Source organism: Amblyomma americanum, chromosome 11, assembly GCF_052857255.1.
Source record: "Amblyomma americanum isolate KBUSLIRL-KWMA chromosome 11, ASM5285725v1, whole genome shotgun sequence".
In the NCBI taxonomy this organism is placed as follows: domain Eukaryota; kingdom Metazoa; phylum Arthropoda; class Arachnida; order Ixodida; family Ixodidae; genus Amblyomma; species Amblyomma americanum.
In genome coordinates, this window is record NC_135507.1 from 46413557 (window position 1) to 46485645 (window position 72089).

The 72089-nt window shown below is 44.9% G+C and overlaps 1 long non-coding RNA gene and 1 other non-coding gene across 2 annotated transcripts; one reads left to right on the forward strand and one right to left on the reverse strand.

The window, feature by feature from the left end:
• The first annotated feature begins 24865 nt into the window (after positions 1-24865).
• LOC144110002 (uncharacterized) lies at positions 24866-33880 on the forward strand. The gene is made up of 3 exons (XR_013309673.1): positions 24866-24979; positions 26952-27103; positions 33805-33880. It is a non-coding gene; the product is annotated as an uncharacterized LOC144110002 (long non-coding RNA).
• Positions 33881-69656: 35776 nt separating this feature from the next.
• TRNAS-UGA (transfer RNA serine (anticodon UGA)) lies at positions 69657-69729 on the reverse strand. The gene has a single exon. It is a non-coding gene; the product is annotated as a tRNA-Ser (tRNA).
• Positions 69730-72089: the final 2360 nt, after the last annotated feature.

Consider the following 72089-nt stretch of genomic DNA (forward strand, 5'->3'; position numbering starts at 1 on the left):
TTCAGTGATGTGTACCGGTGTAGATCGTTGAAGCGCGCGCTTTCAAGTCTTATAGTGGGCTACGCCTCACAACTGAGCAAGTGAGAAGACTAAGATTTTTAAGCTGTCTGCATTGCAACGAGCCAGCCTTTAAATTATTGCACGGAGGAAAAACCTGCAGTGACGCGCTAGCTACAGCTGGCCTAGTTGAACTTGCTCAGTTGAATTTCAGTCAGTCTTTCACCACCCCGTTTCACTGGGCGTTCGTTCATCTTTGTCCCACTTGACACAGAGCATTTGCACAGCTGTTGCAGCTCGGTTTCCCGGGCGCCGCGATGGCAGCAGCAGCTTCTCCGCATCACGTGGCTGGTCACGTGACCAACCAATTTATGGACCACGTGATCAGCCACGGCGCCGCGCCGCTGGCCATGAAGGAAAAAATACTAGGAGGGAGTTTGACGTTATAATCTTGAAGCCTAGTCATAAAAAATGTAATGAAAAGCATCATGGGAAATAGGCCCTCACGGACAAGGCAGCGGTAGCTCTTAGCCGAATTTCGGTTTCGGTTTCGCTCTCTGGCTGTGTTGCGGAGCACGGACGTTCACTAAAAAGCACCGCGATCCATGCTGGTTGGCAGTCTGGTAACTGCGGAGGGCATATTTCCAAGGGTCAGCAGCGGCGTCAGAGGAGGGTGGCTTGCAGAGGCTGAGCGGGTGACGTCATGCTCACTCCTAGTATTTTTCTTCCTCCATGCCGCTGGCAGATGCTCCGCACCATGTGACCAACCACGTGACAGCGTGGCGGCGCAGCGATGAAGTGGCGGTGCAGCCACAGGGAGGCGGCGCCGCCACGCTGAAGGCTCGAAATGATACCGTAATGCAGCTATCGCTGCAATATTTTCTCGCACTTCACTTCAGAAGTCGCCGCGCTAAGCTTGGTGTTGGCACCCTTTTAAAGGGACGGCTCTGGTGCGGCAAGTACGTGCTCCACAGCGCCAATCCGATATTTGGAAATGTTTTTCAGAAATGGGAACGTATATGCACAATCAAAAGCATTTTTTACAATAGTGGCCAAATCATGCTTGAGTCAGCGAAAGCCAGCGGCGGCGACCATTTATTAAGAGGGAATTCGAATTATTTTTTTAGGAAAGGAAATGGCGCAGTAATTGTTTCACATATGCCTATGGGCACCGGAACCACGCCGTAAGGGAACGGACGAAGGTGGGAGTGAAAAAAGAAAGACGCGTAATCAGGGGAGTAAGAGCGGCTCCATCACGTCGATTGACTCATTGTCCTCTACCGCCGTGGTGGCAAGCGGGAGACCCGGGTGTCTATCTGACCATGTTCAACTGAGAGAGAACAATCACTTTCCGCGGAGTGTGCTAGGCGGGAACGCCACCGCTGCGTTATTCGCAGGCGTCTCCCTCTATTAACGTCGGCCTTATGACGCGCTATGAAATCCCGACCGCCCGGCCATATGTCACAGATTGTGCATCGCAGAACCACCCCTGTACTGGCGACCCGTAGGGCATGAAAAAGAACGTGTGCTCGAAATCTATGCTGCCCCTGAGCTTCTCTATAGTAAGATACAACTCAGTAACAATTAAAATCAAACATCCTTAAATGAGACTCTCCAGCCAATGGCGTTGACTGGTCATCATGACGTCTTGGTTAATCCTGTTATGCTGTGGTTAATGCTCCGGCATTTGCGAGCCCCCTGCGGTGCTGCGTTATCAGGTGCAAGGGCAAGAACAGCGCCAAAGTCTATCACAGGAGTGCGTATTTAGAGGGACATCTGTAGCCTCGCTTTGGAAATGTATCCGATTATTGGTAAATTGGTTGTTGATAATTGGTTCATGGGGAAAGTAGATGGCGCAGTATTTGTCTCAGATATCTTGGCGGACACCTGAACCGCGCCATAAGAGAAGCGGTAAAGGAGGGACTGAAGGAAGAAAGAAGAAATAGGTGCCGCACTGGAGGGCTCTGGAATAGTTTCGACCACCTGGGTATCTTTAACGTGCACTGACATCGCACAGCACACGGGCGCCTTAGCGTTTTTCCTCCATAAAAACGCAGCCGCCGCGGTCGGGTTCGAACCCGAGAACTCCGGATCAGTAGCCGAGCGCCCTAACCACTGAGCCACCGTGGCGGGCCCGATTATTGCGATGCAGGGAGTTTTCAGGGCGTCACACTTACATTACATACCAAGTGAAGAGAAAAGAAGAAAGGCAGATTTTAGTTTCTTAATATCTATTTTTCGCTGTTTACACGATCGTTGCCCCTGTTCGCTGTTGTCGCCTTGAGTGATGGCGTAATGACTGCATAAATTTTTCTCTTCCGATATAATGCACTAAATAACGATGACCATGCCTTTCATTACGCCTACGCCGACGGCAGCAGATCGCTGAGAAACGTGTCACCAGTGCACTAGAAAAGCTATCTACATTGACGTCAAATGGCAGCGCATGTTGAAAAACAAGCGAGGTCATTTGAAACCAGAGCGTACTTAGAAGCTGTAGCGAAGAGTATGCAACGAGGAAAAAATGCCATAAATCCTATAAATGCTGTTCTGTTAGGAATAAAAGAAATCTAAAAACACAGGAGCACTTGACGCACAGTTTTTTTGTTTTTGTTTCGGACCACCTGTCTCTTGAGAACTGAAAAGTACACAGCCGTCTAAATTAGCACAGAGAGATTTGGAGCTAAATTTAATTTCCTAAGGAATATATATATATATATATATATATATATATATATATATATATATATATATATATATATATATATATATATATATAGTGTTCACACATGTGGCGGCATCCATCAAAGCATATACGTCGCCGCTTAGGGGCGCTAAACGTCACAATTTAAAATTTCAGAAGTTGCACACAAGCCTTACCTTGTCGTGGCTTATATATTCGTTTGTGCAATTCCCTCAGATCAAAACATTCATTAGAAAGAGGGCAAATGCTAGCAACACAAGCTTTTCACCAGTAATGTGATAGAACGTCGCTCGAGGGAGAAAGTGTGAAGAAATTTTGCGTAATATTGTCTGCTTATCATCATCAGCCTTACTGCGCCCGCTGCAAGGCTAAGGCCTCTCCTATGTCTTTTATATTAACTCTGTCCTTTGCCAGATGCGGCCACCGTATGCCCGAAGGGTTCTTAATCTCATCCGCACACCTAACCTTCTGCCACCACCAGCTGCTCTGGCCTTCTCTTGGAATGCACTCTGTTACTCTTAAGGACCAGCGGTTATCTTGCCTTCGCATTACATGCCCTGGCCAAGCCCACATCTCCTGATTTCGACTATGATGGCATTAACTCGCGTTTGGTCCCTCACCCGCTGTGCCCACTTCCGGTCTCTTAACGTCTATCGCCTATCACCTGTCTTTATCTCTTTCCCGATGAAGCAAATTTGTTATAGCGAAAAGGAAATGACACAGTAACTGTCTCACTTAATCTCGGTGGACACCCGTACCGCGCCATAAGTGAAGGAAGGTGGGAGTGAAAGAAGAGCGAAAGAGGTGCCATAGTGGAGGGCTCCGGAATAATTTTGACCACCTGGGAATCTAACGTGCACTGGCAACACACAGCACACGGCCGGCTTTATACTTTTGAATTTAAAATTCGTTTCGGGTGAAAAGAAATGGCACACAAATTACCTCACATATTGGTGGACACTCAAACCACACCGTAAGATAAAAAAGGAGGTGGGAGTGAAAGGACAGAGAGCGAGAGTGGTGCCTTAGTGGAGGGGAAAATTGGCTTTTGGAAAAAGGAAATGGGGCACTATCTGTCTCACATCTCCACGGACACCTCAGTCGCGCCGTAAGGAAAGGAATAAAGAAGGGAGTGAAAGAAGAAAGAAAGATGTGCCGTAGTGGAGGGCTCCGGAATAATTTTGACCACCTGGGAATCTAACGTGCACTGGCAACACACAGCACACGGCCGGCTTTATACTTTTGAATTTAAAATTCGTTTCGGGTGAAAAGAAATGGCACACAAATTACCTCACATATTGGTGGACACTCAAACCACACCGTAAGATAAAAAAGGAGGTGGGAGTGAAAGGACAGAGAGCGAGAGTGGTGCCTTAGTGGAGGGGAAAATTGGCTTTTGGAAAAAGGAAATGGGGCACTATCTGTCTCACATCTCCACGGACACCTCAGTCGCGCCGTAAGGAAAGGAATAAAGAAGGGAGTGAAAGAAGAAAGAAAGATGTGCCGTAGTGGAGGGCTCCGGAATAATTTCGACCACCTGGCGATTTTTAACCGGCACTGGCATCGCTTAGCACACAGGCGCCTTAGCGTTTCGCCTCCATCGAAACGTGGCAGTCGCGGTCGGGTTCGAACCCGGGTACTCCGGATATGTAGCCGAGCGCCCTCGAGTGTGACGGCACAAGCTGCCCTCGCAAGCCGGGCTCGCGAGGCGGCGGGATCCGGCGGCATCCCGGACTAGGGACGCGGACCAAGAAGAGTCGGCATTCACCAACTGCACAGGCTTATCCTCTCTATTTCCTTAAAGGGGCCTCGAAACACATTTCCAGTGCATTGTTTTGCCTGTTGGTTGCATAGAATGAGTTAGAGTGATGCTATTAACATCGGTAGTACCGCGTATACTGTGCTTTTTAATATTTTAATTATCTCGGAAAAACAAATTCGTGGCGCTGACGGTGTCACCATACACTGGCGGTTTTTAGCAGCGGATATGAAATGACTTTGTGAGAGCTTGATGACTGGAGAAAGAGTAAATAGAGTGAAAATTGGGTTATTAACTAGAGTTACGTTTTGTCAAGTTTTTGTGTTTAATATTACATTAACAAAACCAGCTTGTTTGCCCTAGATAAAAGCACTGTAAATCAAGTAAAACAAAAACACGCCACCAGAGGCACTGGCTACTTTTTGCATCGAAGGCTTTGCACCTCTCTGTAAACATCCTACGACCTAGCACTAAACACTTATGGATACTCTCTATGTATATGAGAGCGGCTTTGCGCAATCGATCCGATCGAGCCATTGCACTCTATTAGCGTTCGTTTCGGTCCCAAGGAAGGATGCGTTCTTTTCACATTTAGCAGGCAGTGCGCATCGTTAGCTTGTGGAGGATCACCGGGCGGTGGCGCGCCATGTTCCTGTCAACAGCGCGCGTTCCTTGCTCGCCGTGGCAACCAGCGCGCTAGGGGCGACGGGCTATGGTTGGCGGTAAGCAGTGGCTGTACGCGCTACGAGTAATGTGCCTGCTGTCTTGCTCAGGCTGTCACACCGTCGCAGTATCTCGGTCTCGAGTTCGGATCCATAAGCAAGGGAACGTCACTGATCAGTGTTCCCTTCTGCGCCGTCGACGTGACGGTGAAGCATCGCTGGGTCATCTGGGCGTTCACATGGTTGTTGTAACCATGCAAACGGCGCTGCCAGCCTTTGCATGAACGAGTTACAGAGAACAGGCAACCATAGAGTGCAAACTTCCGCCACGTGCTAAGATAGGCAGTTTTGATTGGTCGCCCTGAGTGCCGTCATTGGGAGAGTGAAATGGGAATGGGAAGCTGCGCGAAAATCGAGTTTAGGGCAGCATTTTGTTTGCTTGTATTTTGAAATTTCTTCATTCATTCATTCATTCATTCATTTATTGTACCCTTAAAGGCCCTTTTCGGGCATTACATAAGGGGGGGGGGGACAATTGAAATACAAAGTAAAGAGAATAACAATGTTAATACAGTAAAATACAACACAATGCAAAAAGGATCTGGAATACACTGTGAAATGTTAAAATGCAGTTCTAATCAACACAAGGTGCCGTATAGGCTAAATAGGGAATAGTAACAAGAAAAAATAAATGGTAAAAATCAAAGCATGAGGTTGTTTTTTTCATTTGATATAATGTTCGATTAGCGCGTCTCTAAATTTACTAGCGTCACGCTTGTTTACGATGTGATCTGGTAACTGGTTCCAATTTTCTATTGCTATAGGTAGAAATGATTTATTGAAGGCTATTGTAGAACCATTGAATAACTCCCGTTCCTATGCATCGATTGTCGTAATTCTTTTTGAGTAAGCATCTGTGTGACATATAAAATCCATCTGAAGCTTAACCGGCATCCGTTCAAGCGGTGTTTAGCAGTCCCTTTAATAAAGGTGTGCTCTCTGTATCTCCTGAAAGCCATGTTGATCAATGCTAAGAATGACATATTTCTACAAAAAATTCTTAATACGTTTGGCAAGTAGCTTCGCGAAAAGTTTGTTATAACAACTTAAAGCAGAAATTGGTATGTAATTGCTTAGATTATCGCGATTTTTGTTTTTGTACACTGAGACGACTTTTTATGCCTTCAATGCATCCGGGTACGTAGCGCTATAAAAGGACTCACTAAATAAAGAAACCAAAGTAGGTTCTAGAACTTCAAAATTGCTTTCAATTACGACACAGGGATTGCGTTTAGCCGCGCGCTTTTCCCGTCTCCTGTTGCCTGTCCACTGACATAAGTTCATGACAGCTTATGTCATCATGTCTGAAGCTGAATTCCTGCCATCGAGGAAGAAAATTTGGCTCCCCGCTTAGTGCTTTGGGGATCACATTGTGAGCTATGGATAAAAATCTCTGTAAAATTCATCTGTTATGTCAGATGCGCTAGGGGACAAGTCTTTTGACGGTAGTACCCTTTTTGCTCCTGCTGGCTGAATGATAGAATTTAAAATTTCCCATAGTTCCTGGCTGTTGCGAGCATTAGCATTATTTTTAAGTGATAATAATGCCTTTGTTGCCGACGCATCAACGCAAGGGCTTTACTCCTGTGAGGTCTGTATAGAGCTGCAAAATATTCATTTCCCCTGTTCTCTTTCATTTTGGTATGCCAATACTCGCGTTGCTTTATGACATCAAGGACATACGTCATCCAAGGGCAAATTGGCACCATGAAATACTTCACTCTTTTAGTAACCTTGCATTCATTTATTAACATAGTTATTTGCTCTATGAGGCACTGGCAGTACAGTATTCGTTAGCATTTAAAGGTTCAAAATCGTCGAAGCTTACACGTGAAATTAACCAAAACATTTTTCGTAAATCCATGTAAGTAATTTGCTAGATGGTCCAGGGCGAAATAGAATATTTAAGCAGTACAACAGTGCAACAAATAGATGATCTGTAAGCGCAGTATTGAACACTCGAGGAAGACTACTGGTGGGTTGAAACTTACCAGGATGTTATACAAACATGTCGAAGTGTTGCTCGTAATGCCGGTGGGGGATGCAATATAGTTATGGAAACCAAATGAAGGGAGAAAGTTATAATTGTCGCCATGATTTGCGCCCCGTGTATCAATGTTCATATCACCAATAATGATAGCATTTTTTGAGCTCTTAGTTTAGTCAATGATTATTATTGCAAGGTCACAAAAAAGATGCTACGAGTATTAAGCAGTGCTCGGCAAACAATAACAATCATTAAGTTGTCAAATTCTACAAACATTACCTCTGTGGCATCGTTTGTTCCGTTAACAATATGAGGACATTATTTAGAACATTTCAATGTGATGTAATGTTTTACAGTTTTTAGTGTAAATGCTGACACCACCATCCCTATTTATGGCACAACGAGGGCGTGACAGAAAAACATAGTTCGGTATATTAAGACATTCATTTGTAAATAGCAAAGTTTCTGAGACTACAATTACGTGATATGTATTTCTGTGTTCAGCTAAAAACAAGCAAAGATAGTCAAAGCTTTTTTTATATATTGCTGATATTGCAGTGCACTACTGAACGAGTACAGTTCAAGTCACAGAAGTTATAAACTTGATCAGCCGTGAACATTTCAAGACCTTTGAGCTATCTTGTCAAGGCCAGCTGCCGTGACGATGTGGCGTATTTCTGAGCTATCTGTCTTTCTCATCAGAAGTTTACGTCTACAAATGTAGGCATACTTCCAGTTCTGTTCTTTCTTTGCGGTGATAGGCTTTGAAAGCAACAGCGTATTTTCAGGACAATGATGTTCATTTTACAAACACAGCTGTTTCGCAGGGCAAGCCTACATCTGGAGTAGTTAGGCATTGCTTTATTGTGGCATTGAGCACTTCATCAAGCTTGCTACATATGGGGAACTTGACAATGATGTTGTGTGGCTTATTTCTGGACGGTACACAATGAGCGACATCGATGTCTTTTTTTGTTATCTAGACATCGGTTTTAGCTCCGAGAGTGGAAACAATGCTAGACAGACATGCTTCTTAAGGCTATGGTATGCCTATGAGTTCTAGATTTTGTCTGTAACTGTAGAGCTAAATTTCTGCTAGCTCAGTTCTAGGTTTGTTAAGCTTCTTCTGAAGGAAGAGATTTTCTCTCTTCAGGAGCTATTGCGCAGCCTTTAGCAGAGTTAATTCATTGTCGTGTTTCGCGGTAGCAACCTTAAATTGCTCAAAGCCTTCGCTCATAAATGAGACAGTTTCTGTAAGACAGGTTAAATCTCTAGTTATATTTGTCTCCATCGCTTCAACATTGCTGTTTACCTTGACGAGTAATGCTGCTATTTCCTTTACAGTGGTAGGGTACTTTTCAAACAGCTACCCTGTTTCGGGTGGCTTCGAGACAGTAGCATTCAATTCATCATCCCCCATTGCCGATGGACGACCCAGGCACGCAATACAAAGATGAAAGACTTAGCAAAAAGATAACAAACCTGGAAATGCCCAAATTTGCAGTCAGTGAAGTGCTTGCTGTGTGCGGCCGGATAGTCCTCAGCAGTGTCCTTAGTGATGCTCGGCACTATGCATAGTTTCTGAGATTTGTGTAGGTTTGGGATACGTATTTTCTTCATGAGGTTCGAGGTTTTAGAAGGTGTGCGGATATCTTAGTGCCATATACGCGAAAGACCTTTGTTTTCCTCACACGGGTATGTATACCTGAATGGACGAGTTTCTGCCATTGGACAGCTTTCCGAATTTACATTCCTATTTATGGATCACCATTATCGCCATAATAAAGATGCTTTGCTATAAAACTCCAGGTAAACCCCTTAAGTAATTATTTCCTGCGAAGGGATATCGGCGGTGTACTTTACTTATTTGTTTATTTTCAGTACACACTACAGAGCCGAAGCTGCTGCGCCCACTGTATCTCCGCAAACTTATTATTCTCACCGCCCACCTAATTTTCTGCCGCAACCTGCTACGCTTGTCTTCTCTTGGAATCAACTCCGTTACCGTCAAGGACCATCGGTAATTTGCCGTCGCATCACATGCCCTGCCCAAGCCCATTTCTGCCTCTTCATGTCGACTAGGATGTCATTAACCCGCGTGTTTTCCCTCACCCACTCCTGTCTCTTAACGTTACACCTATAATGTTTACTTCCATAGCTCGCTGCGTTGTCCTTAGTGGCCTTCTTGACCAATGGATAGCCGGAGTCAGATCAGGCCGGTCAACTGCTGACCACATTTTTGTATTTAAGTCATATGTCCGGCATCATTTTGTTCATAGACGGCAGTGGCAACCTGTGTTATTTGACTATATGATAAAACACAGAGCGATGGAATCCCCCGTGATGCGCGCTTGCCTGGAGTCTGCGGGAGCATGCTCCTCGATGGCCTGGAATGTTCCGCATTTGATGTTGGCCGCGGCATCCGTCAAGGTCGTGCGCTCTCCCCCCTATTGTTTTTCTTAGCATTAGAGCCTTTCCTCCAGGCAGTCAATCAGGCAGTCAATCTTGTCAATCCTCCAGGCAGTCAATCTTATTTGAGGTCTGGCGTTGCCAGGCTGCGTCACTGCTTATGCAGATCACATCTCACTCTACTTAGCTGGTGAACGCAGCCTGCTCGAAGCTTTAAACGTTTTTCGTGAGTACGCCTCTTTGTCGGGGCTGCTCTTAATTATTCTAAGAGTCACTACTTTTTTGTGGGGTCTCCTCAGAGACGTATTATAAGTGCGATAACTTTGCTGTGGTGTGCACAGATGCGTATTTCAAGCGTGACCTACGACTGTGCTGGAATATGGGATGCTATGTGGTCTTCGGTCTTAGAGGGCATTAAAGCTCGTGTGCGGAGGGCCCAGACATTAGACAGTTTTAGCTGTGCGTACGCAAGTGCTTGCATACGCAAAGCGCTACGGCGCTGCGTGCGTTACGCTGTCCGCTCCGAAGTATAGTTTTAGCTGGCCGAGCCGTAGCGTCCCTCAGGCGCACGTAGCGCCATCTAGTGAGAAAACGTCAAGGCACATCAACGCTCGGTTGAAGAAAATTTCATCCGTGAATACTGATAACTAGTGTCAGTGCATCGGGAGCCTTTTTTGTTCTAGGAAGAAAAACTATGCAAACCGAAGAAAATGTAAGAACTGGCTAAAAGCTAGAAAACGGCTTCGCTAGGTGTCGTTGCTACGAGGAAAACACACTGCATTTAGTTAGGCCTAGGTGCTTGAAAATCGCCAAATTATCTGAAATACAGGGGCTAGTTATCGCTTATACCGCTACGTGTGGGCAAGAGTAGGCGAAATAAAAGCGAACCGCTACCATTTGAGCGAGCTATTGCGTCGGGGAATCCAGCGGCGACATGTATTTCTTGATTCATATTGCAGCGAAGAAGCACACACACACAGAGAAGGAACACGCAAAAAACATGTATTTGTTCCGAAGCGGGCGAGCAGGGCGCTGCCATCTTGTCAACGTTAGCGTATGTAAGCCACGCAAGCGCCGCAACGCAAAGTCCGCTGGCTAGCGTACGCACGCAAGACGCAAGGCTAGCGGTTGCGTTCTGCTCATGAGCACTCCCGTCCCCGCAAACTCCTTGCGGACGCTAAGCCGTTGCGTACGCACAGCTAAAACTGTCTATTTAACCTGCCCCTGCTTGAGAGGCGCTACCTTGTTCAGTTGGTCGTGCTGGGTGCCTTTTGTACCTTTGCCACATTGTTAAACCACCCCTGCCCGTCATAAGGCGGGGTGCAGACTTCTGTTTTTGTCTTTTTTTTTTGGTCCCGTTGAACAGAGCTTGAGGCTCGCGCTGTTCTTGGACCACCACGGGAGAGAGGCGGTTTTGACCTTCCAATTTTGTCCCTCACGTCCTCGTTGTTAGCTTTGAAGTGCATTTTGCGTATGCTGCTGGGGGACGCGTCTCCGGCGCGAACCCTAGCGCGGTACTTTTTGACCCTTCTTTGAGCTTTCTGAATTCCTCGGCCCCTGTTAATCATGGACCTCAATCAGAGCAGCCTACCGCCTTCTATGCTACTTCAGTGGCCTTTTTCGGACATGTAAACGCAGTAGCACCTGATGTCAACATCGTTTCTGAGCGTGTGGTGGACATTATGGGCTCGCTGTTGTTGCCTGTGTTGACGGCGGCTCGCCGCTCACCGTTGCGCCGCGTTCAATGGGCGCGCATAGCGTCGATGCCTCTCCCAGACCATCTACTCGACTTTGGAAACTTGGCTGGGCAGTGATGCCTACTTGTGATCGGCTTGAGCGGTGGGGTGTTTTACGCTCCAGTACCTGTCTGAATTGCCCGCTTCCGGAATATGATCGCCACGCTAGAGTCATCTGCATGATAGCGCCTGTCTTTTGGCGCGCGGTTGATGCGGGATTCCGTTGGCAGGGCATTTCGAGCTTTGTCTAACGCGGCCGCTTCCCCCGTGACTGTTTTGCTCACCTGTTAATTGTTGCAGGTCTTTTTAGTTTATGGCGCAATCGATGCACCGATGTCGCTGGTGGCTTTCGACGCCACGCAGTGTGGCCAATACTTAGCGGTCTTCTAAGGGAGCTGATCAGTTTCTTGTCAGATGAACTCTTTTTCTTAGGAAAGGAAGAGTTCTTCCGAGAGTGGTCGTGCCCATTTATTTCTGTTAACAACAATCGTCTTGTTTTGGTCTTTAGACCAAACTAGCGCTAAGGCCTTTTTTTCTCGTGCCAGATTGTTGCTGTTTCACTCTTCTGTGAATACGTATGCTATCCTGTCTTAAATCGCTCACAAGCAATTCCTGTTTGTTGCTCAAAGCTGCGTATGGCACCCCTTTAATTTGCTCGCCTTACATGCTTAGCTTCATATCTAGTTGTAAATGTCAATGTATCCGTTTACCTTGGCATGTGTACATATGTAAATAAAGTTTTTACAATCACAAAGCTACCGCCCAGAGCGCAACTTCAAGGTTCGTGTTGGAAACACCTTGTAAAAGCAGTTCAAAGAAGAAAATGGTGGTCCACAAGGATGTGTACTAAGCTGCACAAGCATCATTGTTAAAATGAATTCCCTATTGAGCGTGGTGCCAAAGACTATTTCCTTCACTGTCTCCTTCGATGTCCAAATAAGCTTCAAGTCCTGTGCTGTGGCAATTTGTGAACGGCATATCCAGCTTGAGGTTAACAAACTCCTGCGCTATGCTAATGCTAATACACTTAAACTTAACTGTGAAAGGCTGCATGCGTGCTCTTTTCAAAGCAACTTAGCATTCACTCTGACCCCAACATCGCACTGAACGGTCAATGTCTTGCCTTTCGCAATGATCTGAAATTTCTTGGTGTTGTAGTTGATGAGAAACTTTCTTTTTGGCGCACATGAAACAGCTGCGACTGAAATGTATGAAAGAAATGAACCTTATTGCTTAGCTCGTCTCTCCCACTTCGCACCTTACCCATACGCATTCTAGATAAACCCTCATTTGAATTGCAGTATCTTCCTTTTGCAATTACTCGGAATTCCGACATATAGGTACGAAGCTTCGCTGATGAACTGTTGACTGTTTCTCTATTAGATCGGCAGCACTTACCTCAAGACATAAAACTAATACAAAGCAAGTTCTTCACTCTTTGCATAAAAATAGAATAAAATGCGGTGTGAAGGCACCCTAACACCACGCTCCCCAAAAGAAAGCCCTTGCGAATTCGGAAAAGCAAAAACGGATGCTCCCATATTTTATTGCCAGCCTTTAGATATTTTTGAAATTTTCGCTGCTGTATCTCCAAATGAGAGACCTTTCACACGGCAGCTGAAGACTCAAGCAACTTTAATAATAATAATAATTGGTTTTGGGGGAAGGAAATGGCGCAATATCTGTCTCAAATATCGTTATACACCTTAACTGCGCCGTAAAGGAAGGGATAAAGGAGGAATTTAAAGAAGAAATGAAGAAAGAGGTGCCGTAGTGGAGGGTTCCGGAGTAATTACGACCACCTGGGAATCTTTAACTCACATCGCAGAGCACACGGGCGCCTTAGCGTTTTGCCTCCATAAAAACGCGGCCGCCGCGGTGGGGTTCAAACCCGGGAACTGCGGATCAGTAGCCGAGCGCGCTAACCTCTGAGCCACCGCGACACAAAAAGCTCAAAAGACATTTTAGTACGATGTTTATCAAAAAGCGAAACGTTCGCAACGAGTGATGGAATGTCTCGAATTCACATAAAAACTTTACTTGTTCAGAGCCCTTGCTACGCAGGAGCCTGAACGTACATCCGTGTTTTCTGCTGCAGCACCTATTCAGCGCGTCTGTTAAACTCTCAATAAATGTAACGCTCACGCTGCGTTGCCAAGTCTATTGGCTGGAAACGTTTTCGACTCGGACTTAACATTTGAACAGACGTTTGCATCGACAAGTTGAGATATATTTTGTTTTCCCACACTATCTTGACGTCAGTGGCTGAAGCCCTAACGTTCTTCTGCTCTCGATCATAACACTCCTGAATATCACGAATTCTGTGCGAAGTGCGTCGCACCATCTCACAAGCCTATGGAATTATCCGTTGTCATGAAGTGCATAAGACAATTCAAGTTTTTTTATCCCAAAGAAGCAATGACGTAGGAAATACGTGAATAACATTTATATGATATATCGCAGAATCATGCATAAATAAGCGCTGTTAAAAGCACGTCGATCATGTTGGACACCAGTAGATTCTTACTAATGAAAACAATGTTTCATCCCTGATTAGTTATAATTTCAGTTCAGATTAGCATGGCAACAGGCTCAGCACAATTTAGATGCAGAGAGGGAGGTCCAGAATGACTGAGTGATTACGCAGTTACCTCGAGGGAACCAGAAGCTTGGAAGAACGCTAACATTACCTTGATTCATAGGAATGGAGATGTTTAGGAGTTGAAAATTACAGACAGAGCAGCTTACTGTTCATTGCTTGCAAGATATTTACTAAGTAAACCGCTAATAGAGTCAGAAAAGTCTTAGGATTCAGTCGAACAAATGACCAGGCAGGCTATCGTAGTGGATACTCCACAATAGACAAAATTTACACTACCAATCAGGTGATAGAGAAATGCGCAGAATATAGCCAACGGCTACATACAGACATGATAAAGTGATATACAGACTTGATAAAGTACAAAGCAGCATTTGACTCAGTGACAACTTCAGCAGTCATGCAGGCACTGCGGAATCAGGGTGTAGAAAAGCTTTACGTGAAAATACTGGAAGATGCTCATGCTTGCACAGCTATTACAGTCCTCCACAAAAAAGGCAGTAAAATTTCAATAAGCAAGAATGTAAGGCAGGGAGAGAAGATCTCACCAGTGCTATTCACCGCCTGTTTACAGGAGGTATTCCGAGGCTAGGTTTGGGAACAGGGTGGTAAGAGTTAATGAAGAATACCTAATCTGCCACTCGCTGATCATATTGCCTTGCTAAGTCGCTATGGAGATGAACTCAAAGCAAAATCAATCAGTAAGACAGGCAGAGCTGAAAGGTAGGTCTAAAAATTAACCTGCAGAAAAACCAGTCATGATCACAGCAATCTTCAATCGGTAGCCAGATGTTAGAAGTGCTAAGGGAATACGCCTACTCGGGGCAGGCAAGGACCACTGATCCAGATCATGGGAGTTAAATAACTAGAAGAATGAGAATGGGGCGGAGCGCATCCAGCAGGTTCTCTCAGATCATGAATGGCAGTTTACCGATTCCTCAGAAGACTCGCAAGGCCACCTTGAGTCCCAAAGGGATGATCCTTGGCGCCACTACGGACCCTGTGCCCTCATCCCAAAGCTGTTAACCGCATCATCGTAATATGTTGCAAGGTTAAGGGTACAAACCATGAATGGTGACTTTCGCGGTCGTGGGCTAACTCCGGCAGACGGGCTTCCTGAATCTCTGCCAGGTTGGGAGCTCCGGGACCTCCATCTGCGTAAAACGGTGAAACACAGGTGACATAATAGGAAGCGCTAACATACACTTATCATATGAATAAAATCACATCAAATAATTCCGGTCGGTACCTGAAAACGTCCCGAGACGAAGTACATCTATATAAGGCTTGCACAGACTGTGACCACTTCCCACTCTTCACCGTGCACTCCCTGCACGACAGTGCTCCATTGGCCTCAATGTCTGTCTTCCTGTTTCAAACCACTCTCGAAAAATTCATCGCGATAAACTACAAAGCCAGAAGACTCTCCTCCGTGTAGCTACTTGTTCAAGTTGAAAATAAAAAGGCACACACACCCTCCTGAAACAGCAGCAGTTTGCGGACCTACATGAGAAGATTGCTCTACACCGTGTTCTAAACACCTTCACAGGTGTCATATGGGAGCGTGACCTGATCCTCGAAGGTGAGTCCGTCCTCCTCAAAGGCTTCCGTGACCAAGGTGCCGTCGTCCTTCTCCGCATCATAATAAGGAAAAATGGTGATGAGATAACAACACCTAAGATTTTCTCACGTTTAACAGGACACGACTTCCAGAACCAGTCAACGCGGAATTCATTCATTGTAAAGTCAGACCGTATGTAAAGTCAGACATACGCAGATGTTTCAGTTGTAAAAAATAAAGACATGGCTCAACTACCGGTCACGAGAAACTAAATTGTGCAAAGTGAGGTGCACAAAAGCACCCCGTCGAAAACTGCAGTGTCACCCAGTCAAAGTACCCAAACTGATACGGGCCATATGCTCCTTACTGACGAACGTGTGAAATTTTCAGAAATTTGAAGCAAATCATCCAAATAAAGATAACAGAAAGCATCACAGTTTTTGGAGCCCGGAAAGTTCTCACGCTTCTGTCCTCAGAATCATATGCTTACACAGCGCGCCCGGGGAGCCGGGTGGCGTCTACTCCCGATGAGCACGGTGTACAGCTTTGCTCATGCATGTCAATCTCAGCCCCCTCACCAAAAAGCCACCAGCTGCATCAAACTTCTGCATCGCAAAGGTCAAGTTCTCACAGACCTTTGGAAGAAAAGACTATTGAGAGGAAGTGCGTCCCTCGTGGCAGATCCTCAATCGCCTCTGGGTCTTCGCCGGAGCCGATAGATGCTACTGTAAGCCCGTGAGCGTCGGAGACGTTCAGGGAGTTACCAGAAGAGGCCGAGTCTTCTGGGCCACCTCAAGCCAAAAAAAAAACATACTGCAATCAAGCCGCCTCACAAAGGCGGTGATGTCTAAATAGCCCTCTTTTTCTATTCCTCAGAAACAATCATGCTAGCGGAGAGCATCTATCATCTAGTCGAACTGCCAAAGGTTGCATAAGAACATGGACGGCTCACGCAAAATACTTGTGCAGAAACCAACTAAATATACTTCGCCTACAGGAAACGCGCTTAAATGCGATCCTTGCAAGTTTCCTAAAAAATATGTTGTTTTCCTGAAGGATCGAGATGGCAGTGCCCACTCAACAGGGGGCAGTGCCACAGTGGCTCAAAAACCATCTGGCTGCCACAGCTTTTCGCTATTTACCGATTTAGAGGCTGTGACAATACAAGCTCTAACTTTTGAGACAGCAGTAACACGCACGCGATCTCACCGACACGATCACCGCCAATCTAGCAATGACGTCAAAAAGCTCATTGCCCAGCTTCGGGAACCATCCTTGCTGGCTGGGTATTTTAATGCAGATCATCCAGTATGCGGTACCACAAGAACTGCTTCCAGAAGTGGGCTAATTAGAAAGATTTTTGCTGACCTCTGAATCCGGTGTATATTTAACCAAAGACAAAAAGCTTTAACGAAAAGCTTGTGAGAACCAAAATAATCGGTGGTAGATATTTCGCAGGCATCCAGCAGTCGACAAATTGATAAACTATAAGCGGGCAAAAGCCAAGGGATGACGCATCTTAGTGAGTCGAAACGGGAAAGTTGGAAGTCCTTTTTCTCATCCGTACGCTCTTATATAGACCCACATAAAGCGTACCACAGAATGACAGCACTGATAGAAAGAAAAAATGATTCAAAAACCGTACTGCATACCCAACACCTTTTATCAGCACTACTGTGATTCACTTGGGCGCTGAACAGATGCATCAGTATCAGATTGGAATAATTATTTAGCTTAGCACACTAAACTTACTTCTTCCTTAAGTACAAAATAGCTGAGGAACGAGAACCTATCTGCGATAGAAGGCAATCCGCAGGAGGGCACCATACCATCTCAAAACATTGCTTTTCAACGCCATGCATATCCTGGCTATCCCAATAATACAGAAAGGTAACCTTGGTCTTTTGGTTTGGTTTTATGGTGTTCAAAGACCCAAGGTTACTCGGGCTATCAAATACGCTGTAGTGAAAGGGTGAGGATAATTTCGACCATCTGAGATTTTTTTACCGTGCACGGGCGTCGCATAGTAGTACACAGTCCTTATATTTAAATGCAACTTACGGGGCGGGGATCGAATCTTCAGGTCACCATACAAACATGAGAACCACTGAGCAGTTGTGCCGGCCTCATTATTTCAGAAAATACGCACGACAAATTCTAAGTGCTTTTCACAAAACATTAACTAAGAACCATAATCAATGAAACACTCTAGCTCTACACTGAATACCTAGTGCCAATACTTATCTGTGTATGGCATTCCTTTTACAGTAATTTATATTAATATTTCAGCATATATACTTATACACGCTAATAAAACAGCACTTCAAAATAGCCTGAGTAAAGCCTGATATTTCCGGTGATACTCGAATGGGCACAAGGCATGAAAAACATACTAGGCAGACTGCCAACCAGTTAACTACAGCACTACAGTTTTGCACCCATAACTTGAAGCACAAGGTCAGAATAGCATACTCAGACATCAGCATGCGCTGGTAGAAAAAAGCCGATTGCTGCGCTTCCATGTAGTGCTCATTATCCAGAAAAACTCAAACAGCACATAGCAGCTACAGCTGCGACGTTTCAAAAGAGACGTGAATTTGACACAACACACACATTACTGTCACTATGAACTACCGTCTCAACTTCACTTAGTTTTTCATTGAAGTGCAGACTAAACAGAGCAGTAAAGAGGTAGTTCTTGCATGCAGCTACTCTAACCTAACGCTGCTAGAAAGATAAACTAAAGATACCAACGCGCTCAAAGTACACGAACAATTTCAATGAAACAAATAAAGTCTTCATAGCAGGCGCAACCATAATAACATAGCGTGTGACTTCCATTCGGGGCGCAAATAAGCGCCGAGTTACGTTGCTGTTTTCATAATGTACGGGTCTGAAATCAGAAACTCATACTCAGCCTATCGCACAAATGCTATTGGAGAAATTCGCGCACACGAGTGCAGGGTTTATGAACAAGCCTCTCGAAACAAAATGTAAGCCATACCTTGTCGAGCCGACCTTTACTCAGCTTTCAAAATGAAGTGCCCGCAGGCAAGCGGCGGCGGCCAACGGCTCAGATAACAGGGACGCACGAATCCACACGTGTGCAACGAAAGGGAAGACTGGATGCAGCTTGTAGGCTCTTCGCAATGCTTGTACACGCTGGCCATTCGCGCTGGGAACGACTTTTATTTAACCAACACACAACAAGCATTCCTCCAGCGACTCTTGACTACAACTTTGACAAACGTTCCGTGGTGCAGTCTATAGCGTTACAAAATATCTGTGGTGAAACGTCGCTGTCCAGGACGCGCACCGCGCGAGCGTCTACACATAACAAGCAATGAACACCTCTGCACCAACAGCACTTCATGGTCCGGACCGGGAATAACACACATATTAAAAATAAAAGTAGTCTACCTCAGAACGTGAGTGTGCGTTTCCGGAGGTCCAAAGAAAATCGAGATGACACGGCGTTAACTAACGCGCAATGCCGTTTTGGCCATCGTTCACGGGCTAAGCGATATTTCTGGCCGCGCATCGTCCTTGCAACAAGAAAAGTTGGTAGGCAGCTCGCGAGAAGAGGCTTGTCACCACGGGTGTCACACCGACTGCCTTTCCGCTCGTTAGGAAACACATATTGGCACAGACATAAGCGGCAATAGTCGAGTACCCGATGGCTTCGGCTGCTTATAACACCGCTCACAAACGAGGACCGGAAGTTTGGCGCTGCGCACAGTATCAGTTCTGCACACACCAAATGAATAAAAAATAATCGTGTAGACTTAGCGTAAGTGGAAGATCAAGTAAGATTTTGATGAGAACGTAATCCACAAGAAAACACGCTGACGACGCCAACACACCCGCGCACACAGTTGTTTGCAGCCCGAATGATTTTCAGCCCTCTCGCGGAAAAATAGGTAAAACGTGAAACAGGAACCCATTTCATGGTCGTATCTTTACCGCCAACACTCTTGCCGTGCGTAGCTTAGTAACGACAGATAACGAAAGATATATATATATATATATATATATATATATATATGAACCACGCAGAATTAATTTTAGACGCGTTATAGAAACTAGGAAATATGTTTGGCCTAGAGTAGTCCAAAATAAGTAGGAATAATTGGGAGGCTACCAAACTGCTGATTCATTTTGATCGCCTAATGTTATGCGCTCTATGAAGATGTAACAGAAAAAATAAATCAGAACATCAAAAAATGCATATTCTATAATAGTGCCTTGGGCCTGGTCACAACCTTAAATTTCAGAAATACTGTTGAAATTTAGTAGGAATCACCATTCACAGGATTAAAATGTCGCAACACAAAGGCCTATGTCAATATTTTGACGGGCTTCAAGTCACATTCGGATAGCCGGAAGTGAGATAGCAGACGTCTGTGCTGTGCAATCTAGGCCTATCGCACCTTACAGAGGCCTAATATAGGTCTTACAGAGATGAGATTAAATTATTACGTAGTAGTCGGTGAAATATATGGCAGAATAATTGGAATACTGAATTAAATATAAGCTATACCTGGGTAGAACCCATGATAAGATAACAGAAGTCATGAACGCATGGAGAACCTTTCACTGAAGTTATTTTATGCCGTCTTCGCATCCGACAAGTACACCTGACACATAACTTCTTACTAACAGAAGATGTTAAGCCTCCATATGAAAAATATTAAGTTAAGGTCACAGGAAACCACTCTTTATTGTCACGTACTTACTTGGAACAGCTAAGGAAAAATATTTTACTCTATTTTACAACGAACACATTCCTTTTCATGCTACCTTGCTGCTGTGAGAAAATTCACTTGTTGAAATTTTATCTGTTTTAGCTACCTAACAGATCAAGGATGCCAATTAAGATATATTATCTCAAATTGTTTTTTGCTTACCCACTAACAAACTCGTTATACATTGTGCTTGGCGTATGGTGGCATGGGGCATAAAACTCAGTCCATGATATATATCAAATCTTTCAAACAAACTTCACATCAAACACCCTTTGTATCTGCTTCTTATTTTTAACCTTAGCCCTCTAATACCTAGCGAATCCTCCATAGGTATTTTCGCCGACCATGACTAATGATAACAAAAATGCAAGGCACGCGGTGAGTATTGATGACTGAGAGAAGTGGTTTCTTATCTCTAGGTATTTTTCATCACACCATTTGAAAAATTATTAACTTTATGCCTTGTCTCTTTTTCGTCAGCGCTAAATTGTTTTCTCATCAACACGTGCACTCTTTTTTACGCTACATATTGTTTCTATTACATGCCTCTTTGTAGTACGCTAACCTTCGACAACGGTAAAGAAATACACCGAAATCCTGCGGGGAAATCTGTAATCTGGATATTAAAATTTCGATAACGCCACTATGTAAACGGAAAGGTCTCTCTTGCTGCAGCTGAGAGCTGATATGCCATGTAATTTAGGCTACATTGTTTGTACATTAAGTTTCTGGTGATTTATCAGTGCGTGGAAATCTAGGATGCGATGAGAAAAAAGCTTGGAGGATATTTTGGTGTGATGCTTCTAAAGAAAAAAGTTTAACGTTCACCATAATTATAAAAAAACTTCGATGCGCATCAAATTACTCTTAGAGAACTTACTACGCACAAGCATGTGCATGTATTTTTCACAACGGCACTACATCAGCGCGTCTATCAAAAACGCAATAAATATAACACCGACGCCGTTCTTCTTGAACTAATGATTTTAAACATCTGGGGAATGCATGCTGAAATTATTTCACTGAAGTCGACCTTTTCATTTGAACTTTCTTAAAATTGTAACTTGTGTGCAGCAGTGACCCCCCCCCCCCCATATCTATTTTTTTTCTCTTAAAATAGATTGACGTCAAAGGAAGAAGCTTAAACATTCTGCTGCTTTCTATTATAAGACTTGCAAATATCACAAATTTTATATAAACTGCGTCCTACCACCAAACATGCCTATTCCCTTTCCTTCTGCCTTGACATACGTGAAACCCCTCTCCAGTCTTTTCTTATAACAAGGCAAAGAACGCCAACGAAGACGTCAATGACATTTCTATCATACAGGGCAAAAAGCACAAATAAGCACTGCTAAAGCAGCGTGTATAACATAGAGGAAGCCAACATATGCATACAATTTATAACAGTATTTTAGCCTGCATATTTATAAGTTCAGTTCACATTCGCACGTCACCGGGCTTGACACAACATAGATATAGATAACGAGGTTTCACAAGTCTTTGCTGTGTTATAATTTACGAATACTCACACTGTGCAGTTTAAACGTCGCTTAACCAGGTGTGTTTAAGTGATGGCCCTTTTCGAAATGTTGCTTAATCTTCCTTAAGCTATGCTGTTCGTGTTTAACAACGCGATTTGTCTTGAATTACCGAAGTCTTTATATTTCGATCAAATGGACATGGATCTTTTATGTGTAGTCACCAACATGAACAACATGAATCTTCTATGTGTGGTCACCAACATGAACAAATACATTAAAACGACCTTCGGCCGAGGCTTGCAATTGTCATATGAAAAAAAGTTAATACTGTGTAGCCACCAATTTATATTCTTTTTGTATAGGTATTTGTAGTTGTCCATGAGAAGGGGTTGAATAAATAAAGTGCATCTCACTTTTCTCGGCACCTAAAACTTATTTATCCTTAGAAACCGGTATATCATGGCACTCACGTAGACATGCGATGAATGGAACAACCACGCATTACTCACTCATAGCGTATTCCTCAGACGTAGCGCGAATGTTTCACATATAATATCTTCAGTTTTGTTTTGAAAATCAGCGATATTCGGAGCTGATATTCATTATTTCTGACCATCTATTTCAAGTTCGAATCACACCTATTAGGACCTTGTGTTCAGAACTCACCTTAGGTGACCGCTTGTATGCCTAGCGTAATCCTTGCCTTCAGGCGCTCGAGCTGCTCATGCCCCGGCAGCAAAACGACGCGGTGGTATAGCTGCTAGCGCAATAAAATATGCTTTCGCGAAATGACAGCTATGTAGGATTTTAAGGCAAGATATTACTACTTCTTTTCTCGAAACCTTTTGAAGCTGTTTAATTTAAGTTCTCTTTGCCTGGTAAACACTGCTCGGATTTCTTAACAAGAAGAATCAGAATGCATATTTTATAATGACCTTCGCATGGGTATTTCTCACGCAATGCCTCTTTCTTGGGCCATGCATTACTCCTCGAAGTTGCTTATTCTTTTCTCTTATTACTTCGGAATAAATACACGAGGAATGCTGTCAGAGTACAAGCTTATCAAACACCTTATTTTGTGCTTTAACTGCTCTGGATTATTGAGTTAATTTCATCTCTTATTGCACATGACAAACCGCATTCTTCTCCCAATTAAAGTCTCCGCCTCTCCGTCCGTGCTCCTTCTAAAAAATCCTTCATGCATCAACAATATCAACCCGACGTATAAGTATATAAGAGACACAAGCCATTCGGCCATAGTAACATGACCTAGGCGTACTATAGTTGCAGGAAAACAAAGTAATGAACTGGTTAAGAGGTTAATATTTGTCTTGTGGATGTTATTACTGCAGCTTGGTGACTGGATGCTATGCGTACTAGTGCATTACTTTTGGCATGGTATACACACACAAAACATGACTGAGCTGTGAACCTTTGGCAGCCGTAATGCGGTTTCTGTGTTACGGTATTGCGCACTAATATTGTTGTGGGTCTTCCTCACAGACCATCTTGTTAGTGACCAAGCATTTTGTGGTTCCTGCTGTGCAAAGTTCAAAATTACTGCCCAAGTTCTTCCAAGAGCCTCCTCCTCTTCATGAGACATTATGGTAAAGGTCTACTCGAAACAGTTCTGTACCGCTGGAGTGATCTACCGTTGTACACCAACACATGTGCGTTAATGGTAATGAAGACCTATGGTGCTTTTCCCCTCAGTAATTCATAGATTTGAAACAGAATTTAATTTCTTGCCTGCACTTCACCTTCCTGCAGCGTGTGTTGTCCGTCGAGTTTTTATAGTAGGGCTAATAACAGTCACCCAACAATGACCCATTTTGACAGGCTCCTAATATTATTGAACGAGGAAGATATTTATGTGCTCTGATGTTCAGAAGAAATATTACATTGTTAACGTAGATAACCATTCTTGGCCAAAGCTCCGTGCAGTGTGTTCGGAAAAATAGGCTTAGTTTTCTGTCCTTCACCATAACAGGTGTCACCGCGTGAGACGTGGCCAAAGTCGATGCCAAACGTTTTGTAAAGCCTTTCATATGTTCTGTGAGCATCCGTGTAAGAGATTTAAGCGGACATTTTGAGAGAAGTGATAGCACGCCACCTTATATTTAAGTACTGTAAGAGTACGCCTCAGAGTACCTAACTATATTATGTAAGACTGCGTCTTACACTGTACTTGTACGACTGCGTCTTTCAGGTACCTCGACCGTGTTGTGACAAAGGGTGTTGTGACGAAGGGAAGGGATGAAATGGAAAGTTTTTATAGAATGCGCACATAATTTACTTTTGCTCTCGCGGAGTATAGTGACTGAACGTGTGGAATAAAAGCGCAATCAATATTGTTTTATCCGTGTACATCTGTGAACTTCCGTAAGATATCTCCACACAGAATTTTGCATGAGTGGGCTTCAGGTGAGCGATAAGCTTCAGCGTTGTTTCTTCACAGAATCCATATGTTCGTTTTTTTTTCAACGTAAACTGCGCCATGAACACCACATCAACAAACCCAGTGAAGCAGTACGTCTAAGTGCACAAAGCATGCGTCGGCCGAAAAACAAAATCTACAGTGCATTTCGGCATGAGTCGGCTTGAGCTGAGCGATGAGCTTCCGTGTTTTGTCATCATAAAATGCAAGTGTCCGTATGTTATACTCAAACCGCGCCATGAAGACCACATTAACAAACCCAGTGAAGAAACACTTCTAAGAGCATAGGGCACTGTAGTGCGCTCGTCACCTCACTAACCTTCTTTCTGTTCCCTCTCTCTCTTCTGCAATGAAAGTGCGAAGGATGATTTTTTTCTCTGCACTTTCCACCAGCAAATCGTCGCATCCTGCCCTCTCTTCGTCTTCCCGTTTAAGTAAATATAAAGAGGGGGATTTTGTTCTCTCGACCTTACAAAAAGAATTCTTCGCACTTGACAAATCAGCTGACATTTTTGAACGACCGAACGTTAACCCGTCTTAAAATGATGTCTTAGAACTCCGCTACGGTAATGAAAAAAAGTCTTTTTAAGATAACAGAGCGTATAACAAACAACAATCACCTCTGGAAACAAAAAAGATATTTAAAGCTAGCCGCTAAAGATAACGAGGAACAGAAATACGTATATAAAGAACCTTTTCAACCTGCACTGCAGTGCACGCACAGAAGCACAGCTAGCTGCTATTATCAAGAAAGAATGCATTCTTTTGGCGTGGCTTTGTTTCTGGCACTTGTTGCCACGGTTATTTCTACTAAACCTACAAAGCAGGAACTCTACGAGGTGAGAAAAATTGTTTTATTTTCATACCTGATATCTCTAATGAATAGATGCACACATTCAAAGTTCCTGGCGATAAGTTAAACATACAGTACGTCAATATCAGCACGCGGATTCGTTTGTAATTCAGAAATCAGACATCAAAATGCAAGCCATTCCCTTAAACGCTGAACATTGAGCATGGTTTGCATAAGGGATGGCAAAGAGCTAAAAGAAAGCGCTTGTTGCATTAGATCTCACAGCTTCCCCGAATTTCTGCTATAAAGCACAGACATAACACCTTGAGGTAGCGTCTATAGGAGGGAAACCTTGATTTCGGTTCACTGAAGCGGCAAACGTTTGCAACGTAAACGCTAAGGGGAAGGATGCCATGAAAAATAAGGATTCGCCCAAAGTTAAAGCAGATAATGCTGTTTGATCCTAACTGCTTTTCAAATAATGCTGCGATAAAATGGATGTAGGACATCTGCGTCGGGAGCAAAATAACGACGCTTTGATCCCTTTTCTGCCGCAGTTCAACGCATATTTAAAGATATCGCAGCGCTAAGCACACCAGATGAGCCCATTAACCAGCCAAAGCCGATTCGCATTAGCCACCGAGAGGCCGGGAGTGGCCGGCCCCTTTTGGCGCTTCACATTTAGATCTCCAGTTTGGCGTCTCAAAGGTCCAATTTCGAATCTATGCTCATGTGCACAGTCGGCATTCATCGGCTTGTAGTCTTTGGTTAGATCGCGTTGCTGGAGCACTTCAAAGACTCCAGACTTTTTCGTATATACTGGAGTAGCTTTGCGACACAGAAGCCATTGTCGCTTCAACGTCCTACTTTAAGTATCTGGAAAAGAATTCATAGCAAACTTCTACTATGCACCGGTGGGCCGACCGCTAAACCACAGTGGAGCGGAGTAAACGCAGGTAAAGTGCTACGTGCAAATTTTCCAGCAAGTTTTTCTCAGTACGAGCTCTGCAAACTGATACTCAACCTGTGCCAGGCTTTTCACCTTTTTCAAGCAACTTATCTCGCCCTCCTCATCGCGCACATGATTGGCTTTGCCGATATTCTCCTCTTCCTTTTTCCTGTGGACACAGCCAATTATATTCTTATCGCGACTCTATTCTTCCGCTGATGGCGATGCTAGAGCACTAGCGGTCGCTACCTCTACTCTATAACCTTTAGTTGCCTCCTACGCGGTGGCCGCTCAGTCGTTGGACTAGTCGGTGCGAGTTGGCTTGAAGGAATATTCTATAGCAAGATGCTTCAATAAATTATCTAAACAAAAGCTAAAACAGCTTTCGCTGCAAAATTCCTTGCGTCAATTGAATTTAACTGCAGGTGCTTTGGTGACGCCTCATTCCACAGAGCGGAGACGACTAACGCACTTATCTCACTAGAACAGGATGTGGCCACCCTGGTGCAGTACTTGAACACAACTTCCTGTATGATTAGAGCGATTAGTCCCAGTCCTTCAGTCTGTAAGGGCTGAGGAACCCCTGACCAAGGCTGCGGTCAGCTCTGTTTCAGAGCGGTGGATGATAAGAATCGCTGGAGCTTTCCAGGTCGCCATTGAAAATTGAGTCTCCGAACACTTAACACTACGTTTTCACCTGGAGAGCGTAGCGTAGCTTTGCTCGTTGAGAGATCAGCGGGTAATGGAAGAGATATGATACGGTTAATAAAGTTAAGAGGACAGACAAAGCACATACAGTGCTAAAGCAAGGACACGTCCTATGTTATTCTTTTAGCGGACATACAAGTAGTAGGTGTGGGATTCGCACTCAATTAGAACGCTACTAGAACTCAAGAAGAATCCTAACATCCCATATCCCATATGGGAATCATAGCATCCCACATAGGCCTATTCGTGTTTATATTGTACGATTTGATGAAATACGGTTGTCACATGGCCTAAAGAAGTTATCCCATGGTCAATTTTACTTATTTATTCTGACAAAAAAAAAATATAATTCCTCTCTCAGGCATTAGACACCACGCAAAGAATTTGGACTGTTCGTCGAAGCTACGAGCGCGAGGGTCCAAATGGAAAGCACAGTTGCGTCTATGCTAAAAAAGAAGACCTCAAAGGAGATTCTTACCAATTTGTGCAAGGTTTCAAAAATGGGTCAGCATGGTGAGTATTCTTATCAATATAAACCAGAGTAGCGCTTGGTGTATACACAAACGTGAAACTTATTCCACTGCGCAGCCATATTCGTTTGTGTGTTTTCTAGGGCAATGCGAACGTTAATCGAATTTTTATTTTGTAGGTTCACGCGTAACATGAGCATTTAAAAAAATATATGTACACTAGAAAGCTTCACGTTGCTGATGGTGACATGGCTAACAACTCCAGGCACCATAAAAAATTGTCCTCAATTTTACAAACTGTAGCTATTGGTTGACTATTACATCCATGAGCATGGTTGTTAAAGGGGCCGTCGTCAAAGCACTAAGGAGCCATATTTTAGCACGAAGCACTTGGGCATCCGTTCTCGGGTTCACCAGTATGCCTTGCCGTCGGCGTAGCACATTGCCGAGCGCAGGGGAAGATGAAAAATGACCATAGATAAAAAGAGCCCAAGCAGGAAAGTGAACTAGCAAAGTACTGCATTAGCGTGAAGCACAGCAGGTTTTGAGATTCGTGCGCGCTCGCGCTCTCGTCGACACCGGCCGTGTGAAGGCAGGTCGCGCGGTGGCGAGCCGCGGAACCTGCGTGCGCAGTTGTCTGCTCTCCGATGACGTCATCGGTCAGGAGATAGCGCCAAAGTAGCGCGCGCTGTAAACGCGCTCTCCTTTCGCCAGTGGAGAGGCTCATCGGCGGCTGAATGCTGTGTGCGTTGCCCAAGTTGAACCCACAGCCTCTTCCGTTTGGCGTTGCGTGTTACATATACGGTCGTCTACGGCTCAAATACCGCCCCAGCAGCGCTCATAAATCTGAGTGCCAAGAAGCGTAACCATCGTCTAAAATTATTTTTTGCACAATCAGTAGCTTTGCTATCAAGGTGCCTGAATACACTTAAATATTTAAGAAAACATTGCCGAAGATTTTTACGAAATTTTTTTCCCGTCAGTGAACGCTCGCTCGGATATTTATGTATTCAGTCCTCAAAACACTACCAGCTACCGGCTACCAGCTACCTTCATTAACCAAAGCCGTCATAGACTAAATTTTAGCGTAGCTAAGTGCGCACTTGCATCTTCATACGTGGAGCTCTTGCGGCCCTCTGACCTATGTTCACAACAAAGGCAGATTTATTTGACACCGCAAATCAAAACACCCTGTTTGCGACTCCTCTCGGCGATAAGTTAATGACCACCGTTTTTTTTCTTTATACCACAATTACTTTAAGATAAGCATTTAAGAGAGCGCACGCTGTATAATCACTAAGAATTCATTGAAACTTACGAACACTTTGGCTTGAACGGATCACAGTATGAAATAAAAAAGTGAACTACCGTGTCATAACGACAAAATGTGTGCTTACTCTGCAACCACATATACGTTAAGCTACCAAAACCTGTGGGGACCTGCCCTGCAGCCCCCTGTGCTTGCTTTCCCGCGAGGCACCGTGCAGCGGCAGTCTCACCTCGAGGATGAACGCATTACCTTGTCAGTTACATTAACTGGCAAGAAAGGGCGCCAGCATCGCTACGCGGGAGACTGCCAAAGCCCGCGCGCGGGAGGGGGGGCATGGGGTTCTTCGGCTGGGATCGTCGGCGCGAGCAGACGTGTCGCTTGCGGCTCCGCTCTTCGCCGGCGTTATTGTTACTGTAGCAATAAATGCCTGTTTGTGTCAGCCAGTGTGTCGTTCCTTTGTTCCCTCAGAGCAAGCCCCGCCGTGGTCGGCGAGCGCTCGGTAGCGTACGTGATCACGGGGTGGCGTCCGGGCGGCTTTGAACCGTGTCAGCCGCGATTCAGTGGGGAGAACGTACTTATCTACTCAAGTCAACCGCACAAACCTTATAAGAAACATGCAAGTTTAGACAACACCGGATCATTACGCATGAAAGCTGAATGCGGCAGCACAGTTTTTTGGCTCCAGGTCCTAGAAGCTAGGCTAAACCGTCGATGTGTTCTAAACTATAAGCTCCATGTCTTTTTGGATGTGCGCATCACGAGTTTCAATGGAAAGGAGGAAAAATTTAACGCACGATTTTTTAACCATCATGTGAGAAAAATGTCACACCCATAAAGAGTAATCCGACTAATTTTGTTACGAATAATATTTGGATGGAGCAACCCTCAGTGTCGCTTTATATATATCAAATACGTTGGTGAAGTGTGAGCAGGCGACAATGTAGAACTGATATAAGTTTTTGGCTACAGAGCAGGGCCTCAGCTTCTTTTATAAAATTTATGTGATCTTGAGATTTCCATTCACGATCTTTGATTTTGCGTCAGAACTTCATACCATGCTTTTCATACTTGGAGGTGTTTTTAGGTGCTAATCTGTTGGCACTTTCTGCGCATCATTTCCAAATTTCTTAAGCCTCAGGGGAGTGAACAAGTTATATATTTTTGTGAACAGACTGTGAGCTGCGCCGCCGCTCATCGCTCAGTACAATCATGCTGTGTACATTAGGCAACCGTTCACTGTTTATTGTTTTGGAACGTGGGCACAAGATCAGTTGTGCAGTGACAGACGCAAGGGGCGCCGCTATATGAACGAACAAGTGAGCCTCTAACAAAAATTTGGTTGGGCTTAGTAGGTATACAGAGATAAAGCTCTGTTCCGTTGCGTCGCAAGTCTAGCTCTTCGTTGCCCCTCCTCTGCGAGCTATATGGACTGGACGATTGAACGCGGCTTGACGGCGAGGCCGACGAGTTGACACGCACGGTCGGGCGCGTGCCACATCGATGCCGAAATTGAAGGAGAAAACGCCGACGTAGCAACTGTTAAGCGTGACCCGCATGGAGCGTTTTTCCGAGCGATTCGTCCGCGTCGATGGCAGCGGAGCGCTTTTTGCCGCCGGAAAGGTCGTTTTTGCCAAATCGTCGGGTTCTGGCGGAACAGATCGCCGACGCCGCGCCGACGCCGGGAGAGGGTAACGACAGAGGGCCAATGAGAGCCGGAGCGGGCGTCACGTGATTCTGGACGGAGGTGCGCCGGTGCACCCAGCTGCAGTTACCCGGCCGACGGAGACTCGTTCGCATGGAGGATGCGCGCTCGCGAGCATTTCGCGCGGGAGAGCTAGCGGCTTCACTTCACTTCCTGCGCATCCTTCTGCTTTGAGTATGGATGGGGGCGCGCGCATCGCACACCTGGGCGGCAAAAAAACACCGCTCGGCTGCTGACCATGTGGGAGTGATATCGTCGACGCCGGCGCGGGCTTCGGGCGCGCGACGCGATTTCGCGGGCAAAAAACGCTCCATGCGGGCCACGCTTTACGCCCTCTCCTAGTCACATGGTATCAGAAAACAAAAGCCGGCTAGCACGCCCAAGCAGCGTCTCCCTCAGCCTGCCTTACCCTAATCACAGCGGCGGAGCCTCTGCTTGGCGAGTAACGTGGTTTTCCTGCGCTCCGGGGCCCCAAGGTCAAATGCGCATTAAGATTCAGGTTGGGACACATTTAGTAATAGAGCTCTAGCTCTAAACGAACAAGAGAACGCTCGACAAAACTAGAGCGTTTTTCATCGAGCCGCCGGCTCTTTACCGTGTAGTTGGTTCAAACATATTATAAAGATGCTGCCTTTGCGAAAAGTGATTTTATGGCCCCTAGACGATCCCGGCCGCGGCGGGCGCGTTTCGATGGAGGCGAAACGCAAAGGCGCCCGTGTGCTGTGCGATGTCACGGCGCTCTAAATATCCACAGGTAGTCGAAATTATTGCGGAAAGCTCCACTACGGCAGCTCTTTCTCTTTCCTTTCACTCCCAGCATCCTCCCTTACCTTACGGCGCGGTTCGGGTGTCTGGCGCACCCCATGCATTCCCTTTAGACTTTCTTCCGGAAGAATGATCGAACTTTCTACACGTTCAGTGTATTAGAACGTGACTTTTTTCTTAGTTTGAGAAATTCTGATGATATGATATTGTCCTGGATGTAAACTGGCCTTTGGCATGTAACCAGCTTTCTGTGCTACAAAGAGTGGCTGGGATTCAACGTGGCTTGAGCCTGTAGTTAGAAGAGCGTAAGCTCTCTTAAGCGCAGTCTCCACTTTATCAGATGAATGTCAAGGTCAGATCAGATGCCGAGGTCAGGTACCCAATGGTCATAGTCATATGATCACGTGGCCATACTACCATAGCTTGAGTAGTTAACTTTTGTTTGGCCTTGTGAGGCATTGAAGGTCATTGTCGCTGCTGCAGTATGACTTTGGCTGACGTACGAGCGAGCTGCATTGTGTTGATGCCAGTTGTCCCAGTAGTAATCCCAGGGTGACTCCCGAACTCTGGAGTCAGTACATCGTCACTGCATGGTAGGAGCGTCGCCGAGGAGTTGCCTTAGGGGCTTCCTTCAAGACTTGATTTAGGAGGCTGCGGCACTCGTCTTGTAACCTGCTATTTATATCCAGCCTAGTCGAGCTTCTGTTGGACGCGGCAGCATCTGGCCACGCGTCCTTCTCTGCGTTTCATTACTTGAAAACGAGGTGTTTCTGTCCATTCCTTAAGAGTGGAGACCCTGCGCTGTAGGCTACGTTGTTGCCAAAAAAGCATAACGAACAAGGAGTCAATTGTGATACCTTTTGGACATGCTATGGTCATATACTTAGTAGCGCAAGACACGGAGGATAGACTGGAATACCAGACGAGAGCTCGTCCTGTCTTCTGGTCTGTCGTCCGTGCTGTCTTGCGCTCCTGTGTATATCAGTCAATGAACTTCAATCATTTTATACGACACAGATTGACACAGCGCAACGGTACTAGGACGAGATTAAACACGAAACACAGGATGGGCGCTGACTACCAACTTTTATTCCGCCATAAAAACCAGCACAATTTATACCATTCACATGGGCCGCGTCCCGTGTTTCGTGTTTCTTCTCGTCCTTGTTCCGTTGCGCTGTGTCAATATGTGTCGTAGGAAGCATGCACCAACTAGCCCACACCAGAATCCTCTTAGAACTTCAATTAATATTCAAAGCCAACTCGCCCAACGTTCCGTTACTTTATGCTAGCAGACCTGAGTCGCTTTAGGACGTTAAGCGTCCATAAACCATAACCGATATTGAAAACAGGAGGCTACTACAGCGCTGATATATTTGAAAACAGTAAGTCAGAGAAAAAAGAAAGCTTAAAGCTCCAAACATTCAGCCCGCCTCTTAGGAGAAAGTCTATTTTTTTATTTTTTACCACATTGCCTTCGAGGAAGCTACTTTCGTCGTGTCCATGAAATAAACGCGGTTTTTTAGATGGCTACTTTTTACTGCACCAGCACGAGATAAGTTACTCGCGAAAAAACAACTGTCTCAGAGAAGTCTCCGCCTGCTCACCGCGGCAGGTAGCAGGTGGTGTTTAGACGGACTTGCCTCCCTCTACCTTACACATGTCAAGGTAGAGTGATGGAAATCCCCTCCCCACTTGTTGGGTAGATGACGGATAAGCCGGAATAAGAGTGACCGAACCAAAATGAAATTTACTCAAAATGGCCCAGCAAAATTAAGAGCGTCAGAAACAGACGGCTGAAATTGCTGAAGAGACATCAATTACAAGTTACAGTAGACGGTGAAGCGAATTTTCCCGCATTTCCTGGATATAAATTGGGCTGATCACCCCTAAAAAAGAGCAAACGTGATAGTGCGCCTAAGTCACATTAACTTAACGCGGTAAATATGGTGCCAATTTCTTTGTCTCATGCTGCTCCTCCTTTGGTAATATATGTTCTTTTGACGTTTGCGGAACCAACACGGCGTTAAACTTCGCGATTAAATATGTGGTAGATGGTTTCTGTGAACAAAAATAAATGGTAAAGAAGAAAAATATGACCTCATTTTCGTATAATAGTTATTAAATATAGCTCTGTTCTATTGGACATACTACAGTGTGCATATTGGCCGCCGTTCCATGAAAGGTGCTCCTGGGAAAAATATTCGCTAGAAATGAAAATTTCTAAATCATTTCTTTCTTGAAGAAGCTTTTACATTCTCGAACAAAAAGAATTTAGTTTTTCGGTTTTTGTCGTCCATGTTGTGATTTTAATGCCCTTCATCCGACTGAATTCTGTAGCCATCACCCTCAATATTTTATGTAGACACAAACACGAAGGGTCAGCTGACAATGATACTGACATGTGGCTTCCGTGTCCGTGAGCTCCTGGCAGACGGACTTCGCACCGCCGTACCGCCGCAGATATGTCATCGTTTCCCATAAGCAACCACTTATAAGCAGATTTGTCCGCATATTCACGTCCAGGTCGTTTTCACGGCAAGGCAGGTTGAAAGCATTATTTCCCGCTCTTTTCGCATGACCCCTCTTTGATGCGCAAAAACTGGAAATCCACCCACTATGCAATCTTAACCCCTCTCAGGTGGTCCAGGTGCCAAATTTTGGAGTTGAGCCAAATGATAATTTGCGGGGCAGGCCTTCTGTGAAAGTTTGAGGGTGGAACAACTGCCATGTCTGGGCGCTGGCCAACTACCAAATTTCTGAAATGGCCCAGCTGTCAAATTATGCCTGAGAACATTTAGACGACATGTTCTCCTTTATGAAAAAAAGGGTACATTCCGGAACGAAGTCACTACCAAATCATACATCTAAGCACTGCCGCCCTCATATCAGTATTCGTAAAAGCAGCTTCACAAAATACAACACTGTACCGAAAACTTCAGTAAAAAAGCCATTTATGTAGTGTATCCCCAGCGCTTAAGAAATTAATTAACCATTTTTTTTGCAGGCAAAACGAGACTCTATATGGACAACTTTCAGACGAGACCGGTGAAGCAGTGCTAACCGTCAGGAAGAAACCAAGTAAGGGAAAAGAGTTTGGTGTCCTTGTTTTAGAGAGCTTGCAGTATAAGCGAAGTCTCCCGCCGTGCTCAGCTGCAGTCGCGAGTCCAGCGTCCACAAGTTTGTTACCATGCAGTGCTCATAGTCCGTGCATCGGGCTAGCTCAGTGGTAATCCCGCATAGAGCGGGGTGCGCAAAGGCTTGCTAAATGCCTAAGCCTCCTGCCATGAAAACATCGTGCATCGTCCAGAAGGTACGGGTCTTTTCCGCGCCGGCATTGTACCCGCCGCAGCAGTTACAAAGCCGCAAGCGATGGTGAGACGCATTAGGCTAGTTAAAGGAGGGTGCCGGAAGTGCTCCTGTTGTCTTTGTCTTGTATAGCTCTGAACTCAGAACGCATTCATTTTTGATGCAAGTCATGGCTGCTGTTCTAGGGTGGAAAATTTATTGTTGTGTTAATTTGTTTTGGGGGGGGGGGGGGGCGGAGAGGTGTGCAGTGATACCGCCGCATTATTGGTGCCGGCAAAGCAATATATCGAGCAGCTAAACTTTGTGGGCATACTCACGTCACATAAAAGGTTTCCGCAGAAGCAAACATCAAGAAATCAACGCTTTCGCTTTCTTTAGAAGATGTCTCTGCTTTTCTACAAACGCTGCAAACACACCTATCGGATTTAATGGTGTTGCTGCCTCATCTGCTTACACATAAATGCTCGCGTTTCTATGGTAGTGGATGAAAACTCCAGATAAGTGATATAATGCCTCTGCTCTTCCAACAGTGACTGCTATGCTATTTCGACACAAATGCAACAAGCGCATGCATTTATGGCTGTAGACGCCCTCAAAGCGAATGACGAGGGAGAGGGCGGCAAATGGAAAGCACGGTAAACTTACTGCTGTCAGCTTTTTGACCTTGTAGAGGCAGGCCTCAACGCGTTTATTGATCGTTTCCTCCGTTTATTATTGCTCGTCGCAATAATATTTCCTTATTTTTACTGACGACTTCGGAAAAATTACCGACCGCGCTTAAAACTGATTTCGTGCTTTTATTGCTAAAGCACTTTCTCACCGTAAGCTGTGTTGTTATGTTCATTATAGACTCCTTTTTTTTTCTAATGGCACACCTACTCATTAGCATATAGTCATACGGAAGCGCATGCGCTCGTCCAAACCTTCATCGCCAACAAGCAACGCGGTTTAGTGGATCAAAAACATACTCGCACTCTTGCAATTAATAAAGTAGCGTTCTGTGTTCTCCGTACAGTGCACAGACGGTTGTTAACAGGAAGTACAAATGTTTTCCCTCTGGAGCTACATGTTAGCAGGTAGAGCTTTGGTCGTATTTGGTGGGATGTGTGGCAGAAGACGCTAAATAAAGACTTTTAAATTCCTGCAGTATTTGTTACCTTGTGGCTACTCAACCTCTTTACGAACCATATAACATGTTATTCCTCGTTGGACTTGATACAGTGTGGAAAACGCGCATGCTGGACCACAGTGCAGAACCGGTTGTTTCAGCCAGAAGCCGTTTCAATGGAATGGTGCTCAGGGACATATACATCTGAGGGACATTTAGAATGAGAGACTTTCTGCCCGACTAGTTTCAGTGGTTGATGCGGTGTCTATGTTTGCATGCCTCTTAGTTGTGTTGTTTGCTGTCAAGCTAGTGCAGTGAAGTTGCTATCTGCCTGCATTGTAAATAATCTGTATATATCTCCTTTATGTACACATGACGCCGTGTACTAAATTTTATGTTGAAAAAGAGGCGGTTTAGTGCGCTTTCTCTCGGTGCTTGGTTCCATTCCCCGCACCTTCAGGTGTTTTTATTTTTTTTTTGCTCTAGACGTCACTATCTGGAGGCATACTGTTCACGTTATGCGAGAGGATGGCGATATCAATGAGGAATTTCGTGCCATTGAGGCGACGCACGGCGGACGGCGAATTTTGTGCTAACGGGACATAAAATGGTTTTTCCGTAATAATTTCATAAAGGAAACAAGAAAGCTCGCTGATTGTTAAGCGCAACTTCTGCGCATATACAGGGAGAATAAAGCTTTTTAAATTTTTATTGGCGGCGATTTCACTACCGTTTGCTGCCGGAAACTCATTGCCCATCGGATAGGGGTTGACCTATAACGCCAACTTGCGCATTAATAGGGCTTCGAGTTCCATCCGTGAGTGCCAACCATAAATGTGGCGGATATTCTAGAAATATTCTTGCCTGCATTTTTCTCTCACTAGAGAACTGTCAGATGCAAAATATTCAATGTGTGCTCCCTTCTTGACAACTGATTGATGCTCACACCTGTTGAAAAAAACAATTGTGAAACCTTTTGCAAAAAATTTTCTGCATGTTCCACGCAGATGTAGGACCAGGAATTCCGTTCACGTTGCAATACTGGAGAGAAGGATAATCACTGCGGTGTCCTGACATTTACCGACAGTAAGTGCAAAATTAGCAGCATTTGACGTTATTTGCAGCAGCACTATTTTCCTCTGCATGCCGTGCCATCCTTAGATAACTATTGCAGTGCTTTTTATGGCTATATATAATATATATATAATTATAATAATATATATTATATATATATATTATAATATAATATCTATATAATATATATATATAATATATAATATATATAATACTATAATATATATATATATATGCGAAATGTTCGTCAGAGTCATCACTGTGACGCGAAGGCCTACAGACTTTTTCACCATGTATCAAATCATATATTTCATATTTCGTTTATGTTCTACCGAATCCATCCTGTCTATTAATAATAATAATAATAATAATAATAATAATAATATAATAATAATAATAATAATTGGTTTTTGGGTAAAGGAAATGGTGCAATATCTGTCTCATATATCGTTGGACACCTGAACCCCGCCGTAAGTGAAGGGATAAAGGAGGGAGTGAAAGAAAGGAGGAAAGAGGTGCCGTAGTGGTGGGCTCCAGAATAATTTTGACCATTTGGGGATCTTTAACGTGCACTGACATCGCACAGCACATGGGTGCCTTAGCGTTTTGCCTCCATGAAAACGGAGTTACAGCGGTCGGGTTCCAACCCGGGAACTACTGATCAGTAGCCGAGCGCCCTAACCACTGAGCCACCGCGGCGAGTCATCCGATCTTCACCTCCTGCTTCTACCTACCCACCCACCTGCCCACCTACCTACCCCCCACCCACCTACCCACCCCCACCTACCTACCCACCTATATATATATATATATATATATATATATATATATATATATATATATATATATATATATATATATATATATATATATATATATATATATATCACATAGCTTCTGTCCCTCATAGCCTTAGTCGCTTTGGGACATTAAACACATAAACCAAGCATAAACCAAACTTAATTTCTGCAGACCAGCGGTAATACACGACGTACTTCGTCCGCCTCTTATGGACGAGGGTGACTTTGGTGAACACTCAATGCTAGGTAAGAGGTTAACTGAAATACCCCCAAAAGCAAAAGGTCTAACGACCGTCACCGTAGCTCAGTTGGTAGAGCCCCAGACGCATAATTCGGAGGTCGTGGGTTCGGTTCCCATCGGTGGCAAATGGGTGTTTTTCTTCTGCTTTTGGAGTTAGTTGCCTTTAAACGATAAAATATTCAGTATAGCCTCCATTGATCAACACCACGAGGGAACTCACGTCGGTAGTGATGAAAAGCCGGCGCAGCTGACACCGCTCGATCGCCTCATGCCAGGCATAGCCTCCTATATTTAGCACGCCTGGTCATCGGCGCCAAGATCAAAGGATGCCGACCATCGCTCTTTTCAAGACAGTGAGCGCCGCGTCTCGGCAATCAGCAAAAGTACGCGTGCAGCGATAAATTACGCGTTCGCCAAGAGGCGCTCGCATCGGAAAACACCTGAAACCTCGTTTATCGTCTGGTTTTTGCGGGGCGCCTAGTTCTGTCGCTGGGCGCGATGAGGCGCTCGCATTGCAGACAACCTGCTCGTGCAGAGAGAAGCGCGCAGCAGCAGCTAGCTCCCTTTGGGGCGTAGTGCAACCCTCTCCTGATCTCCTCTCACACGACCCGAAGGAACGCTGGTAGCCTTATTTTGCTTGCACGACCGCATCTGAGCCAATGGCCAGGCATGGACAATATAAGAGGCTATGTGCCAGGACACAGAAGCTGAGTATTTCAAAGTACTTTCTCACAGGGAACGCGCTGTCTCCAAAATTGTCAAGATCACTGGCAGCAAGCATGACGATCATCTTTAACCTCAGCATGACTTGAGCTCCCATGTCGTTGCACCTGCCGCGTGTTTAGAATCCAGCATAGGATCAACGTTCGAGCAATACTGTTGACGAACACTCAATGAGAGCTCAGTACCGGTGTAGGGTAAATGTGGGCCACGTAGCCATTTACGTAGGTGCTAAAAAGTTAAGAAAAAGGCAGGTAGCTAGTTAGCCTTATCGGTTTAACGTTTTTTTATCATGTAAACAGAAAAGGTTAGGTAACTTTTTCAATTCTCTGCGCATATTAAGAATCACACGAATGGTCACATACATGGCTTTTCCAGTAAAAGCAAGTCTGCCCACTCGCCACGCTCCACTAAAAAGTATGAAAAGATTTTTCCATTTCTACAAATTAAGGGGGTCAAATAAAAAGATACTTCGATAGCCAAACGCACCTAACCTGTTTTGCGCATTTCAGTCTTAAGGAAACCCATATCCGCTATCATATGTCGCAGTATGACGCACCAAATTTTCGCCAGGATAAGCATTCCTGAGCCGAATACAAGCAATGACGACCATTATCTGAGATGGCACTCAGCCAATCCTGATCAAGAGAACAATACAAATTAATTGAACGGTTTGCAATAACCTGGAAAATGCACGAAGAGTTTTTAAAGTGGAAAATGAAAATGAAAATTTGTTTTTGGAAAATAAATGACGCAGTGTCTGTGTCACGTATCGGCGGACACCTGAACCACGCCGTAAATAAAGGGATAAAGGAGGGAGTGAAAGAAGAAAGGAAGAAAGAGGTGCTGTTGTGGAGGGCTCTGGAATAATTTCGACCACCTGGGGATCTTTAACGTGCACTGACATCGCACAGCACACGGGCGCTAAGAGTTTCCCCTCTATCACAACGCAGCCGCCGCGGTCGGGTTCGAACCCCTTTTTGAAGTGGTCCTGTTTTTGAAATGACGAAATCTGCAAAACCGAAATTATAAACGCACAAGTTTTTAAACTCTCCCCATTTTTTAAATGAAGAGATCTAGAAAATCAAAATTTAGAATTTTGATGAACTAAAATAGCTTGGGTAGAAGGAAAGTCGCTTTAGGAGAAAAAAAGAAGAAAAAAAAGCATTTTCTTTAGAATAAAGAGTAAGTACTTCCTTGTAGAACAAAATACATCGAATACAAAAAGGAATATATTCTTATGCGCTTCAGAACGGTCGCGTTCTTCGCCCTTTACTTATTATAGAATGCTCATTTGCGACATTTTACTATAAACACACCTCCATGTGACTTCTACTAGAAAGCTGTGTTAGGCACCAGCTATGCCCAAGAAGGGCTCCTTATTTGTCGACAAATTCATCGAACGCTGAAAGACCATTACTATTTTCCAATGCTCTAGCCATAGAGTCGCCCACATGGTTGTGCAGAATGCTTGAAAGGCGCGCTCTGTAGTGCATTTATGCCAATTGCCGCTGCTTGACGGGCCGGATACAATTTTTCAAGATATCAGGAGCTAAACACGGTGCATAATAATCTGCACGCACGATATGCTCTTGTTTCAAGCCCTTGGCCGAACGTTAATAAGGCAAGTGTGTTCCCAGCTGCGAAATTAGAGCGCTCTAGAGAGGCATGTGGGCTTCTTCGCACAGGAAAAGCGCTATATTCTTATTGAGGGTGAATTCGTGTTCCAAACAAATTCCATTTTAGGGGTGGCAGCACGGGGCGAAGAGTTCTGTTTCTATTTTTCTTAAAGCGGCCTTTTCACATTGATACCTCTAGCAAAGGTCGTTTTCATCGCAATAAGTTTACTGCACTGAATTGTGACGCTCCGTAACGGAGTCCTACATTATAATATTTTATACGAACCAGACTAAACCAGTTCATCATGTTATAAGCTTTACACGTTTACTTGCAGCGTGAACTAATCGAATCTGAATTCTAGCTTCAGCGTAATGCAAGAAATATAGGTCCCTTCTCATGCAATGTATCTGCCAGACTGGCGACTGGCGGTCAGATATTAACTGAATAAGGGTCAACACATCGCCATGTTAATTGATTTAAAGTCCCTAGCTTCAAATTGTGTTCACAACACGCCAAACGTTATTGTAGAAAAGGGCAAAAATACGTCTGCACAGTCGGGAGACGTAAACAGTGGCCAGGAAGAACGTAGGTTTGTAAATAATTTTTGCTGCTTCTTCCTTCAGTCCTCAACGTTTTAAGCATGTTCTCTTTTTCTTGTTTTTCGCAGTTGAACTCAAATGCGAACTGCACGTATGGGAGCAAAAGCTCAGCCCGGATACCCTCTGGCGCAGTTGTGAGCTAATGTATGAAAGAATTTGTACAAATATGCACAAGTTTCCGGTTTACACGGATGATTGCCGTACAGACTTTCCTCCGAATTAAGCCACCAAGCTGATGTCGGAATGCGGCTCAGAGCTGATTGCCACAGATGTGAGAGCAATATGACAAACGGTCATATCGCAGTAATCATCAAGAGGAAAACCAACAATTCTACAATATCTACATAAGAAGTTTGTTTTTCAGCACAACACTTTTTGATAGGGTGCCAATAAAGTAGTATTCTTTTCTTCCAGAATATTGAATTTTGCCCATCTTCTCCCTCTTTTGCAACGCCATTTCCATTGCTCTTGTTATTCAGGTGGAGCGGCTCCTGGCCTGATGGCTGTTTACAGCGCTTCTAAACGAAGCATAAATTAAAAAGAATTTTCGTTGGTTATGAGCTATACAAGCTTAGTAACTAAAATCATGGTTTTTATACCGTATCATGGTCTAGTCTCAGCTCACGTGACGTTCAAACGATTCTTTACTGGACCAGGCAGCCAACAGCGCAACTAATCTCTCACCTTTGCGACTTCGTTTCGCAAAGGAATTTCAGCTGCGTGTGGTCTTCCCCTGTATGAAAACTGATATAACTGAGAGTATAAAAAGGCTCGGGTACGCTGGCAAGCTGCGATGCCCCACCGGGACAATGTGTGGATGAAAAACGTCGCAAATTTGGAAAAAAAAATACTAAAAATACCGCACTGAGTACTTGCGTCACCCTACGGTCATGCGAAGGTGGATGTAAAGCAATATGTAGCATAGCGTGAAGTTCCGAAAAATGCCTGCTTACGGATTGCAGCAAGAGCCACCTCTGATTTTTTGCGCACCTCGGACTTCAATCCGCACCTGTTCTTTGACAGGAAACGGAAGTCTTCGAACTTCTAAACGCTCAGTGCGACTCATGAGTCGAGAATGAAGAAAAAAGCTGAGTGCTGCCTACCAACACACTTAGTAGGTGGTCAGTGCTTGTGCCTTCTTCCTTCCCTTCTATGAAGCGCTTGTTTTTAAAATGCTATCATACCAAAAGGGCGCGCTGTTTGTCGGATTGCGCAAGATATAGAATTCTAGCACACTTCCTCTTAATTTTGGAGCACGTTGCGAACACCTTAGAGCAATGCGCTCGGACAGAATTGTGTTGATTCTGTTCAGCAGCTCATATGAATGAAGGTCGTGGTGCACAAGTACAATAAAAGAGACATTTAATTTTTAAACCACAAAACAGACCTCTGACTCAGAATACTGGCACGGTAAGAACTTGCTGAAGTAGTCTGTGAGTAAAAAATTCGGCACAATCAGCCATGTGCCTGCGGTGCACAAGTGGCATATTAACGTGGGAAATGGGACTAACATTTCGTGGGGAAATTCAGGCGGGCCTTTTAGAACAAATGGAGAAATTCCGTCTTCTTTAATTCGGTGAGAACACAAAGGGATAAAATGACACACACAATCAGGTGCTGAAAAAAGGAGAAGAGAAGGTGCATGAGTTTTAGCAATAATGAATGATGAGGTTGTAGCAGCGGTAAAAGATACCAGCAAGAACTTCATCTAATCGACTACCCACATGTGCTCTGTGTCTAATGCACAAAAAAAATAGCCTTTCAGCATTGAGATTCCCCAAAGAATGAAGACCATGATACGAGATATTCAAAACAGTATTATTTGATATGCAGTACAACGAGGCCGCATAAAAGGGTATTATCACCAGGAAAACATATGAAATAAACACACTTTTTGACAAAAGCATTTTAGTGAATAATCCTAGTGACTTGTCAAGTCAACCACCGCATCACATGTTATCGGCCTGATATGTATGTAAATGCATTGGGTATTCGTAGCCCTACGGGGACCCGTTGAAGCCACTACTTGACAAATAATGCCGATGCGATTAGAGGACACGTCCATTAATGGCCCGGTTATGAACTTTATTCCCAAATATTGGCATAATACGGTGAAAAACGTCCAACGATGGCCCGTCAAAATTAATAGCCGTCGGCTAAGCGAACAACCTGTCTTACAGGGTGGCAGATATAATGCCATATGTTTGTCAATGGTGTCCAGACAATATTTAAGGAGATCGAACATCAGACATATCTTGACATAAGTTGATCAATATTGCCCTGGCAGTTGGGATGGTCTGCTAACAATGTATACACACTGGACATGGCCGCCAAATATTGCCTGACCGGTTGCGATGGTTAGCCAGTTTAGCACACATCTTGGGATGCGTTGGTAAATACTGCCCCAGCTGTAACGATCGCTTGTAAGAAATGTGTATATCCTGGCATATGTTGTTCAACATTGTCCTGCCTGTAGCGTTGGTCGGCCAAAATTGCACACGACGCGGCATACCGTGGTTCATATTGTCCCACCAATTTAGATGGCTTGTCGAAATTTATCATGGCACAACTTCGGCTTTACGCGTGATACCGCGCGAGCAACGTAATGTAATATTCTACTTCATAAACCGTGCAAACCCAAACTAGAATTTGCTCAGGCCGGAGTGCCCAGGAAGCAAGAAAAAGACACCTGGAAATGAACTAAAGCGGCTGTTTGGGCTTGTTGGTCAGTGAACATGGTAAAAGAATGCAGCGCGAAAAAAACAAGGACGAACAGAAGTGGACAGGACAGGACAGCGCCCTGTCCTGTCCACTTCTGTTCGTCCTTGTTTTTTTCGCGCTGCATTCTTTTACCATTTTTACCTGGAAATGCACCTTTGAGTTTTGTCGATATAGTGGTGAGAGCTATGCATAGTGCGAGCTCACAAAGTAAACGGCGCCGAGAACAGCGGATCGCGGTTTGGCAGGTGTGTACGAGCCGGTAGCGTTATGCGTATACGTGCTCGGGCCTTATCATTAAGAGCTTTTTAAGAGCGGTGCGTTCTTCGTTCTTCGGTCCCTCAGTTTTGCGTCATCGTCGTCGGCGGCTGCAGCACCGCCATCCCCAGGACAGAATTTTCCATTCTGTCTCTATGGATCACCGTTATCTGGGTTAATTGAGTTGGGTTGAGCCGCCCCCAAGCTCGAGCAAAACGAGCGCCGAGTGAGCGCGTGCGAGTGCACGTTTCCTAATAACTCTACAGGACGCAGTGAGATCCGTGTTCCCCCCACTGTACCGAAACGCGGCCAGGTGAGCTGCGGAGTGAACTCGGCGCAACACCCGCGAGTTTTCTGGAAATTGCGGGGCCTCACCTGTGCGAAGTAAGCACCTGCGGGAGCGGTTAATGGGCCGCTGGGTGACGGGATCCCCTGGAGAGAGGGGGCACCACAGAGACGCGCTCGACGCATGTACGGCAGAAGGCAGATAAAGGATTCACGAGTGCCCGTTTTCAGAAAGACGTACCACTTTGTGCTACAAGGTTCATTCGAATGCGCTGCCATATAAATTCTGTGCTTTTGGCGGGCAGCATCTTGTACCCTCAGAAGCGGCGTTCTCCTTGTGGCGTGGTAGTGCAGTGTTTTCTGTTTTCTGAGGAGACTCCTAGCAAACAAACTTATTTTTGTCGCAGCAATTTCGACTCCAGTGTCACTGTGATTCTTCGCGCATGGCCTCAAGCCGCTCAACAATTGTGAGCATGCGTTTGATTAAGCGGGAACAATCCATATCTTTCGTCTGAGGCAATGTGACAAGTATATATCCTTAACTCTCAGGTGGTGTGGGCGATAAGATAAAAAGGTGTGATATGATCTATGATATTCCACATGCAACAACTCTCATAGCGATCACAAGGCCGTCATTGCTAAATATAAAAAATAGAACTGTCAAATTAGAAGTAGTCTGAAAAATTATTTGCTCTCACTGCCGTGAAGTCCTTAACATTAGATAACGTTAACGCGCGAAACTGTCCGGTGAGTTTTTATTTACTCTATGCAAACTTTTCACGCAGCTGCATGGCACCTATTCATTTCGATTCAATTCGTCGTGCCCTATAAAAAGAATATTTACTTGGATATAACCACTGGCGCATTTTGTGCGTCTCCTCTTGCAGTGATCGCACATATAATCTCATCACTTTAAGCTCGAAAGCCATCGTCGCGCGTCCCCTGCATTCTTCATGATTGCGGCACCTTTGTATCTTCTTAGCCTGACATGATGTTTATTACGCGCTTAAGAGAACTGGATGAGCAATGTGTATTGAATACTCCTCACCCACCTTTAACTTCATACGTAAACATTTCTGGAAGCCGTGGGCAAATTATATGAATGTGTCTCAGCTAAACGTAACCAAGTTTTAAAAAAGCTGGTCCCTAGGTAAGGGAAAACATATTTGTACTGTTGGGAATCGTACGGCAGAGTCTGTACTTCGTTCGTTCTTGAAAATTACTTTAAATGATAAGCCTAAGTTCTTAAATTCTTTCCCAAGAAAAAAGTAAATTGTTACGTAGACTGAAAGGTTTCGATAAGGCACCATTTACGTAGCTTGTTTTTTTTACCCTCCTAAAACAACTAGCCAGCGAACGGGTTTGCAGATTGCTGGCGCATATTTTGCGGCCACTGCAAACGCAAAGCCGGTGGAGTCGGGTCAATGCAGCGCTCCGGAAAGGAGCGGTTCTTGTTTTAGGAGAGCGTTCATTCTCTCTCTCTCTCTCTCTCTCTCTCTCTCTCTCTCTCTCTCTCTCTCTCTCTATGTATATCTATATATCTATATATATATATATATATATATATATATATATATATATATCATCTTCATCAGCCCTATTACACCCACTGCAGGGCAAAGGCCTCTCCCATGTCTCTCCAATTAACCCTATCCTTTGCCAGCTGCATCCACCCTTTGCCTGCAAACTTCTTAATCTCATCCGCCCATCTAACCTTCTGCCGCCCCCTGCTACGCTTACTTTCTCTTGGAACCCACTCCGTTACCCTTAAAGACCAGCGGTTATCTTTCCTTCGCATTACATGCCCTGACCAAGCCCATTTCTTTCTCTTGATTTCGACTAGGATGTCATTAACCCGTGTTTGTTCCCTCACCCACTCTGCCCGCTTCCGATCTCTTAACGTTACACCTATCATTCTTCTTTCCATGGCTCGCTGCGTTGTCCTTAACTTAAGCTCAACTCTTTTCGTTAGCCTCCACGTTTCTGCCCCGTAGGTGAGTACCGGTAAGATTATGCTGTTGTACACTTTCCTCTTGAGGGAAATTGGTAAACTACCACTCATGATCTGCGAGAATTTGCCATATGCGCTCCACCCCATTCTTATCCTTCTAGTTATCTCCCTCTCATGATCCGGATCAGCTGTCACTACCTGCCCTAAGTAGACGTATTCCGGCACAATTTCTAGGCTCTCGCTGCCAATTGTGAACTGTTGTTCCCTTGCTAGGGTGTTGAACATTACCTTGGTTTTCTGCATGTTAATTTTTAGACCCATCGAGCTGCTCTGCCTGTCTAACTCGTTGATCATGATTTGCAGTTCACCTCCTGAGTGACTCAGCAAGGCAATGTCATCAGCAAATCTCAGATTATTTAGGTATTCTCCATTTATTCTTATTCCCAACTGTTCCCAATTCAGGCCTCGAAATACCTCCTGCAAACATGCGGTGAACAGCATTGGCGAGATCGTGTCTCCTTGCCTGACGCCCTTCCTTATTGGAATTTTATTGCTGTCTTTACGGAGGACTATAGTAGCTGTGCAGTTGCTATATATATCTTCCAGTATTTTGACATAAGGCTCTTCTACCCCCTGATTACGCAATGCCTGTATGACTGCTGAGGTTTCCACTGGGTCGAATGCTTTCTCGTAATCAATGAAAGCTATATATAGAGGTTGGTTATATTCTGCGCATTTCTCTATCACCTGATTGATAGTGTGAATATGATCTATTGTTGAATATCCTTTACGAAAGCCTGCCTGATCATTTGGTTGATTAAAGTCTAACGTTGCCCTGACTCTATTAGCGATTACCTTAGTAAATACTTTGTAGGCAACGGATAGTAAGCTGATCGGCCTGTAATTTTTCAAGTCCTCGGCGTCTCCCTTCTTATGAATTAAGATAATGTTTGCATTCTTCCAAGCTTCTGGTACAGTCGAGGTCATAAGGCATTGCGTATACAGGGTGGCTAGTTTTTCTAGCACGATGTCCCCTCCATCCTGCAACAGATCTGCTGTTACCTGATCCTCCCCAGCTGCTTTTCCCTTTTCATTGCTTCTAAGGCTTTCTTTACTTCATCTTTCGTTACTGGCGGGATGACGCATTGCTGTGCACTGCTGTCTTTCTCATTAGCGTTCTGATTACATTGGCTACTGTACAGGTCTGTGTAGAACTCTTCGGCTACATTAACTATCTTATCCATATTGCTAATGACATTGCCCTGCTTGTCTCTTAATGCATACATCTGGTTTTTACCTATGCCTAGTTTCCTCTTCACTGTTTTTAGGCTACCTCCGTTCTTTAGAGCATGCTCGATTCTCTCCATATTACACTTCCTTATGTCGGCTACCTTGCGCTTAGATATTAACTTTGATAGCTCCGTTAGTTCTATTCTATCGGTAGTGTTAGATGCCTTCATGTTTTGGCGCTTCTTAATCAGATCTTTCGTCACCTGAGATAGCTTCCCGGTATCTTTTCGAACTGTCCTACCGCCTACTTCTACTGCGCACTCCGTAATTATTGATGTCAGGTTATCGTGCATTGAATGAACATCAAGATCATCTTCCTCAGTTAAAGCCGAGTATCTGTTTTGCAGCGCTATCCTAACTCCTGTGCTTTCCCTCTTACGGCTAACTTGTTAATGGTCTTCTTCTTCGCTAGCTTCTTGCGTTCCCTCTTCAAGTCTAGGCTAATTCTAGACCTTACCATTCTATGGTCGCTGCAACGCACCCTTCCGAGGACGGCCACATCCTGAATGATGCCAGGTTTAGCGCATAGTATGAAGTCTATTTCATTTTTAATCTCACCATTGGGGCTCTTCCAGGTCCACTTCCTGTTTTCTCGTTTGCGGAAGAAGGTATTCATGATCCGTAAATTATTTCTATCCGCGAATTCGACTAATAACTCTCCCCTGCTATTTCTAGAGCCTATCCCATAGTCATCTACCGCGTGGTCGTCAGCCTGCTTCTTGCCCACCTTCGCATTGAAGTCGCCCATCAGTACAGTGTACTGCGATTTTACTCTATTCATTGTTGATTCTACGTCCTCATAGAAGCTTTCAACGGTCTGGTCATCATGGCTGGATGTGGGTGCGTAGGCCTGCACCACTTTCAGCTTGTACCTCCTATTCAGCCTAATTACTATAGCTGCTACCCTCTCGTTATTACTGTAGAACTCCTCTACGTTGCCAGCTATATCCTTATTAATGAGGAAGCCCACACCTAGTTCTCGTCTACCCTCTAACCCGCGATGGCACAGTATGTGTCCGTCCTTTAGTACTGTATACGCCTCACCTGTCCTCCTAACTTCGCTAAGCCCTATCACATCCCATTTAATTCCCGCTAGTTCCTCGAACAGCACTGCTAGGCTGGCCTCACTAGCTAAAGTTCTAGCGTTAAACGTTGCCAGGTTCAGATTCCAATGGCGGCCTGTCCGGAGCGAGAGATTCTTAGCACCCTCCGCTGCGTCACAGGTCTGACCGCCGCCGTGGTCAGTTGCTCTGCAGCCGCTGGGGACTGAGGGCCGAGGGTTAATTGGTTTGACCATAGAAGGTTGTGGCCAAGTACTACACCAGGGTGGCCAAATCCTGCTCTGGTGAGAGAGTGCGTTGTCGGTTCTGGTCACCGAGATAAGGCCGCACTCCAGGCCTGGTTATGCAATTCCATCGACACGCGGATTTTTTTTTTAAACCCGGTGGAGAATTGCGCGGCACCAGGATTTGAACCCCGGTCCTCTTGCACGCGAGGCGGATGTTCTACCTCTACGCCATCGCTGCATCCTATATATATATATATATATATATATATATATATATATATATATATATATATATATATATGCAAAGTTGTTAAACGCTTCAGTTAGCCATAGATTGATTTTGAGTCGACGTTTCGGAAAAAGCCTGTCCTTTCTCAAGACTGGAGTTACCGGGATCCTCTTCCTCTTCTTAAGCAGTTGACATTGGCACACATGTACGACTCATGAACAAAAGAAACAAACGGAGGCTGGAAAGAAGATGGGCACAAAGGCAAGATTACTAGAAAAGAGAGAGAGAGAAAGGGGAAAAAGCGGAACAAATAAAAACTAAATACGCGCTGTCCCCCGCCGCCCACCCCGCAGCCGCGGAGAGCCGACCCGGGACAAGAAAAAATGGCTCTGTCCGAAACGTCGACTCAAAATACATCTATGGCTAAATGAAGCGTTTCAAAGCTTTGCATTTTTGCTCTAGCAACCGAATACGTTTATCTTTCTGTACTACACACACACACACACACACACACACGCACACGCACACGCACGCGCACGCGCACGCGCGCGCACACACACACACACACACACGCACACACACGCACTCGCACACGCACGCACGCGCGCGCACACACACACACACACACACACACACACACACACACACACACACACACACACACACACGCACGCACGCACGCACGCACACACGCGCGCACGCACACACACACACGCACACGCACACACGCACACACGCACACACGCACACACGCGCACACACACACACACACACACACACACACACACACACACACACACACACACACACACACACACACACACACACACACACATACCTTTATTGCTTATTTTTTCTTTAACTTGGCTATCTTCACACATTCCAAGATATTCTTATTCATTCACTGTCTCTTTGTATTTCTGGCATGTCCATTTGTTCTGTGCTGTGTATTAATTAATTGTCGCAGCTGCCGTTGCCACAGTTGGTAGCCCATAATGTTGGCAAGTACCAAAACTTTTTTTCATGTGCATGCTGAGTTTTAAAATTCAGATATATCCTACAGAACTCAGTTACATTCTAGCCCCCATGGTGGAGCCACGCGCTCCAGTGCGCAGCCCGTACCGAGGATCCAGTCCCGGGAATGCCACGGACACGCGTTCTTTCACGAACCTTTTCAATAGACGCACAGTGGCTAGCCCGGCGTGCAGCTCGTCTTTATATCGATGACTTTCCTAACTTACATTGCAAACTCCTTTCCTCAGCACAGCACGAGGAAACGCACCCCTCTTTACTTATTTCCCTCTTTTCTCTCCATCTTGATACACAAGGGGCCCTTCCTATTATTATCCTTTCAATCCTCAATCCTCACCAACCCCCCCACCCCCCCGGGCGCCCCCCACCCTCCATCTCCCCAGTGCGGCGAAGCGACCATCACCTCGTCAGGGAGAGGTTAGTGCCAGCGCTGCATCTCCCTTTCCTCCATCGTCACCAAAAACGAAATTCTCTTCTATTGACCTTGCGAACATTTTGGGGCTTCTGTGTTCTGTCCAGCCTCTGCCTGTTTCTCATGGCTTTCCGCGCCCTCACTGCAAGCTCTACTTCGGTTGACTGACGAAGCACACAGCCCTTCGGACTTGGTTTTTGCCTTCTGCAGTTGATATCTTTTGGTACGTATCGCCAGCATTTGGCGTCATCGGCTGTATAGGTAAGTACAATTCTTGTATATTTATTTTAATTGTTGTAGGTATTGCTTCGCACGTACATATCACTCGCGACCTGCAATCTGCAGAGTAAACGTCGTTATGAGTTAGCTTACGTAGCAGTTTCAACAGCTTTTAAAACGAGCTTTTTGAGCCACAAGAGTGCTTTTCCCGGCATAGCATTCTAAGTGATGTAGTACATCAGAGCACAGACAAGATGTGCTAACCAGCAGGCTGGCTAACTAATATCAAATAATTAATTTTTTCTCTATTACTTCTAGGCTTTTTAATTAGTGAGAGGCTCGTAACCCACACTTAGTAATATCCAAATAAGAGTTTTTAGGGTTCCGAAAGTGTGGTTACCCTCGGCGCTGTGCACAAACAACTTCTGGCTATTTTTCGCTATTTTTGCTGGAAAAGTTGCTCTGCTTTGCCTGCAAGATTGTCCAATGGGCATGCATTTTGGCGCGATGTATCCAAAATTTGTTGGGACAGAACACCCAGGGTAACCAGGTTTTTGGAATTCTAAAATCTGATATGGAGGTTTCTTACGGTGGTATACACGCCTTTCAGTTATTACGAAACTTAACAGTAAAAGTTAAAAACTTAACTACTCAATATTAGAAAACCAGCCTGCCAATTATCACGTCGTAACTGTAATCTAATGCAATACACACTATCAATGCAATGCCGAAAAAAGCGCTGTTCTACACATAGAGCCTATTTTAGAAAATTGCAGAAAGTTAGATGAAACACCCGGTACAATAGAAATTTTAGTCGCTATTTTCCATCGCTGACTTTGCACATCATTTTCTTTAATGGCAGCAAACCGACGGGCCATTGCGTACCGGTGGACGTTCATACTGTTCAAAGAATTCTTTCTGGGGTGTGGTATTTAGCTTTAAATGGGATTCAGCTGCCATGGGCTCTTGTGACTTCATTTTGCTCCTTTTCCCATTCATATTTTTAATGACATCAAAGAGATGGGTAATTGGTTATCTGTGAACGTTGCATATAATTTGTGAGCTGTACTTCTTCGGTGCAGTGCTTTAGAAGTGGCATCGCCGGAGCAGAGCATGTCTTGAGCAAAGACTTTGTGCCGTGGTCGTATAGTCAAAGTAGATTTCTGAAAGGAAACAACGGTTGGGAAATACCGTTGCTACCGGTAATTCATTTTCAACAGAACATTTCGAGACCTACTCGGACCCATCTTGTGTAGTGACTGAAATGCCAGCCGGTAGCAGCACGGAACGGCCTTCGCTTCCATTCTGTTATCCCGTTGCTAAGTACATTAACGTACGCGGAGCGGACCTTTTCCACAGCCCTACTCAGTCACCTTTGTGAGCCGAATATTCCATGACTCAACGCGGCTCCTCTTGACCGGATTACAGTTCAAATCCAAGACAATCAACTCCGAAGGCGATTCTGTGGTCGATGCTTTCACAGTACTCAGCGTGGGTGTTACCTTCCGAATTCAAAGACCGGACGTCATTCTTGTGTTCCCTGATTATTGGATCGAGGCTTTGTGTCTCGCCAATCAATGAGGCCGGGTACATGGAGCATGAGCATTGCATTTTGTAAATGACATCCGGGTGTTTCTCTGTGGGGACGTGGTCTTTGGGTCGTAGTAGAAAGCGGCTGCTCGTTGAAACAGGTTTGAGGCTCGCAGATATCATGTTTTCGCAAAAAAAGAACAAGGATCGCCGCGTTTGTTCAAGGTTGTTCCTTTTGATTTTTGCGCTGTAAGACTCAACAAACATGACCAACTAGCCGAGCAGTTTCTTTTGTCGCAGAAGATACTTCATTTTCGGGAATTCAAATTGGCATACGCAATTAATTGGCAGCTGGCCCAGCAAGGGGCCGCAAGCTTACAGAGGTTGCGGCCAGTGTCGTGAAGGCAATTATGGGCCTTCTCGTCCAGCTCAAGTTTAGCAAGAAAGCCTTTATTTTGACAAGGCTGTGCAGAGGGATGACAAGAGGCTACAGGTGCAGAGGGGCTCCAGTCTTCAAAATTCACCAGCGTCAGCATTTGCGATTTTGCACCTGAACGAGTGACGGGCATGTGAACTGGCTCAAACGACAAAATCAACAGCTTCTGAGATTTCCGCTATTTATTTGGCCCTACAGTTCCTCTCGGTGCGAGACTTACGTATGCGGGAAATATTTAGCTATTACCAATCCGCGCATATATCCCTTAACAGCGCTAGTTCCGTACCATCGAAAGCTAGACACGTATACGAAGTTCTTAAAGAATTTTCCAAGGCTACCAAAAAGTAGTATATTATAGTTTTCCAGTGGATACCCGCACATTGCTTTATTCCTAGAAACACTGAGGCGGATGCAGCGGCTAGGCAAGCACACTCCAATGCTATCATTTATGGCCTTCCTTTATCGAGAGGCGCATTGAGCCGTTTCTTGATGACTATGCGCAATGAAATGATCGAAAAGATGTGGTTTGAGCCAAACCGTACGCTTTCTGATCTGCATTTCACCTATCCGTTGCTGTGATTTCCCATAACATTAGCTATCAGCAGAAGTTTATAAACTCCTTTACCACTTGCGTTTAGGAACGGCTTACACGAAGCACTTTCTTCATGTAATTGGCCAGCGAAGACAGCCTGCGGTGTGCGCGTGGTCAAGAAAATGAGGATGTGACGCACCTATTATTGGATTGAAGATTACGATTACGATTACTATGACGATTGAAGAGAGACTTGAGCGCTCTTGACAAAAGGCCCTTAAGTCTAAAAAAGCTCTTAGGCCCGTGGCTGTCATGTGAACAGCAAAAGGGAGCACTTCTGGTATTGATAGGATTCCTTGAGGAAGGCGATATCCTTGGGAAGTACTAGCTTTGTATAATTGGAGTCAATGATAGAGGTCTTACCTCTCTGTGTGCGAGTTTCAAGGTCTTTGTGATTTACTTTTGCTGTGTTTGCTGCACACTTATTTTAGTTGTTTTTTTTTCTGTTTTTGTTGAGAGTGCTTTAATAGCGTTATGATCTACATTCGCTGTGTGTACTGCAAATCAGCTTATTTCTTGTTCTTCTGTCCGTGTTTATTCACCTCTTATGTATATTATAATGTGTACTGTTCTCTTAACATTCAACGTGTCTTTGTTCTCTCATTATTGTTTCTTTTACTGATGCTTGTACTTTGTTTTATATGTTGTGTACTGTTTGGCTTTGCTTTATGTTACGTTGAACAATGCATCGCCAGACCAAGTGGTTGCTACGAATTGGTGCAAAGGGGTAGCCAGAGCCGCTACGCAGCAACAACCTCTCCTTTACTGTTCATGTAGCTAAAAAATATATATATTTTGCAATGGGCTAAAAATTTTGTAGTGCGGAGGAGATATATAAACATAAGCGGCCTTGGTTGGAGATACCCCAGAAAGCACCAGTGATATTCCAGGCAAATGTAAATACTCTCGCATATTTCAGAGAGGTCTCAGCACAACAGGGTCATGCTTACCAGAATTCGAGCACTTAGAGAAGCCCTACTGTGGAAGCTACATCTACTTTCTCGTGTGGTTCTGTACCTATTTACTAGAGACTGTTTTCTTTTTAAATTTTTAGATAAAAAAATGGAGAAAAAACTTGAGCTCCGCCCTAAGGGTATGACGCGGTAGCGTCATGGGTTAATTCCCATATATGCAGAACATCATTCTTTATATTAATAGATCCCTGGCAGTCCTCATAGATTCCCTGGCGCAGTGGCCCAGTGGCATAGCGATTAAGCGATGCGCCACTGCCCTGCGATGACAGGTGCTCCCAGTGGTGGCACCGCCTTGGGGTGCACAGGTTGCTCTTCCATAGCGACCAATCATTAATTTTACTGCGAGTGCGGATGCCGGCAGTAGCCTTGGGACACCTGCGAGGGATATTACGCTAGCCTCATGAAATTCTGGCCTGGCTTAAAAATCCATCTGTGCAAACGCTAAAACCTGACCTGAAGTTCCGGTTTCTTCACAGACCACTAAGACCTGAAGTGGCTTTCACAAAATCACTAATCTTTTGTTTTCAGTATTGCTGACAACCCTGCATGTATATCCTCTGGTGCGACGAGACATAGCGCACATCCTCTGTGCATACCATGCATGCGGTCATGCATGGCTGTCCCTAGCCGTTCGCTGAAGCGCATTTATAAGTGCTTGCAGATGGAGATGGTTTCCGAATAGAGCTTGACGGCGGGCTTCACCGGTGATGGCTAACCAAGCACTGCTTTGCTTGTGAAGAGCGTTAGGCCTGCATGATAAGTTATGACTTTCTCGAGGGCTTTTTGATTGCAAATTTCATTTTCTTAACTCTTTTCGTCTTCACCTTTATATGTCTTCATTTTTTCACTTCTTTCAGGGTGGCAAACCGTTTTCTTCTATCGATTGAAGTCTTCGCCTTTCCTTCTCTACACCTCCTCAAAAAGTTTTGCAATTTTGTGAAAGAGCGTTTAGCTGGGCTCTCTAGCACACCTAGCAGTCCAAATATTGGAGGATTCAGGACGCGAGGCCATTCCTCTTTCGAGAAATTGTGGTCGCTGAGGATGCATAACCAAGCATACTGGAGGCCTCACAAGCAAACCCAATGGGCCGTTCACTTTTTACAGGGGCTGTACATTCATTCATGAGACCTGGAGTATTTATGAGGCGCATACCATTCGGCTTCAGTAGCATGACCAATACGTGTCACAGTTGCAGGGATAACAAATTAACGGACTGGTTAAAAAGATGAAGGGGATGAAGGGGAACCTAAGCTCATTCAATATCTTTTTTATTTTCAACGACTGATAAAAAATATGGAATGTATCTCCGCACTGCCATTTGACATGAGTGGGCTTCAGCTGAGGTATGAGTTTAAGAGATTTTTAATCATCGAACACATGTCTTCGTATTGTGTACGTAAACAGCGCAACGAAAAACATAAAAAACCCAGCCATGAAACACGCCTAAGAGCTTATAAGATGCGTCGGTCTACAAAATTGTGCAAAATATCTCCACAATGAATTTCTGTACGAGTGCGGGTCAGCTGATCTATGAGCTCCAGAGGTTTGTCATCATACAATTTTAGTGTTCGTTTTTTCTACGTAACCGCGCCATGAAAAGCTCATCGATAAACCAAGTCAAGTAACACACCTAAGAGCACAAAACATGCGCACGCGGATACATTTGTGCAAGGTATTGCCACGCAGCATTTATGCGTCACTGGTCTTCAGCTGAGTGATGAGCTCCAGATTTTTATTCTTCGTAGAGCGCAATTGTTGGTATTGCCTGCAGAAACAGCGCCATGAAGACCACATCAGAAAAAGAAAGTGAAGTAAAACGCCTAAGGCCATAGAAATGTCCATCGACGTCATTGTCTCGGAAACTGATGAATAAAGCGTGAGATACACGCCAATCGTTAGCTACGCATTTAGGAGCTTGACTCTAGCCCGGGCTGTTGACAAGTGCTGCTGCTAAACACAAACGGGGGTTACGTGGCAAGCAGAAGATTTGACATTCAAAGCGTCGAATGCAGCGTTAGAGTCTGCAACAGGCGCTTGCTCACGCATTGTGTTTTGTTGTGTTGTGTTGTGTTGGGTTTTATGACACATAGGCGGCTAAGGCCATCATGCGCCAAACGCAAGGTATAAAAAATTGTGTTGTGCCGGATTTTATATGACATAATTGAAGCAGTGGTTTAAAGAGCCTAAAATGTTTTTTCTCATAATCTAGTGAAGGTAAAAGGCAGGAGTTTTCGAAATGGCCAATGGTAAAAGCTTTAAAGAGGTCGGGTAATCTCAGCGGCCATCCTTTGCAGAGGAAGGATGTCGAGGCCCCCAACCAATGAAATACACACCTCAGCATCTTCTCAGGAATGAGAAAGTGGATTAGGTGTATCACATAAAGGTGAGGCATTTACAGTTCCTTAAGACAACCAACCTCTCTCAAAGATTTAAAAAAACATAAGAAATGTCAACAATTGCATTATCGCTCAAGAGTAGTGCTTTGTGAAATGGAATGCTTTGATTATAAAATTGACTAAAATACTTTTTCCTTAGGTTTTCTAAGTTTGAACACGCGAATAAAATATGGTTTAGTGTGAGCTCGTCTCCGCATCTTTCACAAACGGGTTTGTCTTCTTTTGTAAGTAGTTGTGTGTCAGGTGTGTGTGTCCTATGCGAAGACGACATAAGATTACTTCAGGGAAACGTTCGTGGTGTCTGCATGACTTCCATTCCCCCAAGATTAGCTTTATGAAGTGCAGTTTGTTGTTGAGTTCATTATCCCACTCTTTCTGCCATTTGTTCTTTAATGCGTTATGTATCAACTTCATGCAGTCTTTAAAAGGTATGTCCACATTTTTTATTTCACCATTTTGAGCTCGTACGGCTGCTGCGTCTGCTCTCTCGTTACCGTCTGTGCCGACGTGGCTCGGGACCCAGCAGATTCTTTTCGTATGTCCTTGTGTTGTGAAACTTTCTATTTTGTGTATGATGCTGCCCACTAAGGGTTCAATTGCATTTCTTGAGTGCAGCGCTGTGAGTAGGCTCAGGCAATCGGTGTATATTATACTGTTTTTGATGTTCTCATGTATTGTTTTGTCCACAGCCATACAGACTGCATAGCATTCCGAAGTAAAAATTGATACATAATCTGGTAATCTTACTATTTTTTTCCCATTTCCCCTGTACTACGGCACTTCCAACGTGCTTCGCTGTTTTAGAGCCGTCTGTGTAAAACTCCCTGTAGCTCGACAATTTCTCTTTAAAAGCCAAGTAGTCTTGTAGTAGGTGTTTATGTGGTGTTTCTTTTTTACGAAACTGTATAAGCGTGAAGTCACATGGAGTGGGAGGGCAGCGCCATGGTGGCAATGGATCGTGTCTCAGGGCAATTTTAGGTAGAGCGTCTAGCATTCCCAGTTCATGACATGCATCTTCAAAGCCTAATAACAAAGGTCTGATTGATTGTGGTTTATTGTTGAACAGACTTCTTGATATGCACTTGGTAACTATGGGGTAACAAAGGTGTTTTGGTAAGGATCTTATCTTTAGTACATATGCACAAGTGAGTATTACTCTTCTGTTTGCAAGAGATGGTTCATTTGTTTCTACATATAGACCTTTTAAGGGGGATATTGTGTATGCACCAGTTGATATACGAAGACCCAGGTTATGTATGGGATCCAGTTTCTTGACGTATGATCGTCTTGCAGACCAACACACAATCCATCCATAGTCGAAAGTAGACCGTACTACGGAGCGGTAGATCTGTAAAAGGCATAACCTGTCAGACCCCCAGTGTTTCCGTGAGAGTACCTTCAGTATAATTAGAGGTCGATAAGCTTTCTTTTTGAGGGTGTTTATGTGGGTAAGAATGTGAGCTTTCGGTCAAAAGTTATGCCTAGGAATTTATGCTCTTGTTTAACTTGTAGAACACTTTCATTTAAGTGCAGGGTGGAATCAATCTGCATGCCTCTTTTCAGTGAGAAAAGGACAGCAACTGTTTTTTTTAGAGAACTTAAATCCATTTTGGTCTGTCCAAGTTGCTAGTTTGTTCATTGTAAGTTGTATCTGTCTTTCGCATGTTGATAAGCTGGAAGATGTGCATGAAATTTGAAGGTCGTCAACATATACGGAACATATGATGGTCTTTGGAATTATTCGCGATATTGAGTTAATTTTTACAATAAAGATTGTGGTACTTAGAATACACCCTTGCGGTACGTCGTTTTCTTGGATGAATTTTTCCGAAAGCGTGCAGCCTAGACGTACACGAAAGGAACCGTCAGAAAGAAAGTCTTATAGACAGTTCAGCATCCTCCCACGGATACCTAGATCCGCGAGGTCACGAAGAATCCCATGCCTCCAGGTGGTATCATAGGCTTTTTCCAAGTCAAAAGTGGGCACGGCAGCTGCGTCAAGAGGCAGATCACCAACCCTTTCTTGTTCTTCGTCCAGGTATCGCTTGGGTTGCTGCCGGCAATGACAAGGCCTTCACTGGCCTGCGATGCGCCGACGGACCGGCTTCAACTTCGCTGCGGCGTCCGTGAAAATCTGATACCACATCCAGCTTCAGTGGAACACCGTTACTAAAGTGTCGTGGCCGTCGGCGGCACTCTCTCGGAACCAGGAAACTCATCACCAGCGGCACCAACATTTGGCTCTATAAATGAAGGCACCGATCGTGTACTAGGCAGTGGGCACGGCAGCTGCGTCAAGATGTAGATAAATAACCCTTTCTTGTTCCTCGTCAAGGTATCGCATGGGTTGCTGCCGGCAATGACAAGGCCTTCACTGGCCTGCGATGCGCCGACGGACCGGCTCAACTTCGCTGCGGCGTCCGTGAAAATCTGATACCACATCCAGCTTCAGTGGATCACTGCTACTACAGTGCCATGGCCGCCGGCGGCACTCTCTCAGAACCAGGAAACTCATCGCCAGCGGCACCAACATTTGGCTCTATAAATGAAGGAACCGATCGTGTACTAGGCAGTGGGCACGGCAGCTGCGTCAAGATGCAGATCACCAACCCTTTCTTGTTCCTCGTCAAGGTATCGCTTCGGTTGCTGCCGGCAAAGAAAGGCCTTCACTGGCCTGCGATGCGCCGACGGACCGGCTCAACTTCGCTGCGGCGTCCGTGAAAATCTGATACCACATCTAGCTTCAGTGGATCACTGTTACTACAGTGTCGTGGCCGTCGGCGACACTCTCTCGGAGCCAGGAAACTCATTGCCAGCGGCCCCAACATTTGGCTGTATAAATGAAGGCATCGATCGTGTACTAGGCAGTGGGCACGGCAGCTGCGTCAAGATGGAGATCACCAACCCTTTCTTGTTCCTCGTCAAGGTATCGCTTGGGTTGCTGCCGGCAATGACAAGGCCTTCACTGGTCTGCGATGCGCCGACGGACCGGCTCAACTTCGCTGCGGCGTCCGTGAAAATCTGATACCACATCTAGCTTCAGTGGATCACTGTTACTACAGTGTCGTGGCCGTCGGCGGCACTCTCTCGCAACCAGGAAACTGATCGCCAGCGGCACCAACATTTGGCTCTATAAATGAAGGCACCGATCGTGTACTAGGCAGAGGGCACGGCAGCTGCGTCAAGATGCAGATCACCAACCCTTTCTTGTTCCTAGTCAAGGTATCGCTGGGGTTGCTGCCGGCAATGACAAGGCCTTCACTGGCCTGCGATGCGCCGACGGACCGGCTCAACTTCGCTGCGGCGTCCGTGAAAATCTGATACCACATCCAGCTTCAGTGGATCACTGTTACTACAGTGTCGTGGCCGCCGACGGCACTCTCTCGGAACCAGGAAACTCATCGCCAGCGGCACCAACATTTGGCTCTATAAATCAAGGCACCGACCGTCTACTCGGCAGTGGGCACGGCAGCTGCGTCAAGATGCAGATCACATACTCTTTCTTGTTCCTCGTCCAGGTGAGGAAATGCTACGGCAAATCATTTCGTCGTAACAATATCTGGTTGATACTGCTGCCGTGCCCGCGGGCACTTGTGGATGTACTCTTGCGCGTCTGTTTTTCACAGCGATATCTTCTGTTACTGGGAGGTGACGTTGAATCCAACCCCGGCCCTGGGGACTCTTCGCTTGCCGATCAACTGAAGGCCATTGCGAATGATATTAAAGAAATCAAGGCGGAGAAAACTGTCACAAACATGAAACTAAGCGCAATTGACAAGAAACTTGAAAAATTACCTGGGCTCGAAAAACAAGTATCGGCTTGCCCAAAGAGGGTAGCTGAGCTCGAGAAAAACCTCGCAGCTATGACAAAAAAAAATTGATAACTGGAAAATAGAAGTCGTCGTTCTAACATCATTGTGTACGGCATTGAAGAAGATGCGAATGAAACTACTAAAACGCGGCTCCAATCTACTAAAGAAACCGTATTTGAATGTCTGCTAGGGTTGAATATATCAGGAATCGAGAGAATACACTGGCTCGGAAAACCAGACAAAGATGATCCAACAAAATGCAGACCTGTAATCATGAAACTTCTCGATTACCGCGATAAGGTCAGCATATTCAAACAATGCTCGACATTGAAAGGCTGTGGCTTTTCTGTTAGTGAAGATTCCTCACGCGCTGTTCGTGACATCAGAAAAAAAATTTGGGACCGAACAAAAGAAAATCGCGACCGCAAAGAAAAGGTATTCTTAACCTACGATAAAGTGAGAATAAATGGACAGCTGTTTGCTTAGAATAACAACCGAAACGACATTGTAGAAATGGAAACAAAAAACGAAACACCGCAACAAGAATCTCGAACGACCAGAAGCAAAAGCAGATTACCTTCCTCAACTTGAATGCACGCAGCATAGCTAATAAGGTACCTGAACTAGAGGCTACTTTGCTGGCTATTGAGCCTGATATCGTAACTATCACTGAGACATGGTTACATCCTGGCATTTCAGTCTTCGAATTTGTCCCACCCGGATATACAGTTATTCGCAAGGATAGACAATCTAGAGGTGGGGGCGTGGCAATTCTGCTTAAACAAGCAATAATATACTCCATCATGCCGGAAGTGGCAGGTGTTGAGGCTGTATGGTGCAAGATCCATTTAACCGATGGCGTTGTTCACGTTGGAGCTGTCTACAGGCCTCCAAATTCCGATGCAATGTATCTAGACGCGTTGTTCTACTACATGCTTAGATATACTCCCGGCAGCAAAATTGTGATGGCTGGGGACTTTAATTTACCAGATATTAACTGAAAATCTCTTAGCCCCGGAAATGCTACAAATAACCTCATGATAGATTTCTTGTTCACGTTCAACCTTACGCAGATTGTCGACAAGCCGACTCGTGTTCATAACCAAACCAGTTCTATTCTAGACCTATTCTTCGTTAGCGATCCCTTTCCAAGCAGTGCCATAACAATAGAAACACTTCAAGGGTTATCTGATCATGAATTAATAGTGTGTAAATTACCTATAACTAACCTTGTTAGCCACTATCGTACTGAAAAACGTGTCTTCGCATTTAATAGGGCCAATGATGATGATGTTATGACTTATCTCGTTCATGAATACGAGAATTCTCCCATTTATGTCTAGATAAGCAGTCCAGTATTGACAGGGTCTGGCAGTTTTTTTAAAAATCTTGTTATGCATTACATGGAAAGCTTTGTCCGAAAAGTTGTCAAAAACCACAATCCCTGGATCACGCGTAAAATAATTCATATTAAACGAAGGATCAAAAGAGTCAGACAGCGGAAAAAATGTCGCTCCATCCCTGACTACCAACCTCGCCTTAATTCATTAAATAGCCAACTTAAACATTCAGCTCGAAATGCAAAAGAACATTTCTGCAACACTGCATTACAGAACTTTATAAAAACTGCACCAAGCAAATTTTGGCGTTACTTGAGCATAAAGCAAAAGATAAGAATTCCCATGTCATCTCTGGACGGCAAACTTAATGCAGATTCGTTCAACAAATATTTTCAATCGGTCTTCACTGTTGATAAAAACAACGTTGGCCAGACTGCGCCACAACACTAGGGCCACGAGCATCTCGTTGATACGCCTACAATTTCTGAGGCTGGTGTGCTATCCTTGCTTCTAAATGTTGATGAAAAGAAAAGTAGCGGCCCAGATGATATTCCTAATGGTTTTCTAAAACGTTATGCCGAGCCTTGCAGCAAACATTTTTGTCTTCTCTTCCAGAAATCAGTTCGTGAATGTTGTATTCCCTCTGAATGGGAAATCGCCAAAGTAATCCCTGTCCACAAATCAGGTGACAAACACTCCCCGAATAACTATCGACCCATATCTCTGACAAGTACATGTCGGAAAATTCTGGAACACATTATCCTAAAATTTCTGACTCAACACGTAGAAGCTAAAAAGCTAATTCAGCCTTGCCAGCACGGTTTTAGAAATGGTCTATCCACTATAACACAACTTGTTGAATTCGTGCATGATCTTGCGCAAGGTATTAACAATCAGTCGCAATTAGATATAATTTTCCTTGACTTTTCCAAAGCGTTCGACCGAGTGTCGCACCAAACATTGATGTATAAACTCAAGCATTTAATTGGTGATGGTCCCTTCGCACAACGGATCAGCAGTTTTTTGTCTGAACGTTATCAATTTGTCCAATTTGACGGACATACCTCCGACATTATTCCCGTGGTATCTGGAGTCCCCCAGCGATCTGTACTGGTTCCTCTTTTATTTTTGCTATTTATTAATGATATAACTAACCAAAATTAAGTACAAATGGGACTTTTTGCAGACGATTGCGTTCTTTATCATGAAATTAAACATCAGTCTGACCAGATCAAACTAAATAGCGCTTTGAATAAAGTTTTTCACTGGTTTCATGATTGGTGTATGGTTATTAACAAAGACAAGACTGTTTCTATGTCCGTCACAAAGAAAAAAAATCCGCTTAAGTTCACTTATGGTTCTGATAACACTGCGCTAGGAACTGTTACGGAATGTCGATATCTGGGCATCCTTATCTCATCCGACCTGAACTGGACAACGCATGTTCAGTATGTAGCAAATAAGGCAATGAACATGCTGTTTTTCTTCATACATGCCTTGAAAAACTCGCCTCCCGAAATAAAGCTTCTGGCATACACTACACTTATACGCCCGGTATTAGAATATGCTAACATTACATGGTTCTCTTATACAGGCACTAGAGTAGCCGCACTGGAAAGTGTGCAGCGAAAAGCTGCACGATTTATCTATAACCAGTACAGGCGCACAGATTCACCTACTGAACTTCTGCATCGCGCAGGACTTCAGCCTTTATCTATCCGATCGAAACTGCACCGCTTGAAATTTCTATACTTCAGCACAATTCATTTAAGCTTAACTCTGAAGACTTCGCCAATATAAGCCACTTCTGAATCACCCGCCGCAAACATCCTCTTACACTTGAAGAATTTTTTTGTTGCAATAACACATTCTATTTTACCTTTTTTCCGCGAGCAGTGCGCGAATGGAATGCCCTTGACGCTTCGATTGTAATGCAGCCGACAGTCCTCAAATTTTTGGAGCTTGCCGAGCTGGGTATGCTGCCACAAAACTTACTAAATATTGTTAAGATGTTCGTAATATATACTGTGTTCTGTATAACTGATTACCTCGAATTTGTTTGTTCTTGTCTTGATTTAAGTAGACCCATCCTTTTCATTGTACAACTGCTTGCTGTTCTATAATTGTTTTATCTGGAAGTTGGGTATTTTTTGACATCCGCCCACCCCTGTAAAAAACCCGGTTGGGGTTGACAGTACGTTGAAATGAAAAATAATAAAAATAATACTGCTAGACAGTGCTGTTTGGGTATGAATGCTTCACGGTGTGTGTTTTCAAGACGGACGAGATGGTCATTTGTACAGCGTGCATTTTAAAACCACATTAGAGGATATCAAGAAGTTTTCGCGATTTAAGGATGAACAGTAACCTAATATTTAGCACACTTTCAAAACATTTAGCAAGACAACTCGTAAGTGCTATTGAACTGTAACTACCAGCCGAAGTTGGCGGTTTTTCATATTTAAGGAATGGCACAACCACGGCGTTTTTCCACGCCTCTGGCATTTTTTCGGACTGCCATATTTTATTGAAGAATTTTAGAAGATCTTCTACAGCATCATCGGAGATGTGAGCAAGCATTTCATAATGAATTTCGTCTCGACCTGGTGCTGTCTGTTTGCCGGCCGAAAGTACTGTACGGATTTCTTGTAGTGTAATTAATGTATTGTAATGTTAATTTGCACTGCCAGTTGTCGGCAGTCGTTATTTTTCACTTGTGTTCTTGTGCTTCAAAAATGATTGGGTGTAGTGTGAGGAGCTAGAAACTGTGCCAAAGTGTTCCCCTAGTTTGTCGGCTTGTTCGCTAATGCTTGTTTGTGTATCCGGAGTTGTTAGGAAAGGAATTGAGAAAGGAGTAAAGCTGCCATTAAGTTTGCGGACTTGCTCCCACATTTGTTTCTATGTAACCGAACTACTTATGGACGACACATATTTTTCCATGAAGTTTTCTCAGCATTGCGACGTATGTATCGTGCCTTTGATCTCGCCTTTTTAAACTCTATGAGGTTGTTTTGTGTGGGGTACCTTCGGAAAGTTCCTCAGGCTTTGTTTTGTTTCCTTGTGTTTTTCTGCGTTCTTGTGCGTACCAGAGCTTGTTATTTTCTTGTAATATTCCTGACGATTGAGGAATGGCTAGACGTGCAGCCGCAATGATACATGTTGTAAAATTTTCATTTAGTTCGTCAACGCTAAGGTTATGAGAAAAAATTTTATCCAGACAGGCCTCTTCTTGAAATAGGGGCCAGTCCTCTATGTGCAGCTTCCAACGGCGTGGTTTTGTTGGGATTATTGGTGCTGGTGATGCACAGTTAATTACCACTGGAAAGTGATCACTTCCGTGCGGGTTATTAGGAATTTTCCACGTAAAATTGGTAAAAACGGATGGAGAGCTAAAAGAGAAGTCCATGCAACTCATCTTGCCTTAGGATGAAGAGCAATATGTGGCTTTGCCTGTATTGAGCAAGCAGACGTTGTTGCACAGAATAAAATCTTCTAAAATTTGACCTCTAGTGTCTGTCTGTTCACTCCCCCAAAATGAGAAGTGCACGTTAAAAACCCCGACTACCAGATATGGCTCTGGTAGCTCCTAAAAAGCTCCTCTAGACCTTGTAGTGTAACAGTGAGATGTGGTGGAAGATATATAGAGCATACGGTAATTGTTTTAAAGCTTAGGACGGTGACTGCAACGGCTTCATAATTCGTCTGGAGCTTTATTTCATGGGTTGCAACGCCACTCTGAACTACAACAGCAACGCCTCCAGAGAGCCTATTTGCTTGCTCACGGTCACGGCGAAAGACTTTATACTTTTTAAAAATATTTTATGAGAAGGTCCCAAGTTGGTCTCCTGCAGACACAGTGCTACAGCAGATAGAGATTTCAGGATATCTGTTGCGTCACTATATTTATTTAGAATTACACGGCAGTTCCAATGGATAAGGAACGCCATGATGAATTTGAGGGGGGGGGGGGGGGGATTGTATTGAGACCTTAGGTCCCTCCTTGCAGAGGAGCTGTTATTAAGGTTTTTCTTTTTTGCGATCAAGAGAGTTCCGCCTCCGCAGCGGCGGAGGTGAGCTCTGACTTGTGTCCATCGCCTCACTGGAGGCGCTGGAGTTCCGCGGGGAGGCCACGGGCAGGGAGGTTGTGGGCTGCTCTCAAGCGGGGAAGCCTAGCGGGCTGCCGACTTGGTGGCCGGCGGGCCCTTTTTCGAGGGTGGCATAGCAGCTGTCGCTGCATCTACCAGAGGCGCGGATGGCCCTGCCTCAGCCTCACTAGGTGTGAGCTCGGCAGGTGCCGAAGGCCGCTTTGGTGCGCCGCGCCCACGCACCTCATCGGCGAAGTTTGTACGTGCAGTGAAAGAGAATGTGACAGAGTCGTTGTGTAAGGCTGTCTTGGCTCTTTAAATGTTACATTTTATTTGGTCTTTATGTAATTATTTCCTTTTTTTTCCATGCAGGACACGACCTTGAATAAGCGGCGTGGTCGCCTTCGCAGTTTGCGCAGCGCAGCGCAGCATCGCAGTCGTTTGATTGATGATCATTGGAGGCACATTTGACGCAGGTATCGCGGCCCCGGCAGCTTTGGAAGCCGTGCGAAAACCTCTGGTATTTGAAGCAGCGTCGAGGCTTAGGTATATATGGACGCACGGGGATTTTTGCTTATCCTACCTCTATTGACTCGGGAAAGGTGCAGGAGGCGAAGGTCAGAACCAGGTGCTTTGTCGGAATTTCCTTGTCTTCTTTACGGATTTTGATTCTGTGTACATTAGTCTCATTCTGATCTGACAATCCTTCGAGCATTTATTCTTCGGTTTGTTGCAAGAAGTCATTGTCAGAAATGACACCGAGAATTATGTCTAGAGATCTATGTGGAGTCACGGAGACAGGGACATCACCAAAAGTTTCGATGCTTGCCAGCTTTGAAATCTGAGTGATATCGATCAGTTCGAGCAAAAGGTAACCACTAGCTAATTTTATCAATTTATACTTAGGGCCCAGGGAATCTGTGAGAACTTTGGACACTAGAAACAGGGATATAAGTCTGGCTGGCTTTTCTTTTTGTTCGCTATGAACGATGTGGTTCTTTGGGAAGGTAGGTTTCTTTTTGCTGAAAAACTGAGGGGTGACATCGGTCCGCCCTCTTTTCAGAGGCCGATGATTTGAAAGGAGAGATGTAGCCATAAATAAGAGTGCTCTTCGGCCATGGTGCCAGCCACCCACCATGGAACCCAACAAGGGGACGGACCGGAACTTGGAAGTCCTGCCCACGCCAGCAGCACACCGCTGCTATAACCAAGTATGGGCAACACAGGGTAGTTACACCACAAAAAGTTAACCCTTGGCGCCTATGAAATATGTAAGAAAAAAACGGGAAGAGAGGAGGAGAAAGGAGAGTTGTAAGAAAGACGACAGGAAAGTAAAAGATGGAGAGGAGGACAGGCAAAGGCGACTGCCGATTTCCCTCGGTCGGGTCAGGCCGGAGGTGCCGTCGACAGGAAGCTGGGGCCAAAGTGGTTTGCTGCTTCCGCCAAGGGGCCTTAAAGGTCCAAACGCTCAGCATCGGCTCAACCACCACGATCTCCTTTTCCCCGGACACGGCGATGCCACGCATGGCGAGGCGCTGGTGCTCATGTCCGTGGTGATGCACCGTTCACCATCATCCCCCTGCGGGGATATCCCTGCGGATGCTCGGGAACCCGTGCTGTTTACACTCACCAATGCCTGCAACCTGCAGACGCCCCCCTGCGGGGACTTGCTTTCTCTTGAAATCCACTCCGTTACCCTTAAGGACCAGCGGTTATCTTGCCTTCGCATTACATGCCTTGCCCAAGCCCATTTCTTCCTGTTGATTTCGACTAGGATGTCATTCACCCGCGTTTGTTCCCCCACCCACTCTGCCCGCTTCCGGTCTCTTAACGTTCCACCTATCATTTTGCTTTCCATGGCTCGCTGCGTCATCCTTAACTAACGCTGAACAACTTTCATTAGCCTCCACGTTTCTGCTTCGTAGGTGAGTACCGGTAAGATACAGCTGCTGTACACTTTTCTCTTGAGAGAAATTGGTAAACTGCCATTCATAATCTGAAAGAGCCTGCCATATGTGCTCCACCCCATTCTTATCCTTCTAGTTATTTCCCTCTCATGATCCGGATCAGCTGTCAATACCTGCTCCAAGTGTACGTATTCCTTCACCACGTCCAGGCGCTCACTGCCAATTGTGAACTGCTGTTGCCTTGCTATACTGTTGAACATTACTTTGGTTTTCAGCATGTTAATTTTCAGACCCAGCATTCTGATCTGCCTGTCTAACTCATTGATCATCATTTGCAGTTCACCTCCTAAGTGACTCAGCAAGGCAATGTCATCAGTAAATCGCAGATTATTTAGGTATTCCCCATTTACTCTTATTCCCGACTGTTCCCAATTCAGGCCTCGGAATACCTCCTGTAAACTAGCGGTGAGTAGCATTGGCGGGATCGTGACTTTTTGCCTGACGCCCTTTCTTATTGGAATTTTATTGCTGACTTTATGGAGGACTGTGGTAGCTGTGCAGTTGCAAGATATATTTTCCAGTATTTTGACATAAGTCTCTTCTACACCCTGATTACGCAATGTCTTTATGACTGCTATATATATATATATATATATATATATATATATATATATATATATATATATATATATATATATATATATATATATATATATATTCTCTTAAGGCAAGGCGTCAATTTGCTGAAAGGCAAAATCTTTTTGTACATAAATAACGATCGGTAGGCTAAGTAGGGCTGATGTGCAAAACATTGCGCAAATATATTCATATTTAAGCATATTTTATTCGCATCCACATCTGTCGACATATCGCCTTAAAGCTGATACATGAACGTAAACACAGCTGCAATTGCTTGCCTTTTCTAAGTAATCGTTAGACGTGAATAAATGTTTAGCTGTGAGAATGTAGGCTTCAGGAAATTATTCTGTAAATAATTACTTATAAAACACATAAACGCAGTCATTCTGTGGCGACAGGCAGAGGAAATTTCGGTATTTCGAGCACCGAACGTAGCTTTTAGATGTGGTGCTTTCCCATCAGCACCGTTGTGTAGTTAACGAGTTCAGAAGTTGGAGCAAATGGTGGCTTCCATCATAAGTAATACTTGAGTCCGGCTGCATCGAAGGGGTCTCGAGTGATTTGCGCACAGATGGAAAGGGAGAGAGAGAGAGCATCTTGCGGCCTGTTTTACACATGGTTTTTGCAAAAATTAGAAATCAGTTTTCAAGGTTGTTGTTTGCTCAACTTTTGTCAAAGCCCTGAAACAAACTTTGCCCTCACTCGCCCGATGTGCTGGTTGTTGTGTTGTAGCCTTGGAGATGAGCAGCCACTTCTGAACTGGCCATGGTGTGAGGGCACGGGTTCCCCTTTTTCATCCCCCTTTGTGTAGCGCTGCCAATTTGTATTTTTTTCCGCCTCGGATTTCATACCAAATGTAATGACTCTGGGTAAAAACTGCAGCGTAATTTTTAAAACGATACAGAAAAAATGTTCTGACCGCCACTGAAAATGGTTGCTTCCTTTGGATTGATGCGTTCTACCATCTAGCACAGGTGGTCCCTGATCCCATTTTGAATATTTGTAGGGAGCCTAAAACTCTCCCAGATCTCGCTGACTAAGCACTGGTCATAGCGCGCTGTGTTTACCGGCAGCGGCTCTGCTAAGTGGCGGTTCTTTGCGACCATCTGCGGGTCTTCATTGCTCGGTCGGCCGCACTTCTTTGGAGGGGCTTCTCTAGCGGCTATTTTTATGAAAAACGCTTCAGCGCTGGAGTCGTCCAACATTCTCTTTGTACAGGCATGGTTTTCAACGCCCGTAAGCAGAAAGCCCATTTCGTACCATACGTCCACAAGAAAAACAAAAAAACGGCGCTTTGTGGGGAGAAAACGCCACTGATATTTTCGGCATTGAGGCGCCATGTCCACATTTGTAGATGCGCTACTCTGAACGTTCACCACAGTACTTTTTAATCGTTTAGGACAATGAAAATTGGTGTGCCGTTTCTACATTAACCTAGCGACACATTCTGAGTGCTAAATTACATCATTTACGATCATTTGTAAGGACAGAATGCGAAAAGTAAAGCATTTATTCGTCCCTCCAAAAAACGACGTGCAGCACATATTTTCTTTTTTTTTTCAAACGCATTTCGCTGTCTCTGCAAGAGATGGCGCCATAAACTTGACAGGGAGGGTCGAAATGGTAAGACCACGGTATTCGAAGGTGGAATTTCTTGCGTAAGAAAATATGAGGAGGCTTAGGTCGGGTCCACATATGTGGATCCAGCGCCTGAAGGGGTTGTGTTTGTGTGTGCGTGTGCTTGTGCGTGTGCATGCGTGTGCGTGCGTGTGTGTGTAGGAAGCCACCAGCCGCCATAACCAAGGTGCAAAGAGGAATGATTCTATACTTTTTTTTATTTGTAGTGTTGATCAACACCCATTGATCCCATTGTTCCCATTGATCGATCCTTGATCATTGATTGATCCCATTGAGCGATCAATGGGAGAATAATCCTTAATTAGTCTGTAGCTCAAAAAGAAAAGTTACTTATAAAGCTGCAGAAAAAGACAGCCATGCCGCCGGTGGGATCCGAACCCACGACCTCCGAATATCACGTCCGGAGCTCTACCAACCGAGCTACGGCGACGGCTGTCCAATCTGCTGCTCTCGTGCGTATTTATGTTTGTTGGGTGTAAGCGACCCTTGAGGGTGTTCACCAGCGCCACCCTCGTCCATAGCGGCGGACGTAACACTTCCTGTAATATGGCCAGTGTGATGTGGAACGTCATTGTGTCGTGTAAGCGAATCTTGAGAGTGCTCACCACTCAAGGTATATATATATATACTGTCTGATATAATCTATACTACCGCATGTTAAATAACACAACTACACGGGTTGACTGGCGTTTCAACTGGCTGGACTGCGAACGAGTCTTTTTTAGACTGCTGCATGTTTATTCCAGACGAGCATTTTTGGGGGCTGGAGAAGGGCTTCTACAATTCGCCCAAAAAAATTCCGAAAAAACAATCTTGAGAAAAATGACACCTACGCATTTGGCGAGCCATGAACCGAACTCCAGAAAGTGTGTCTTGTGGCCGTACTTTGGGTATAGCACAAACCACCGGAACACGCATATGAAAGCGCACACACATTCTATTTGACTGGAGTTTCCAATCAAGTTCTTACCACAGCGTGTGGTGCCCTGGTCAAAACAGGTTGATCTAATAAGCGCTTGAGTTGATTGAAGGAAGGACACACATGACACATAAAGGCATTCCGATCCGGGAATGTGGATGGCGGTCTAGTTTTCTGGGAAGAGCTATAACTAATTGGAAGGGGGATGCCGTCGTCTAGCCTGGATTACGGCAGGGCCCTGAGGAGAATGTCGTCGGAGGCATCCCTAATTTTAGCTGGAAATGGTGCGGTTGACATCTTGATTATAGGTATGTGTATGTCTGGCCAAAGGCTTGATGAAGGGTGGAGGATAGAAACGAGACAATGTGGCACCCTGCGCCTTTGTGCCATTGCTTCATGGTGCACTAAATAGACGTCCGGACCTTAGGGCGTCGCGCCAACCGCGCCCAGTGACTCAACCCAGTGTGGCAGGGCAGGTGGAAATAATGATAATAAAAGTAACTGATACCCAAAATAGAGAATGGAAACCAAATTGTAAAGAGTGAAACTTGTAAAGAGTAAAATACCCTGAAAAAAAATAAAATACGAAATTAAAAAAACCTGTGTTGTGCACTTGCTCAAACTTTTGCGGCTCATGACTAAGAAGCGGGATTAGCTTGCTTTTTGTACAAAATTATGAATGTAATTCTGAATTTTATTGTTTAGGTGCACAGCCGAGTTTCACCCCGAAGGGGGGCGCCTGCAGCTTGCAGGCGTCGCGACGGTGAGTGGCGACACCGCAGGTTCCCGAGCATCCGCAGGGACATCCCCGCAAGGGGATGATGGTGAACAGTGCATCACCACGGACCCGAGCACCCACGCTTCGCCGTGCGTGGCATCGCCGTGTCCGGGGAAAAGGGGATCCTGGTGGTTGAGCCGATGCCGAGCGTTTGGACCTTTAAGGCCCCTCGGCGGAAGCAACACACCACTTTGGCCCCAGCTTCACGTAGACGGCACCTCCGGCCTGACCCGACCGGGGGAAATCGGCAGTTGCCTTTTCTTATCCTCCCCTCTGTCTTTCACTTTCCTATCTCTTTCTCACAACTCTCCTATCTCCTACTCACTTCTTAGTTTCTTTCACTTTTCATAGGCGGCGAGGGTTAACCTTGTGTGGCCAACCACCCTGAGTTGTGTCGTATTTGGTTATAGTTGAGGTGTACAGCTGGCGTCGGCAGAACTTGCGTTCAAGTTCCTGTCCCGTCCCCTTGTTGGACTCCATGGTGGGTGGCTGGCACCATGACTGAAAAACTTCATTTTCTATCGCTCCCCCCTTCCAAAACCCGATCGCTCTCTCAAGAGAGGGCGGAACAAAGCAGCAGACTTTTTTTCAAAAAAGAAACCGACATTGACATTCACCAAGTTCTATGTTATCCACAGCGAAAGTAATAAAAAACAAGAACGAATAATTTCTCCGTTCCTTGTGTCTAAATGCCTAACAGATACCCTGGGCCCTGGCTACAAGGTGTCTAAAATGGCCAGCGGAGACTTATTGTTAGAACTCCTTGACAACATCCAGAACTCGAAAATCACAAACATTGCATCCATCGGAGAAATCCCAGTTAATAATAATAATAATAATAATTGGTTTTTTGGGGGAAAGGAAATGGCGCAGTATCTGTCTCATATATCGTTGGACACCTGAACCGCGCCGTATGGGAAGGGATAAGGGAGGGAGTGAAAGAAGAAAGGAAGAAATAGGTGCCGCAGTGGAGGGCTCCGGATTAATTTCGACCACCTGGGGATCTTTAACGTGCACTGACATCGCACAGCACACGGGCGCCATAGCGTTTTTCCTCCATAAAAACGCAGCCGCCGCGGTCGGGTTCGAACCC